This window comes from Leuciscus leuciscus, assembly GCF_965113295.1.
Source record: "Leuciscus leuciscus genome assembly, chromosome: 3".
Classification (NCBI taxonomy): Eukaryota; Metazoa; Chordata; class Actinopteri; order Cypriniformes; family Leuciscidae; genus Leuciscus; species Leuciscus leuciscus.
Window position 1 is genome coordinate 38,530,617 of NC_138727.1, and position 72,089 is coordinate 38,602,705.

At 39.7% G+C, this 72,089-nt stretch overlaps 1 protein-coding gene and 2 long non-coding RNA genes across 5 annotated transcripts in view; 2 read left to right on the forward strand and 1 right to left on the reverse strand.

The window, feature by feature from the left end:
- The first annotated feature begins 888 nt into the window (after positions 1-888).
- LOC309493584 lies at positions 889-18,908 on the forward strand. The gene is made up of 4 exons (XR_014204005.1): positions 889-978; positions 14,263-14,315; positions 14,443-14,473; positions 18,541-18,908. It is a non-coding gene; the product is annotated as an uncharacterized lncRNA (long non-coding RNA).
- A 44,597-nt stretch (positions 18,909-63,505) lies between these two features.
- Positions 63,506-64,074, reverse strand: LOC309495309. Its single transcript, XR_014204611.1, has 2 exons — positions 63,864-64,074; positions 63,506-63,833 (listed from the first exon to the last, which is right to left on the reverse strand). It is a non-coding gene; the product is annotated as an uncharacterized lncRNA (long non-coding RNA).
- Positions 64,075-68,542: 4,468 nt separating this feature from the next.
- The window catches only part of LOC309495215 (uncharacterized protein), a 6,257-nt gene continuing 2,710 nt past the window's right edge, over positions 68,543-72,089 (forward strand). For 2 of the 3 annotated variants that reach the window (XM_082164873.1, XM_082164874.1), the window contains exons 1-6: positions 68,543-68,926; positions 69,060-69,187; positions 70,715-70,817; positions 71,050-71,147; positions 71,235-71,337; positions 71,642-71,733. In XM_082164873.1, coding sequence (XP_082020999.1) covers positions 68,662-68,926; positions 69,060-69,187; positions 70,715-70,817; positions 71,050-71,147; positions 71,235-71,337; positions 71,642-71,733 — 789 coding nt within the window. In that variant the 5' untranslated portion in view covers positions 68,543-68,661. The remainder of the gene's footprint in view (positions 68,927-69,059; positions 69,188-70,714; positions 70,818-71,049; positions 71,148-71,234; positions 71,338-71,641; positions 71,734-72,089) is intronic. The other variant, XM_082164875.1, reaches the window with a different exon arrangement.

Below are 72,089 nucleotides of genomic sequence, written 5' to 3' on the forward strand. Positions count from 1 at the left end.
GATAGTATGCGAATTGGGACTCAGCAAGTGTTTTCCACCACGCCGACTCCACCCTCGCCACGCCCCCAACTATGACTAGTTGCCGACTGTATGTATGCTGCCTTCACGTGCTATCGGAAATTTCCTACTTTCCTGCTTCCCCCAAGTCGTGATTATGAGCTCATATCATTCATGTCCTATTTTTTTAATTAGGAAACTAGTTCCGATAGCACGTGAAGGCATCATTAGCCTACATCTACTTAACATCTTTTCAAGAACACTCGTTGCGTTGTGACAGTGACAGTAAGACCCGCCTTCTTTGATTTGATTGGCCATCTCGGTCATTTTGACACTAACGAGCGCTGTTAGATCGCTAAGGTGGGCTACAGACTAAAAAATGTAGCCTAACTTTTAAAACTTTTTGTCATCCTAACAACAAACAGCGTTACTCATTCTATAGCCTATACTAAATGAGAGACAGATAAAATGAGAAAATATGAACTAGGCCTATATATTATTATTATTTTATCCCCCCAAGCCCCCTTTGTAGTTTACTTCAAATGTTCACAAAATTTAGCCTAACTTAAGATACCTGTTCATTCATAGTAGCAATAAATGGTCTAAGTCATCTTTGTCAGTAAATACTGGCTATCTCAAATTGTCTGGGTCTCGACTCGACGTAAAGAAATGTTTTTAACGTAGGCTAATTGTAGGCCTAGGCAAGGCTACTTGCTACACCCTTTATTGTGGAGTAATATCGAAATTGTGATGCTTTAGTATTGTGCACTGCAGATTCATCACCTAATTGCACCTGTTGCCCAATACCACACCTTAGACGTCATAGCCTATATAGCCTACCTTTGAAATACTCTGTCCCAATTTTTTTCTTGTCAGTCTTTAAACTTTGAACTGAAACGCATCGCATAGAGCATCGCAAGGACTATCGACAGGAATATTGTTTGCTTTTTTCATGGTTATGACTTTGAATGAAGGAAGACGGTAAGACACTGGACAAATGAAGAATTAATTAATAAAAAAAAGAACTGATAAATGAACATGTTAAACAATGAATTTTATCTGCGTTTAATTAAGCGGTTTTTGTATAACATTTAAACTCATCTCTGTTCGCAGACTGATATGCCACTTTATCGATAATTAGCCTACATTTAATGCTATAATACATTAAATGTGATAATGCTATAATATACATGTGTGTTCTAATTTAGTATATTCGTTAGAGATAAAGAAAAAACAAAACGTTGTCTGTTAACAAAGAATGGTAACAATATGGTAACACTTTACAATAAATGTACATGAATAATGTAATAATATCTGAACTAATACTTAGCCTACTTCAACATGAACTCATTAGTGAAGACATGAACAAATCATGAACCAATGAAGAGATATCCTTAACTACGGCTGGAGGATTCATGTAGACTAATAACAGCAGCCTTAGCCTACATGTTAACATTTAGGGGTAAACTAAACCAAAGTCTCTATAAGAGAAAATATTTTGACTGAAATAAATTTAAACAATTTATTATTGACATCTGCAGCATAAAGACTGGATGGCGCAGGATTGTCATTATTTTCACTGATTCTCCTTGTCAAACTAAATACTAATCCACTAATAATTGATTTTAAAAATCTTAATCTGTTTTGTGATCTTTTTCCTATAACCCCAACCTGTTGTTACTTATTGCTAGCTAAATAAAAAATAACAATAAAAAACCTGCAAAGTATAGCCAACATTTGTTAAACAGAACTTCCCACACTGGATGCGAAACGCCACGTTTTTAGAATAAGAAAATATTTCAGAATCCTGGATTATAATGCATTATTATTGTCCCAAAGCCTGGGCTACATAAAGACTAAGATTCTAAATTTTAATATAAGAAACAATGATAATATAATAAGTTAGATGTAAAATATGTATTATATAGGCTACAGATCATGGTTCTCCCACGATTCTGAAAACAAAACATTAGACAACTAAACAAAATAAAGTTAGCTTGCTTACAAAATCATAAATCAGATGTAGGCTATATACAATTGTAGTACTCCTGTAAGTAACAAGACAATGAAGAGAAGAACGCATTTGTGATGGCTTCTCGTCTCTGCATTTACTACGAAATCAATAAAAGTATATGCATACAACTGTAAACATTTTGCAGATTCAGGGTTTACAATTGCCAAAGTGACACCCTAATGGATAATTTTTATATTTAAAACACTTTAACTAGCATTTACCCTTTATCTAAATAATAACATGAGAATGATGATGTAAAACACAAACGGCCTGTAGCCTTACTCACTATTACACTATTACACAATAACATTACGATGTCCAGCAATCGATTTAAATAGTAGCCTACATTGGGTTTAATTAGTCGTTTAATGAGGTCTAATATATGTTGTTAATGGCGAGAATTTTCACGTGAAGAAATACATAGATCAGACTATTTATAAGCTTGTTTTTAAATGGTCCAGTGGCGGAATTTTTGCCAAGCGTGTCAGAGGTTCTGGTTCTAATCCGCACTCTTATAGGTTTTTATTTATTTATTTTTTAGCAAAACCGATTATGTTTATCAGTGGTTGTAGGCTATATCTATGGAATGCCAAGTCTGCCAATATTATAAATAAATAAATACATAAATCCTAAATATACAAAGAAATGTAAAAAAGAAAAAATAAATAAATAAATATATAAATAAATATACATAGAAAAGCAAAACAACGAAAATAAATAATTATTTATACATTTATTTCCTTATTTATGTATATATTTATTTTTTTCCATATTTATTTATTTATTATTTTATTTATTTATACATTTATTCATTTATACATTTATTTATTTATACATTTATTTATTTTTACATTTATTTATTTATTTATACATTTATGTATTTCTACATTTATTTATTTATTCATTTATTTATTCCTACATTTCTTCCTGCATAGGGTAATGAGGAGGGCGTGGTTTACCTCAGACATAGCAATCGAGCTCAGAGTAAGCGAAGGCGAAGGGTTGAGGCCACAGTGACACCCTGTGGCGAAATATAATAAGTATCACTCACTGACGTTGATACGGTCTGTGACTGCGAGGTATATGGTCAGAATCCTAAATCTTACTGTGTGACATGGATAGGCTACTCTTTATTCCGGACATGGCAGTAGAACATCGTTTGGTCTGGATTTGTAAAATGTCCTGGGCTAACAAACATGAAACAGGGACTCTGAAACGGAATTGATATTTTCCATTTTTCGGTCAGAACTCACAGAAAGGAAGCAGGGCACATATAGGCTACAGTGAAGTCGACGCAAGCATATTGACCAATGCTTTTGAAACGAGACCATTGCATTTGAATGTAGCCTAATTTCCAAAAACAATACTGACAGCAACAGAAACCAGGGCCGCGGGAAGAGGTTTTAGGTTGTGGGTGCTCACCACTTTTGAATAAGAAACAATATCAAGACTATAAAACTCGTCAAAAAACGTGCACACACTCCAACCACCTGCCTGCACATTACATTTTTGACTTTATTGATTCTGCTTTTATTCGTAATGCAATGGACCGGTCAATGGGACATAAATGAATCCTTAAAGGATGGGACTTTATGGGACATTTGCAATAATAAATAACTTACCGTAGCCTATTTTATAAGTCGCTCCGGAGACGCATATCAGTAAAAAAATGCGCCACGAGGAAGAAAAAAAAAATATAGCCTAAGTCGCACTGGACTAATTTGCTTTTTTAAAAAAAAAATGTTATTTCACACAAAAAAAAGTTACAGACCTCCGCTACGGACGTGAGCGCTCTAAAGCGGCACTAAAAGAATGTTTTAAAACTTTCACAGAGACCTCAAACTGAAAGCACAAAGCCTGTCTTTACATTTAATTTCGTTTTGTATTAATTGTATCTTAATTTTAATCGATGTTTCATCAACAAATTTTGATGAATTTAATAAGAAGTAGCTAAATATAGGCTATTAGAAAATAGATAATGAGGACACGGAGGCGCTGGCGAACCTGGAGCTCGTCTCATAATGAAACTCAGCGTAGGCCTATAAGGTAGCCTATTGCCTCACAGACCTGAGACATATAGATAGCTTGAAATGTCTACTTTTAAGCAGAACAATTCAAAACGAAAGAAAACAGACTGCGCTGCTTATGTAATTCGTATGAAATGTGCATTTCTCTCTGGCGCTGCGAAGATCGCGAGTCGTCAACTTCATCTGTCTAGCCGACACTGACATAAAAAATAAGCAGCGCAGTCTGTTTTCTTTCGTTTTGAATTGTTCTGCTTAAAAGTAGACATTTCAAGCTATCTATATGTCTCAGGTCTGTGAGGCAATAGGCTACCTTATAGGCCTACGCTGAGTTTCGGTTCATTATGAGACCTTCAGGTTCGCCAGCGCCTCCGTGTCCTGATTATCTATTTTCTAATAGCCTTCTTATTTATTAAAACCAGACAATTTTTTGATGAAACATCGATTAAAATTAAGATACAATTAATACAAAACGAAATTAAATGTAAAGACAGGCTTTGTGCTTTCAGTTTGAGGTCTCTGTGAAAGTTTTAAAACATTCTTTTAGTACTGCTTTAGAGCGCTCACGTCCGTAGCGGAGAACTGTCTGTAACTTTTTTTTTTTTGTAAAAAACAAAAAAACAAACAAAAAAAGTCCAGTGCGACTTAGGCTATATATATTTTTTTCTTCCTCATGGCGCATTTTTTGACTGATATGCGTCTCCGGAGCGACTTATAAAATAGGCTACGGTAAGTTATGTATTATTTTTGTGCAAATGTCCCATAAAGTCCCATCCTTTAAGGATTCATTTATGTCCCATTGACCGGTCCATTGCATTACGAATAAAAGCAGAATCAATAAAGTCAAAAATGTAATGTGCAGGCAGGTGGTTGGAGTGTGTGCACGTTTTTTGACGAGTTTTATAGTCTTGATATTGTTTCTTATTCAAAAGTGGTGAGCACCCACAACCTAAAACCTCTTCCCGCGGCCCTGGTTTCTGTTGCTGTCAGTATTGTTTTTGGAAATTAGGCTACATTCAAATGCAATGGTCTCGTTTCAAAAGCATTGGTCAATACCCCTACCTCCTGAAACATGGATCCCCCCCCCCCCCCAACCCAACCCAACCCAACCTTACCACACCAAAGAAAAAACTGTATGACACTTTACACTATCTGCACTATGGACACTTTACACACACTGCTGCATGTACACAATCCCACAAAAGACTCTGCAATATATGTTTACATGCTCATGCACTACATATCATCCTGCACTGTTCCCCAACCAGCTGCTGACTCAAATGTCTCTCTTTGCACATATTACAGTATCTTCTATTTTTATTTGTATAGCGTAAATATTTTTGTGAAGTATATAGTTTGTATTTTTTATTTTTTATTTAATTTTTTATCCTTTATTCTTTTAGTTGTATAGGGTAAATACTTATATATAGTATACTTATAGTTAAATCTGTCAGTAGGTTAGTTGTGTATAGGTTTATAGTGTTTTTTTTTACTTCATTGTTGTATGTCTGTATTTATGTAGCACTATGGTCCTGCGAGGCACGACATTTCGTTCCACTGTATGTCCCCACATGTAGCGGAATGACAATAAAGGCAAGCTCAACTTGAACTTGAACTTGATATGCTTGCGTCGACTTCACTGTAGCCTATATGTGCCCTGCTTCCTTTCTGTGAGTTCTGACCGAAAAATGGAAAATATCAATTCCGTTTCAGAGTCCCTGTTTCATGTTTGTTAGCCCAGGACATTTTACAAATCCAGACCAAACGATGTTCTACTGCCATGTCCGGAATAAAGAGTAGCCTATCCATGTCACACAGTAAGATTTAGGATTCTGACCATATACCTCGCAGTCACAGACCGTATCAACGTCAGTGAGTGATACTTATTGTATTTCGCCACAGGGTGTCACTGTGGCCTCAACCCTTCGCCTTCGCTTACTCTGAGCTCGATTGTTATGTCTGAGGTAAACCACGCCCTCCTCATTACCCTATGCAGGAAGAAATGTAGGAATAAATAAATGAATAAATAAATAAATGTATAAATACATAAATGTATAAATAAATAAATGTAAAAATAAATAAATGTATAAATAAATAAATGTATAAATGAATAAATGTATAAATAAATAAAATAATAAATAAATAAATATGGAAAAAAATAAATATATACATAAATAAGGAAATAAATGTATAAATAATTATTTATTTTCGTTTTTTTGCTTTTCTATGTATATTTATTTATATATTTATTTTTTTATTTTTTATTTTTTACATTTATTTGTATATTTATTTATGTATTTATTTATTTTTAATATTGGCAGACTTGGCATTCCATAAAATAGGGCGTCTATGTATTTATTATGTCTATGATCCGCGCCACTGATCGCAGCGGGAACGAGGAATGAATGCTCTGCTAGTTAACTGGAAATATTTTATTTATTTGTATTGGTACATTCGTACCGCGAGATGTTTCAAAACTGGTGGGGACAATATCGACCTTAGCAAATGTCCCACCCGTCCCATCCGTAAATTACGCATATGCTAGGTGGTTCTGTCCTTTTTACACTGGGGTATAGTAAGTCTATATTATTATGTTTATTGGGTCTGCGCTAAATCCTTTCAAAAAAAGAAAAAGAAAAAAGAATAGATGCGGTTGTGTTGAAGTAAGCTAAGCATGCGTGTGTGCTGCGCAATTCGACTATATTATTCATATGACTCATGAGCAGTGTTGGGGAAAGTTACTTTGAAAAGTAGGCTATTACATTCCAATGCATTACAATAGAGTTTCTCCCTTAAAAAGTAACTAATTGCGTTGGTCACTTTTTAAGAAAAGAGATTTTCTCAACATGGGGACAGGAGAGGAGTAACTTGCGTTGCTTATTTGAAAAAATAACTCTGATATTTTGTTGTAAATTTAAAAGTAATGCAACTAAGTTACTTGAAAAAAGTAATCTGATTACATAACTCCAGTCAAGTTACTTGTAATGTGTTAGCATTAACCCCAACACTGCTCATGAGCTGAGAATGTGCGCTAAATCTGAGCAGATTACATGAACTTAACCAGCAAATTGAGTGAACATAATTTGTGAAACATAACCCACCAAATTGCCTAGTGATTTGACATTGGCTGTTTCTCAATTCCAAGAACGCAAAGAACAGACTTGCGTTCTCTTTGAGACTGGTCTTGCCAGGCGACCTTGAAAGAACGAACTCGGAAGGACGCGAGAACACAGAACGCATCTTTATGAGAATTGAGATGTGCTGCGATGCTGCTTAACTGACCATCTCGGCAAATACAACACAATACAATCACAAACATAGCCTATGTCACAACCTTTTAAACATTTCTTTCATATTATTATAGACATTGTTTTCATAGTTTATATCTTTTTTATTTTACCATGTGTATTTATGAGTAGCCTATGTGTTACCATATGTTTTGTCAATGTTAAGATTCTTTTTAATATGCCAATATACTGCCGCGTCTTTATCACTTTATTAAAATGAAGCAAAAGAGACCGCCAAATGTAAACTTTCACGAGCTGTCACGTATGTTGAGCTTGCAGCGGGAATCTGTTAAGTGAGAACGAGAAGTTTAAAGCTTACAGCCTTCCGTACGTCGACTGCCCGCAACGTCTTCTGGGATTTTTAGCGGTTCGATTCTCTGCATTTGATGCATCCTCGATATCAAGGACACATCCGGGCACTTCATGCGTCCTCTGTACTTGCGTTCCCTTTCAGTCGCTCACGTTCGACGTAACGTCGACGTGACGACGTAATTGGGATCACTTCAGGGAGCCCTATCAACTTCGAGTGTCTACAGAACGAGCCAATGAACGTTGGCGTGCGTGAATCGCGTCACGCGCCCCCGCCCCGCCGCGCGGTATAAACAGGAAGCGGGCGCACGCACACATTGTCTTTCACTTCGGAGCCGAGCTTCTATGAGACTTCTGTCTATGGGAATCAGCGCTTTTGAAGACTTCAAAGGAAATCTCTCTCTGCTGGAGTGTTGGTGTGACGGCGCGATCAGCGGTGGCCGCGAGCATTGCAGCTCACAACTGCTGTTTTCACAGCACTATTGTTTGTGTCTGTGTGTGTGTGTCGGTTCGGTGGGCGTTTCCCCTGTGTGTGTTCATTCACACTGCGGCTACCCCTGGGTGCCTCAGCACTAGGAGAGTGTTTTTCCAACCTTTTTTTATTTTACTAAAAGAGCAACACAAGCGTGACCCTGCGTCTTTTTCAAGATGTCATTCCGCTTGTGCGTTTCTGGATGCCGTCGTTCTCTGGCGCCAGCAGATGGCCACAGTAGTTGCCTCTCGTGTTTGGGCATTCAACACGCTGAGGCAGCTTTTGTGGATAGTTCATGTTCCCATTGCGGGAATATGACTATCTCAGCGCTTAGATCGAGACTCGCTTACCTCAAGGGAGGTGCAGTCCCCTCGCCTATGCCCCGAACTAGTGTTTATTCTGCCCCGCAGGATAGACCTACTTCGGTGCATGACCAGGGTGATCTGAGGGTTACCGTGAGGGCTTCCCCGTCGAGCCAACCTCCGCGGGCCCCTCACGCCTCACAAGCGCTGTTGCCATTGGGGCCCCTTAGTGAACGTCTTGGTCCTTCTCCGGAACCGCCAACCGTTTCCTTTGGGGCGCCAGCTGATGACCGGATGTCGATCGCAGCATCGGAGGGGGAGCTTCAGTCCTCTGGAGATGAAGACTCGGCTGCGTTGCCCCCTTCGGGGCGTGTAGCGTTGTCCGAGCCCGATCCAGAATGGGCGGCTATGCTTTCCCGGGCCGCCGAGAAGGTTGGGCTTGCGTGGAACCCTCCACCACGTCCCGAACCTTCTCGGTTGGACGATTGGTTTCTCGGGGCGGGCCGTGCTGGTTCTCAGTGCGCCGCCCCGGTACCTTTCTTTCCGGAAGTGCATGAGGAGCTTTCTAGGACGTGGAAGGCACCGTATAGTGCCCAAAGCCGTTCTAGTGGCTCCTCCCCCCTCGCCCCCCTCGACGGCGGGGCAGCTAAGGGGTATGTGGATATCCCCCCAGTGGAGCGGGCGGTCGCGATGCAACTGTGTCCGGCGTTCCTCTTGGCGGGGTAATCCACGCCTCCCGTCCAAGGCCTGTAAGTTTTCGTCCGGTCTAACGGCGAAGGCTTACAAGGCCTGTGGACAGGCTGCTTCCGCCCTCCATGCCATGGCGCTCTTGCAGGTCCACCAGACCCAGGCGCTCATGGACATGAACGAGGGTGGTTCTGACCCAGAGCTCCTCCGGGAGCTCCGTGTGGCAACCGACCTCGCCCTCCGGGCGACGAAGGAAACCGCACGTTCAGTCGGTCAGGCGATGTCCACCTTGGTGGTCCAGGAGCGCCACCTTTGGCTCAACCTGGCGGATATGAGGGACACCTATAAATATCGGTTCCTGGATGCCCCTCTTTCCCAGGTTGGGTTGTTCGGCGACGCGGTCGAGAGCTTTGCCCAACAGTTCTCGGCCGCACAGAAGCAGACAGAGGCCATCCGGCACATCCTGCCCCGGCGGACCGCTGCTGCTCCCACCCGTCCGCCGGCTGCAGACCCTCCGTCTACTCGTCGCCGAGGTCGGCCTTCTGCGGCGTCCTCCGCTCCCGCTAAGCCCCAGCAGCAGCAGCAACCATCCAGGCCGCAGCGTGGAGCAAGCCGTAGGAAGCCGACCCCGCCCGTCCAGGCCGCTGCCAAACCAGGAGGCAAGCGACGGTGCAAACGACCCTGAGACGGGCGGCCCGGAGGTGGATCAAGTTGCTCTTCAGGAGATGGCGAAGGCGCCACTCCTTCCCCCGGTGGAGGGCCAGGCGGAGAATCTTTTGTTTCCTTTTCTTTTTGTTCTGCAATTCAATTTCAATAAAAGAGCAATTTCTGAAACCTCCGGGCCCCAAGAGGGCGCGCTTGGCAGTCGACGACGCCGCCATGCCTTGTCACTCCCGATCCCCTTTTTCATCGCCAGCAGGCAGCAGTGGCTGTGTCCTGGACGCACTAACGCCTCCGCACACTCACTCTGCCCTTCGACGGAAGCAGGTATGTGCTGCACCACACACTCAGACCCCACTTTGGGCCGCTGTGCTGTCCGAGTCGGGTCCCTGCATTCCGCCGTGCTGCCCCACCCCGGGTACGTCTGTAGTGCCGTTGGTCCCGCTTGCTCGGTCTCTGGGAGCCTGGTTAACGCTTCCCAGCCCGTCTCGCTGGCTCATCCGTACCATCAGACTCGGCTATGCGATTCAGTTCGCCCGGCGCCCCCCTGCTTTCAAGGGCATTCTGTTCACCCGTGTTTTGGCGGACAATGCCCCTGTGCTCAGGTCAGAGATCGCAGTCCTACTGGCGAAGGATGCGATTGAGCCGGTCCCTCCAGCCGATATGAAGACCGGCTTCTACAGCCCGTACTTCATTGTACCCAAGAAAGGTGGTGGGTTACGACCAATCTTGGACCTGCGCGTCCTGAATCGGTCCCTTCACAGGCTACCGTTCAAGATACTTACGCAGAAACGCATTTTCAAATGCATCCGTCCCCAAGATTGGTTTGCAGCGATCGACCTGAAGGACGCGTACTTTCATGTCTCGATTCTCCCTCGACACAGACCGTTTCTTCGCTTTGCGTTCGAGGGGCGGGCATATCAGTACAAAGTCCTACCCTTTGGGCTGGCCCTGTCGCCCCGCGTCTTCACGAAAGTCGCGGAGGCGGCCATTGCTCCCATGTGCGAGCGTGGTGTTCGCATCCTCAACTACCTCGACGACTGGTTTATTCTGGCCCAGTCGAGAGAGCAGTTGTGCGAACACTGGGACATGGTGCTCAGTCACCTCAGCCACTTAGGGCTTCGGGTCAACTGGTAAAAGAGCAAACTCACCCCCGGGCAGAGGATCTCTTTTCTCGGTATGGAGTTGGACTCGATCAACATGACAGCGCGCCTCACCGAGGCCCGTGTCCAGTCAGTGTTGAACTGCGTGAGCACGCTCAAACGCAGAACTGCGGCACCACTGAAATTGTTTCAGAGGCTCCTGGGGCATATGGCATCTGCAGCCGCGGTTACGCCGCTCGGATTGCTTCATATGAGGCCGCTTCAACACTGGCTCCACGATCGAGTCCCGAGATGGGCGTGGCAGAGCGGTTCATGCCGGGTCCAAGTGACTCCGCACTGTCGCCAAACTCTCAGCTTGTGGTCGGACCCTTCGTTCCTGCGGGCAGGTGTTCCCCTGGAACAAGTGTCCAGGCACTCTGTGGTCTCCACGGATGCCTCTGCCACCGGCTGGGGGGCCACGTACAACGGGCATGCAGCTTCAGGTCTGTGGACGGGGCCTCAACTGCATTGGCACATCAACTGCCTCGAGTTGTTAGCAGTACGTCTTGCTACTAGGCAAGCACGTATTGTCCGTACGGACAGCACAGCGACCGTTGCATACATCAACCGCCAAGGTGGTCTACACTCCCGCCGCATGTCACAACTCGCCCGCCATCTCCTCCTCTGGAGTCAGAAGCATCTGAGGTCGCTTCGTACCGTTTTCATTCCGGGCCTGCTCAACCGTGCAGCCGACGAGCTCTCACGGCAGCAGGTGCTTCGGGACCGCTCAGGTAGATCTGTTTGCCGCCCCGGACACGTCTCACTGCCAGTTGTTCTATTCCCTGACCGAGGGGACCCTCGGCACGGATGCTCTGGCACACAGCTGGCCCCGGGGCCTTCGCAAGTATGCATTTCCCCCAGTGAGCCTTCTTGCACAGACCTTGTGCAAAGTCAGGGAGGACGAGGAGCAGGTCTTGTTAGTTGCGCCGTATTGGCCCAACCGGACCTGGTTCCCGGAACTAGTGCTCCTCGCGACAGCCCCTCCCTGGCCCATCCCTCTGAGAGAGGACCTACTCTCTCAGAGACGGGGAACCCTATGGCACCCGCGTCCAGACCTCTGGAAACTCCATGTCTGGTCCCTGGACGGGACGCGGAGGTTCTAGGTGACCTACCCCCTGCGGTAGTTGACACCATCACTTCCGCTAGAGCCCCCTCTACGAGGCGCCTCTATGCGTTGAAGTGGAACCTGTTCGTTGACTGGTGCTCCACCCCCAATCTTGCTCGATCTTGAAAGATCACTCCACTCGGGGTGTTGCTTCTTCCTGGGCGCTGGCACACGGCGCCTCACTTACAGACATCTGTAGAGCTGCGGGCGGGGCGACACCTAACACGTTCGCTAGGTTTTATAGCCTACGTGTTGAGCCGGTTTCTTCCTGTGTGCTCGCTTCAACTAGCCGGTAACACCGAAGTTCCCGCTCTAGTGTCGGCTTGCTGCGCCACTCCCTTCCTAGGAATGGATATGTGCGCTTTTGCTCCAGTCGAGTTCCCCAATTGGCGAACCCCGTGAGTTCCTCCGCACCCCTTCGTCAGTCGGATGTTGCGGAGCGTCCGGCGCCAGGCCTAGTGCTCGTATGCTAGTGTAACTTGTGCTAGGCTGGGTTCCATGTGTGTGATCCCTGCGGCGATCCCATATGTATATTCTTCCACGACCAGCTCCCTGCGGTGAGCCCGTGTCTTCCCTTGGCAGAGTCTGCTCTGCCGTCACTGTCCGGTGTAGCCTCCCCCCCCTGGTGGAGCCACCCCAGTGACATTCCATATGTCGCACTGCCCTCCGGCCAGGCCATATGTGTATTCTCCACATGTTACCTCCCTTCGGGCAGGATTTGGCTCCGCAGCGTCCCTTCCCCCTGGGAAGGTACGCTTTCCCAGTGTTATCCAAGAGTTCACTGTGTGGGGTATAATGGAACAGCAGTTGAACTCCCTCTACGCATGTCTTCCGCCCCAGCAGTTGGGGGTCTGAGAGTCTTGCGTAGGGCGCTGTATGTGGCAGCAACCGTGGCGTTTTCCATGGGATCCCAATTACGTCGTCACGTCGACGTTACGTCGAACGTGAGCGACTGAAAGGGAACGTCTCGGTTACTGATGTAACCCTCGTTCCCTGAAGGAGGGAACGGGAGACGTAACGTCCCGTCGCCACCGTTGCTGACCATCGCTGCATGGCCGTCACAAACGTCGGCTCCTCAGCGAAAAGCAATGTGTGCGTGCGCCCGCTTCCTGTTTATACCCGCGCGGCGGGGCGGGGGCGCGTGACGCGATTCACGCACGCCAACGTTCATTGGCTCGTTCTGTAGACACTCGAAGTTGATAGGGCTCCCTGAAGTGATCCCAATTACGTCGTCACGTCGACGTTACGTCTCCCGTTCCCTCCTTCAGGGAACGAGGGTTACATCAGTAACCGAGACGTTCTTGAGTATTGGAATTGAACTTCGACGGTTGATGATGACGTAGTACGAGAACACAAGGACACAAGATCACTGAAGAATGCATATTGAGAAACAGCCATTGTTACCCTTCACTGGATCCACAATTTTTACCCGCATTTGTGGGGTGTTAATTTCAAACCCTGTCATTATGAAATTGCATAGAACATCTTGTGTGTGTAAAAGCAAACTGTTTAATTACGTTCTGGTTATGGCAGTATAATATAGCCTAGGCTATTAGAGCTCAACTAAAGTTGTATTTGTTGGCAAAATAGTTAGTGTTAATACAACTTGTATTTGGAATAAAAAGCTAACATTAGAATCATTGGAATTAAAGCTAACTAATTAACAGTCCCAAGCTTTACATATCAATACTTATTGCAATTAAATTAAGGTTATCATAACGCTACTTTACGAGATAGGTTGAGGCATGCGGGCAGACCTCCCAGAGATGGCTCTCTTTAGTCGTGTTCACTCTTCTAGCCAGTAGCCTATAATATACATTAATTATTTAATTATTTGAATATTTACAATTTTCCATTGTGTACCAGCCAAAACTAATATGGTCAATGTATGCTGTTCAAATCTCCTCAAGTCTATAGTTAGTCACAAGTAGCCATTTCACAGTGCTTTATATTATATTATATTATATTACATTATATTTTAATAGTGGATGGAACCAATTATGTTGTGTAACCTTCATTAGAACATTGGCACTTTTGATTTCATTAAACACATTTCACAAAAAGGTCACAATTCATGCACATTTTTATTGAAAACAAGAGAAAACTACATTAAAAGCACTGTCCTAGGCTCTTTACCTGCTTTAACGGCATCCTCTTTTCTATCCTGATCAGGAAGAATACTTATTTGTAGATATTCCAGTGTTTTTTTGTATTTTTTTTGTAGAACAATTAAAATAACAGATTTTTTTAAATTTTTTTGTAGAATTTTTTTTATTTTCAAGCAGAATGGCATTAGGACAATTGTATTCACCCTATGTAAGTACTTAAAATTATCTCTTTATAATATATGTGTTCTACAGATTTTTTTGGAATTGTTTTGTTTTTAGCTAGATATATACAAAAATTAAAAAAAAAAAATATAACACTGTGTTTCTCTTTACAGTGTGCCTGTGGTGTGCAATTCATGGAGCTGAGTAAGTGGAATTATAATTAATTGTTTGTATTCTCAATCATGTATCACACACATGCACACACACGCACGCACGCACGCACGCGCACACACACACACACACACACAATGATAATTCGTTTTTTCTCGAACTGCATCGATGATGACACTTTGGGTAAGGCTCTTAGCGTAATGCATCTGAAGTATGAATGAAATGCCGCCGGCACGAGCAAAAAAACAACAAAAAAAAAATCTGCGGCGCGAAGCGGTTTTCTATTATCTATCATTTCACTGTGTGGGGAATTGGCAAATTTGCGCCCCCTGCAGCTGCAGGCGCCCCTGCTTGCTGAGAAGATGCCGTGCACAGAAGTTGTTTGTTTGAGAAGGGGAAAGGGGAGGGGGCGCGGAGGCGCGGGCGCGGATGACAGTTCACCTCTGGGTCTCTCCCAAATGGAACGGACAAGGGGGGGAACGAGGATCCATATAGTTATCTAAGTCAGTCAGTCACACCTCGACTTTCTTCCAAATAACGCACATTTCATTCATAATATTATAAATACAGGCCTCTATATTTCCTGCACATTTTTGTTTTTCTGAATTGTCTGAATGGCTAATAAAAATAGGTAATACAAAACGATTACTTGGTCACCACCACCAAGGTGAATTGGTTTAGTCTTGACTTCTGGTCGTGACTCGTCGTGAGTGACAGTTGGTATGGGGGGGATCATGCCACTGATTACGAGTCTACTCTGCAGTAAAGATTCTGTGGCTGGCATCTCGCATTTGCAGAGGCAGCGCGTAGATTAAAAGTCTGCATTGCATTACAGAATCTAGTGGCTTGGATCTCGCATTTGCAACGTTGTGTTTTAGCGCAGCGCATCTGTGTTGTACGTCACATGTAGGCTCACTATTGGCTGACGCTGGTCATGTGTGTGATGCATGTGACGTACAAAACAGAAGCGCTGTGCTAAAACACTACGTGAACTAACTCGAGGCCCAGAGAGAAGGAAATTAATAGTAGAATAAAGTCGTTATTATTTTTTTATTTTTTTCGCACAAAAAGTATTCTCGTCGCTTGATAAATTTAAGATTGAGCCACTGTAGTCACTTGGACTATATTAACGATGTCTTTAATAACTTTTCTGGGCCAGCAAGTTTCAATCCCTTAGAAGCCTATGGAGGAGTGATCTAGCTCTCAGATTTAATCAAAAATATCTTAATTTGTGTTCCGAAGATGAACGAAGGTCTTACAGGGTTGGAACAACATGAGGGTGAGTAATTACTGACAGAATTTAAATTTTTGGGTGAACTAACCCTTTAAATAGCTACATCCCCTTGGTAAAAGCTCAACAAAAGGACTCATATCAGCGTCATTTAACCAAGTTTCAGTGATAAAAAGAAAGTCCAGCCCATACGTTACATAATAGTCATTCAGGATGAATGTTTTGTTGACAAGTGAACATGCATTTATCAAAGCCATAAGCACTGTGGTCGACTCAACGGACCGATTAGAGGAAGAAACAGCACTTAGCTTCATTGCCCCAGCTCGTCTCACAGAGCGCAAATTTGAATGCACCACGCCTCCGCGTCTCGTCTCTCTCCGTGTAGTCCAACGCAATGATGTTGATGTGGCAGGCAGAACATGTATCAAATAGGAAGGCCGCGACTCCGCCATTGGTCTAACTCCACTATTCAGGATCCTTAATTTCTTAAGTTTCACCAAGACTCCAGCCCGTATGCCTCGTCTCCTGCGGCGTCTCCTCTTCCAGCACGCGCATCCAGTTACTTGACAGACTTTCATCGGCGGCTGGAACATGCATGGCTGTTCTGCGAACAATTTCAAGTTCAAATCACGGCTGCACATATCCAAAGCCATAGATCGTAGACTTAGCAACGAAAGGCGATCATAGATCAACTGTGACCAATCCAAATGATTGCTAAAACATAAAAGTAAAACAAACAAACAAAAAACAGACATCCTAAATGTGGAGCGACTTTGACTACAGCCCAGAGAACCACGTACCTGGGAGTGGTGTGGGACTCGGTCACTATGCGGGTACAATTGTCTACTGCATGAATCGAGTCCATCCTGGCCACGGTGACCAGGATAAAAGCTAGGCCAAGCCATCACTGTAAAACACTTTCAAAGAGTGCTAGGGCTCATGACAGCAGTGTCCAACATCATTCCATTTGGCCTGCTGCACATGTGTAGAATCTTTGTGGAAAAAAGCTTGGTTTCTGTCCCAAGGCCCCGTGCTGGGAGCGTCATGTCGCCGGAAAGCCGCTTCGACAGACGCCTTCCTCAAGGGCTGGCAGGGCTCTGAGGAGCTTCTTTCCAGACCTCAGGGGTCACCACACAGACAATGTGTTGGTGGTCTCCTACTTGATTCATCAGGGGATTCTGAATTCGTGACCTCTATCCAGATTGGCGCATCAGATCCTCCTGTGGTCCCAGGGGAAACTGCTATATCTCAGAGCAATGCACGTCCCAGGAGACCAGAATCAGAGAGCATACATCCTGTCGAGGCAGGGGCTGAGGCCCGGGGAATGGAGACTTCACACCGAGGTGGTGAAGTCGATATGCGAGAGCTTCGGCCCAGTGGAAGTAGATTTGTTCGCGTCTCGACATGTCCCACTGTCCACTTTGGTTTTCTCTTATTGCCCCATTGGGGTTGGATGCCATGGTACAGATGTGGATGAGGCCACGCCTTTGGGCCTGGCCCCTGAGGGGGCTCAGTACCTAGAGGCTGGCCTGTCAGCTGGAGTGGTTGAGACCATACTCAATTCCAGAGCTCCTTCTACGAGGAGATTGTATGGCCTAAAGTGGAATGTGTTTCCACTTGGTGTAGAGAGCGTGAGGTGGGCCCAGTTAATTGCCCGGTTGGCTTCAGTGCTGGAGCTCCTCCAAGATCGCTTCTCGGTTGGTCTTACCTTGTCCACACTCAAGGTGTACGTGGCTGCCATTGCAGCTTTCCACGCTCCTCTGGGTGATGGGCCTCTGAGGAGACATCAGCTTGTCATACATTTCCTCCATGGGGTTCAGAGGATGAGACCTGCGGCTCGTACCAGAGTTCCCACATGGGACCTGGCAGTGGTTCTCGAAGGGCTGGTCGAGGCCCCCTTCGAATCTCTTGAGTTGGCTGAGGCCAAGAACCTTTCCCTCAAGTTTGGCGGCGGATGAAGAAAGACATTCTGCTCTGCACTGTCAGAGCTCTCAAGATATATGTCCAGAGGACTTCTTCATGGCTTAAGTCAGACCAGTTGCTGGTGTGCTTCGGGTCGCCCAAGAAGGAGCTTCCCGCATCCAAACAGACCATCAGTAACTGGATCGTTCAGGCTATCTCTATGGTCTTTCAGGTGCGCAGCTTGTCTTCACCTTTGGCCGTGAGGGCTCATTCAACCAGAGGCATGGCGTCCTCTAGAGCCCGCCTTTTAGGGAACCCGATCCAAGAAGAGTGCGATGCATCAGGATGGGCCACCCCTCATATTTCTATCAGATTCTATAGCCTGGACATTCCTTCTACGCCAGGCACTCTAGTGTTCTAGTCTTAAGTGTGCCTGTGCACAGCTTCACACTGGGACAGGAAGAGCTCGTTGTGGCATAGTGGGTACTCGTTCTCCAAAGTGTCGTCATCGATGCAGTTCGAGTTCCCTTGAAAGGGAACGTCTCGGGTTACAACTGTAACCCTTGTTCCCTGAGAAGGAAATGAGACACTGCGTCCCGTCGCCACGCCTTTCCCTGCCTGGGAACGACTTGCTTCATCGCAGAAGCTAATTATGTTGTGTGCCGGCGTCCCTTTGGAGCTTCCGTGTATGCCGTCACATGTTACATCAATACGCAGCACCAATCAGGATTGGATTAGTTTCATTCATATTTCTGATACGTTACGCGAAGGGCATTCCCCAAAGTGTCGTCATCGACGCAGTGTCTCGTTCCTTTCTCAGGGAACAAGGGTTACAGTCGTAACCCGAGACATTCTCTAAATTATAAATACATATAATTTTATACATGAAATATATAGAGATATCATATATATTTTATTGTTTTATATACAATATAATATAATATAATATCATTTTGTTTTAAATTAGTGCTTCAACAACTGCAGAAACCACTACTACAACCACAACTCCAACTTCATTTGACTCTGCAACAACTGCAACTGAAACAACATATACAGCATCCACTTCAACAACAGTTATAACTTTAGAAACTACAACACATGCTTCGACAACAATGCCTACAACTTCAGAAACAAAAACTGCATCTTCAACAACAAATATAGCATCAACAACCCTAACTGAACCTTCCACTACTACATTAGCTCCAACGTCCTCTGCAGCACAAAGTACAACAACAGCTCCGACAACAATGCCACCTGTAACCACAACTACTGAAGCTGTCACAACAACAAATGTTAGTCCAGAAACCTCAACTGTTGTTTCAACTACAATTTCTACAACTTCAGAAACTTCAACTGCTCCTCCAATCACTACAACTATAGCTGAACCCACAACAATAAATGTTACTCCAGAAACCTCAACTGTTGTTTCAACTACAATTTCTACAACTTCGGAAACTTCAACTGCACCTCCAACCACCACAACTATAGCTGAACCCACAACAACAAATGTTAGTCCAGAAACCTCAACTGTTGTTTCAACTACAATTTCTACAACTTCGGAAACTTCAACTGCACCTCCAGCCACCACAACTATAGCTGAACCCACAACAACAAATGTTAGTCCAGAAACCTCAACTGTTGTTTCAACTACAATTTCTACAACTTCAGAAACTTCAACTGCTCCTCCAACCACCACAACTATAGCTGAACCCACAACAACAAATGTTAGTCCAGAAACCTCAACTGTTGTTTCAACTACAATTTCTACAATTTCGGAAACTTCAACTGCACCTCCAACCACCACAACCATAGCTGAACCCACAACATCAATTGGCCTCACAACAACTCAAGATCCCACAACCACTGTAGTGACTACAGAAACAACACCTCTTACTTCAACAGTGGTGCCCACAACTTCAGAAAGTACAACATCAGAAACTACAGCTACAGCTTCAACAACCATAACTTCATTGCCCACTACTACGACATCAGCTCCAACTTCATCTGAATCTCCAACGTCAACAACAGTTACAACTTTAGAAACTACAACACTTGCTTCAACAACTATGCCTACAACTTCAGGAACAACAACTGCATCTTCAACAACAAATATAGCATCAACAACCCTAACTGAACCTTCCACTACTACATTAGCTCCAACGTCCTCTGAAGCACAAAGTACAACAACAGCTCCGACCACAATGCCACCTGTAACCACAACTACTGAAGCTGTCACAACAACAAATGTTAGTCCAGAAACCTCAACTGTTGTTTCAACTACAATTTCTACAACTTCAGAAACTTCAACTGCTCCTACAACCACCACAACTATAGCTGAACCCACAACAACAAATGTTAGTCCAGAAACCTCAACTGTTGTTTCAACTACAATTTCTACAACTTCGGAAACTTCAACTGCACCTCCAACCACCACAACTATAGCTGAACCCACAACAACAAATGTTAGTCCAGAAACCTCAACTGTTGTTTCAACTACAATTTCTACAACTTCGGAAACTTCAACTGCACCTCCAACCACCACAACTATAGCTGAACCCACAACAACAAATGTTAGTCCAGAAACCTCAACTGTTGTTTCAACTACAATTTCTACAACTTCAGAAACTTCAACTGCTCCTCCAACCACCACAACTATAGCTGAACCCACAACAACAAATGTTAGTCCAGAAACCTCAACTGTTGTTTCAACTACAATTTCTACAACTTCGGAAACTTCAACTGCACCTCCAACCACCACAACTAAAGCTGAACCCACAACATCAACTGGCCTCACAACAACTCAAGATCCCACAACCACAGTAGTGACCACAGAAACAACACCTCTTACTTCAACAGTGGTGCCCACAACTTCAGAAAGTACAACATCAGAAACTACAGCTACAGCTTCAACAACCATAACTTCATTGCCCACTACTACGACATCATCTCCAACTTCATCTGAATCTCCAACTTCAACAACAGTTACAACTTTAGAAACTACAACACTTGCTTCAACAACAATGCCTACAACTTCAGGAACAACAACTGCATCTTCAACAACAAATATAGCATCAACAACCCTAACTGAACCTTCCACTACTACATTAGCTCCAACGTCCTCTGAAGCACAAAGTACAACAACAGCTCCGACCACAATGCCACCTGTAACCACAACTACTGAAGGTGTCACAACAACAAATATTAGTCCAGAAACCTCAACTGTTGTTTCAACTACAATTTCTACAACTTCAGAAACTTCAACTGCTCCTCCAACCACCACAACTATAGCTGAACCCACAACAACAAATGTTAGTCCAGAAACCTCAACTGTTGTTTCAACTACAATTTCTACAACTTCGGAAACTTCAACTGCACCTCCAGCCACCACAACTATAGCTGAACCCACAACAACAAATGTTATTCCAGAAACCTCAACTGTTGTTTCAACTACAATTTCTACAACTTCAGAAACTTCAACTGCTCCTCCAACCACCACAACTATAGCTGAACCCACAACAACAAATGTTAGTCCAGAAACCTCAACTGTTGTTTCAACTACAATTTCTACAACTTTGGAAACTTCAACTGCACCTCCAACCACCACAACCATAGCTGAACCCACAACATCAATTGGCCTCACAACAACTCAAGATCCCACAACCACTGTAGTGACTACAGAAACAACACCTCTTACTTCAACAGTGGTGCCCACAACTTCAGAAAGTACAACATCAGAAACTACAGCTACAGCTTCAACAACCATAACTTCATTGCCCACTACTACGACATCAGCTCCAACTTCATCTGAATCTCCAACGTCAACAACAGTTACAACTTTAGAAACTACAACACTTGCTTCAACAACAATGCCTACAACTTCAGGAACAACAACTGCATCGTCAACAACAAATATAGCATCAACAACCCCAACTGAACCTTCCACTACTACATTAGCTCCAACGTCCTCTGAAGCACAAAGTACAACAACAGCTCCGACCACAATGCCACCTGTAACCACAACTACTGAAGCTGTCACAACAACAAATGTTAGTCCAGAAACCTCAACTGTTGTTTCAACTACAATTTCTACAACTTCAGAAACTTCAACTGCTCCTCCAACCACCACAACTATAGCTGAACCCACAACAACAAATGTTAGTCCAGAAACCTCAACTGTTGTTTCAACTACAATTTCTACAACTTCGGAAACTTCAACTGCACCTCCAACCACCACAACTATAGCTGAACCCACAACAACAAATGTTAGTCCAGAAACCTCAACTGTTGTTTCAACTACAATTTCTACAACTTCGGAAACTTCAACTGCACCTCCAACCACCACAACTATAGCTGAACCCACAACAACAAATGTTAGTCCAGAAACCTCAACTGTTGTTTCAACTACAATTTCTACAACTTCAGAAACTTCAACTGCTCCTCCAACCACCACAACTATAGCTGAACCCACAACAACAAATGTTAGTCCAGAAACCTCAACTGTTGTTTCAACTACAATTTCTACAACTTCGGAAACTTCAACTGCACCTCCAACCACCACAACTAAAGCTGAACCCACAACATCAACTGGCCTCACAACAACTCAAGATCCCACAACCACTGTAGTGACTACAGAAACAACACCTCTTACTTCAACAGTGGTGCCCACAACTTCAGAAAGTACAACATCAGAAACTACAGCTACAGCTTCAACAACCATAACTTCATTGCCCACTACTACGACATCAGCTCCAACTTCATCTGAATCTCCAACGTCAACAACAGTTACAACTTTAGAAACTACAACACTTGCTTCAACAACAATGCCTACAACTTCAGGAACAACAACTGCATCTTCAACAACAAATATAGCATCAACAACCCCAACTGAACCTTCCACTACTACATTAGCTCCAACGTCCTCTGAAGCACAAAGTACAACAACAGCTCCGACCACAATGCCACCTGTAACCACAACTACTGAAGCTGTCACAACAACAAATGTTAGTCCAGAAACCTCAACTGTTGTTTCAACTACAATTTCTAGAACTTCGGAAACTTCAACTGCACCTCCAATCACCACAACTATAGCTGAACCCACAACATCAATTGGCCTCAAAACAACTCAAGATCCCACAACCACTGTAGTGACTACAGAAACAACACCTCTTACTTCAACAGTGGTGCCCACAACTTCAGAAAGTACAACATCAGAAACTACAGCTACAGCTTCAACAACCATAACTTCATTGCCCACTACTACGACATCAGCTCCAACTTCATCTGAATCTCCAACTTCAACAACAGTTACAACTTTAGAAACTACAACACTTGCTTCAACAACAATGCCTACAACTTCAGGAACAACAACTGCATCTTCAACAACAAATATAGCATCAACAACCCTAACTGAACCTTCCACTACTACATTAGCTCCAACGTCCTCTGAAGCACAAAGTACAACAACAGTTCCGACCACAATGCCACCTGTAACCACAACTACTGAAGCTGTCACAACAACAAATGTTAGTCCAGAAACCTCAACTGTTGTTTCAACTACAATTTCTACAACTTCAGAAACTTCAACTGCTCCTCCAACCACCACAACTATAGCTGAATCCACAACAACAAATGTTAGTCCAGAAACCTCAACTGTTGTTTCAACTACAATTTCTACATCTTCGGAAACTTCAACTGCACCTCCAACCACCACAACTATAGCTGAACCCACAACAACAAATGTGAGTCCAGAAACCTCAACTGTTGTTTCAACTACAATTTCTACAACTTCAGAAACTTCAACTGCTCCTCCAACCACCACAACTATAGCTGAACCCACAACAACAAATGTTAGTCCAGAAACCTCAACTGTTGTTTCAACTACAATTTCTACAACTTCGGAAACTTCAACTGCACCTCCAACCACCACAACTATAGCTGAACCCACAACATCAATTGGCCTCACAACAACTCAAGATCCCACAACCACTGTAGTGACTACAGAAACAACACCTCTTACTTCAACAGTGGTGCCCACAACTTCAGAAAGTACAACATCAGAAACTACAGCTACAGCTTCAACAACCATAACTTCATTGCCCACTACTACGACATCAGCTCCAACTTCATCTGAATCTCCAACTTCAACAACAGTTACAACTTTAGAAACTACAACACTTGCTTCAACAACAATGCCTACAACTTCAGGAACAACAACTGCATCTTCAACAACAAATATAGCATCAACAACCCTAACTGAACCTTCCACTACTACATTAGCTCCAACGTCCTCTGAAGCACAAAGTACAACAACAGTTCCGACCTCAATGCCACCTGTAACCACAACTACTGAAGCTGTCACAACAACAAATGTTAGTCCAGAAACCTCAACTGTTGTTTCAACTACAATTTCTACAACTTCAGAAACTTCAACTGCTCCTCCAACCACCACAACTATAGCTGAACCCACAACAACAAATGTTAGTCCAGAAACCTCAACTGTTGTTTCAACTACAATTTCTACAACTTCGGAAACTTCAACTGCACCTCCAACCACCACAACTATAGCTGAACCCACAACAACAAATGTTAGTCCAGAAACCTCAACTGTTGTTTCAACTACAATTTCTACAACTTCAGAAACGTCAACTGCTCCTCCAACCACCACAACTATAGCTGAACCCACAATAACAAATGTTAGTCCAGAAACCTCAACTGTTGTTTCAACTACAATTTCTACAACTTCGGAAACTTCAACTGCTCCTCCAACCACCACAACTATAGCTGAACCCACAACATCAATTGGCCTCACAACAACTCAAGATCCCACAACCACTGTAGTGACTACAGAAACAACACCTCTTACTTCAACAGTGGTGCCCACAACTTCAGAAAGTACAACATTAGAAACTACAGCTACATTTTCAACAACCATAACTTCATTGCCCACTACTACGACATCAGCTCCAACTTCATCTGAATCTCCAACTTCAACAACAGTTACAACTTTAGAAACTACAACACTTGCTTCAACAACAATGCCTACAACTTCAGGAACAACAACTGCATCTTCAACAACAAATATAGCATCAACAACCCTAACTGAAACTTCCACTACTACATTAGCTCCAACGTCCTCTGAAGCACAAAGTACAACAACAGTTCCGACCACAATGCCACCTGTAACCACAACTACTGTAGCTGTCACAACAACAAATGTTAGTCCAGAAACCTCAACTGTTGTTTCAACTACAATTTCTACAACTTCAGAAACTTCAACTGCTCCTCCAACCACCACAACTATAGCTGAACCCACAACAACAAATGTTAGTCCAGAAACCTCAACTGTTGTTTCAACTACAATTTCTACAACTTCGGAAACTTCAACTGCACCTCCAACCACCACAACTATAGCTGAACCCACAACAACAAATGTTAGTCCAGAAATCTCAACTGTTGTTTCAACTACAATTTCTACAACTTCAGAAACTTCAACTGCTCCTCCAACCACCACAACTATAGCTGAACCCACAATAACACATGTTAGTCCAGAAACCTCAACTGTTGTTTCAACTACAATTTCTACAACTTCAGAAACTTCAACTGCTCCTCCAACCACCACAACTATAGCTGAACCCACAACAACAAATGTTAGTCCAGAAACCTCAACTGTTGTTTCAACTACAATTTCTACAACTTCGGAAACTTCAACTGCACCTCCAACCACCACAACTATAGCTGAACCCACAACATCAATTGGCCTCACAACAACTCAAGATCCCACAACCACTGTAGTGACTACAGAAACAACACCTCTTACTTCAACAGTGGTGCCCACAACTTCAGAAAGTACAACATCAGAAACTACAGCTACATTTTCAACAACCATAACTTCATTGCCCACTACTACGACATCAGCTCCAACTTCATCTGAATCTCCAACTTCAACAACAGTTATAACTTTAGAAACTACAACACTTGCTTCAACAACAATGCCTACAACTTCAGGAACAACAACTGCATCTTCAACAACAAATATAGCATCAACAACCCTAACTGAACCTTCCACTACTACATTAGCTCCAACGTCCTCTGAAGCACAAAGTACAACAACAGCTCCGACCACAATGCCACCTGTAACCACAACTACTGAAGCTGTCACAACAACAAATGTTAGTCCAGAAACCACAACTGTTGTTTCAACTACAATTTCAACAACTTCAGAAACTTTAACTGCACCTCCAACCACCGCAACTATAGCTGAACCCACAACATCAATTGGCCTCAAAACAACTCAAGATCCCACAACCACTGTAGTGACTACAGAAACAACACCTCTTACTTCAACAGTGGTGCCCACAACTTCAGAAAGTACAACATCAGAAACTACAGCTACAGCTTCAACAACCATAACTTCATTGCCCACTACTACGACATCAGCTCCAACTTCTTCTGAATCTCCAACTTCAACAACAGTTATAACTTTAGAAACTACAACACTTGCTTCAACAACAATGCCTACAACTTCAGGAACAACAACTGCATCTTCAACAACAAATATAGCATCAACAACCCTAACTGAACCTTCCACTACTACATTAGCTCCAACGTCCTCTGAAGCACAAAGTACAACAACAGCTCCGACCACAATGCCACCTGTAACCACAACTACTGAAGCTGTCACAACAACAAATGTTAGTCCAGAAACCACAACTGTTGTTTCAACTACAATTTCAACAACTTCAGAAACTTTAACTGCACCTCCAACCACCGCAACTATAGCTGAACCCACAACATCAATTGGCCTCAAAACAACTCAAGATCCCACAACCACTGTAGTGACTACAGAAACAACACCTCTTACTTCAACAGTGGTGCCCACAACTTCAGAAAGTACAACATCAGAAACTACAGCTACAGCTTCAACAACCATAACTTCATTGCCCACTACTACGACATCAGCTCCAACTTCTTCTGAATCTCCAACTTCAACAACAGTTATAACTTTAGAAACTACAACACTTGCTTCAACAACAATGCCTACAACTTCAGGAACAACAACTGCATCTTCAACAACAAATATAGCATCAACAACCCTAACTGAACCTTCCACTACTACATTAGCTCCAACGTCCTCTGAAGCACAAAGTACAACAACAGCTCCAACCACAATGCCACTTGTAACCACAATTACTGAAGCTGTCACAAACACAAATGTTAGTCCAGAAACCTCAACTGTTGTTTCAACATCAATTTCTACAACTTCAGAAACTTCAACTGCACCTCCTACCTCCACAACTACAGCTGATCCCACAACATCACTTGGACTCACAACAACTCAAGCTCCCACAACCACTGTAGTGACTACAGGAACAACACCTCTTACTTCAACAGTGGTGCCTACAACTTCAGAAAGTACAACATCAGAATCTACAACTTCAGCAACAACAATTTCATTGCCCACTACTACGGTATCAGCTTCAACTTCATCTGAATCTCCAGCTTCAACAACAGTTATAACTATAGAAACTACAACACTTGCTTCGACAACAATGCCTACAACTTCAGGAACAACAACTGCATCTTCAACAACAAATACAGCATCAACAACCCTAACTGAACCTTCCACTACTACATTAGCTCCAACGTCCTCTGAAGCACAAAGTACAACAACAGCTCCGACCACAATGCCAAATGTAACCACAACTACTGAAGCTGTCACAACAACAAATGTTAGTCCAGAAACCTCAACTGTTGTTTCAACTACAATTTCAACAACTTCAGAAACTTTAACTGCACCTTCTACCACCACAATTACAACTGAACCCACAACATCACTTGGCCTCACAACAACTCAAGATTCCACAACCACAGTAGTGACTACAGAGACGACACATCTTACTTCAACAGTGGTGCCTACAACTTCAGAAAGTACAACATCAGAAACAACAACTGCAACTCAAACAACAAATTCAGCATCAACAACTGAACCTTCCACTACTACATTAACTCCAACGTCCTCTGGAGCAGAACGTACAACAACAGCTCCGACCACAATGCCACTTGTAACCACATCTACTGAAGCTGTCACAACCACAAATGTTAGTCCAGAAACCTCAACTGTTGTTTCAATCACAATTTCTACAACTTCAGAAACTTCAACTGCACCTCCCACGACCATAACTACAGCTGAGCCCACAACATCACTTGGACTCACAAAAACTCAAGCTCCCACAACCACAGTTGTTAGTACTGTAACATCACCTCTTACTTCAACAGTGGTGCCTACAACTTTAAAAACAGCAGAAACCACAGCTACAGCTTCAACAACCTCAACTTTATTGCCCACTAAAACAACATCAGCTCCAACTTCATCTGAATCTCCAGTTGCAACAACAGTTATAACTTCAGAAACAACACTTGCTTTGACAACCATGCCTACATCTTCAGAAACTGCAACTAAAACAACAAATGCAGAATCCATAACCCCAACTGAACCTTCCACTACTACATTAGCTTCAACATTCTCTGAAGGTCAAAGTACAACACAACAGACACCTACAGCAGCAACAACAACTGCATTCCAAATAACAACTGCACCTCTATCAAGCACAACTATTGCTTATACTAATACAGCTCCTGCTCCAAGCCAAACAATACTTACCACAACAGCTTCACCTCCAGTAATCACAACTGTGTCTCCAGAAAACATAACTATTGCTGTTACAACAATGCCTATATCCACAATGCATGTAACTACATCCCCAACTTCTACTCCAACAAAAACAACTGAACCTCCAAGAACCCCAACTTCATCCATGACAACCATGACTGCTCTTCCCACCATTACAATTGCAGCTGATGTCTCAACAACCGTATTTCAATCAACTACAGGAGGTCTGTTAAGCACAACTGTAGTGTTTACCAGCACATCTCCTGCTCCAGCCACAGTGGCACTTTCAACTTCAGGTCCAACAACCAAAACTGTGTCTTGGGCAAACTTGAATTCAGAAACTACAACTGCATCAACAACTACAAATGGAATTATTACAAATACAGTAGAATTTCCAATAGTGGTTCCAATAACAGTACCAGGTCTAGAAGTCCAGAATACAGCATCTACAATTCCAGGTAAAACATCAATCAAAACTACACCATCCGCATCTGCAACATTTGAAAGTTCTACAAGTTTGCAACCAGAAACTTCAAACATTCCCAAAACAAATCCATCGTCAACTAATGTGACCGGTACAGCAATAGTCACTACCAAACTGGTATTCTCATCCCTATCATCCGTGCCCACTGAGGCTCTGGTCCTCAGTGCTATCAACACTCTCCTGATATCCAGACAGTCACAGCTCAATGAATCAGTGAAGGTGGTGAATGTCACTTATCAGAGTAAGTTTCATCATCTTGAATTGAAAAGTATTTCAGCTACACATTTTCAACCAGTGATTTAATGTCAAGCTTTGACTGAATAAAAATGTGTGATTGTTTGCAAACAGAAATCTCAGAAACCTCCTATGCCCTCGTCATTACATTTAATCTGAGTAATATCAGCATGTCTGAAGTCCCTGAGCTCAGAAACAACACTTACACGCAAGTGCAGGATGTTGTCAATAATGCGGTAAAGATTTATCATTAAAAAATACAGAAGTCTGAATCTGATATAAAGCTTCTTCAGAGTTGAATGAATTATTTGATTTTCTTTTGCAGCTGAACACTCTTCTGAATGAACCTAACAGCCCAACATTGAAGCCCAAATCATCCAACTTCACGTAAGATGCAAACTGACTTTGCAATCTTCACTTTGTCTCCACACATTTTAGCTTATTAAAGCAATCCGAAATGAAAAATACTTTTTCTAGGTAATTTTCATAAATTGTGTTGCTTTTTTGTATTAAAGTCCTTAAACAGTATCTTCTGATTTTCCCACAGGAGCTCTTCAAACAAGATTGATGGCAGGATGGAATACACCTTCCAGGATGGAGATGCCATACAACCAGTCAGCTTCCTAATTGAGCTCCGTTCACAGATGGGTATGCCAATACTCACGATATCTATATGAATAATAAAAAATAATAAAACAACTTTTTGCTCTGATTCTGAGTTTTATTGTGTTTCTTCCTTTCATTGTAGAACTGACCACTACAACAGTGTCTCCAGACACAATAACCAGTTTCCCCTCGACTTCTCCAAGCCCAATGCAAGTGTTTATTTTCTATTTGCAAAAATTGCAACATTTTATGGAGACCGAAATTCATTACAAAAAATGAAACTGTATTAATGAAAAGCGGTGCTCTTTACAGATCTGGTTCAGCAGTGGTTACGAGCAAGCTGCTGTTCAACTCCTCATCTCCAGTCCCCAGTGAAGCTCTGGTCCTCAGTGCTGTCAACACTCTCCTGAAATCCAGACAGTCACAGCTCAATGAATCAGTGAAGGTGGTGAATGTCACTTATCAGAGTAAGTTTCTTCATCTTGAATTGAAAAGTATTTCAGCTACACATTTTCAACCAGTGATTTAATGCCAAGCTTTGACTGAATAAAAATGTGTGATTGTTTGCCAACAGAAATCTCAGAAACCTCCTATGCCGTCGTCATTACGTTTAATCTGAGTAATATCAGCATGTCTGAAGTCCCTGAGCTTAGAAACAACACTTACACGCAAGTGCAGGATGTTGTCAATAATGCGGTAAAGATTTATCATTAAAAAATACAGAAGTCTGAATCTGATATAAAGCTTCTTCAGAGTTTAATGAATTATTTGATTTTCTTTTGCAGCTGAACACTCTTCTGAATGAACCTAACAGTCCAACATTGAAGCCCAATTCTTCCAACTTCACGTAAGATGCAAACTGACTTTGCAATCTTCACTTTGTCTCCGCACATTTTAGCTTATTAAAGCAATCCGAAATGAAAAATACTTTTTCTAGGTAATTTTCATAAATTGTGTTGCTTTTTTGTATTAAAGTCCTTAAACAGTATCTTCTGATTTTCCCACAGAAGCTCTTCAAACAAGATTGATGGCAGGATGGAATACACCTTCCAGGATGGAGATGTCATTCAACCAGTCAGCTTCCTAAATGAGCTTCGTTCACAATTGGGTACGTCAATAATGATGATCTATGGCTATACACAATTCTAAAATGTAAAGAATTACTTTTGCTGTAATTCACAAAAGACTAATTGTTTGTTTTACCATTTAGTTGTAGAAGTGATCACTACAACAGTGTTTCCAGAATCACCAACCGTTTCCACTGTGCCTCCTTCAAACCTAATGTTAGTGTTGACTTACCATTTTGAGAGCTCACTATCATTCATGGAGTAAATTCATTGTAAAAATGTGAAACATATTAAACAAAAGCGGTGCTCTTTACAGATCTGGTTCAGCAGTGGTCACGAGCAAGCTGCTGTTCAACTCCTCATCTCCAGTCCCCAGTGAAGCTCTGGTCCTCAGTGCTGTCAACACTCTCCTGAAATCCAGACAGTCACAGCTCAATGAATCAGTGAAGGTGGTGAATGTCACTTATCAGAGTAAGTTTCACCATCTTGAATTGAAAAGTATTTCAGCTACACATTTTCAACCAGTGATTTAATGCCAAGCTTTGACTGAATAAAAATGTGTGATTGTTTGCCAACAGAAATCTCAGAAACCTCTTATGCCGTCGTCATTACATTTAATCTGAGTAATATCAGTATGTCTGAAGTCCCTGAGCTCAGAAACAACACTTACACGCAAGTGCAGGATGTTGTCAATAATGCGGTAAAGATTTATCATTAAAAAACACAGAAGTCTGAATCTGATATAAAGCTTCTTCAGAGTTGAATGAATGATTTGATTTTCTTTTGCAGCTGAACACTCTTCTGAATGAACCTAACAGTCCAACATTGAAGCCCAAATCATCCAACTTCACGTAAGATGCAAACTGACTTTGCAATCTTCACTTTGTCTCCGCACATTTTAGCTTATTAAAGCAATCCGAAATGAAAAATACTTTTTCTAGGTAATTTTCACAAATTGTGTTGCTTTTCTGTATTAAAGTCCTTAAACAGTATCTTCTGATTTTCCCACAGGAGCTCTTCAAACAAGATTGATGGCAAGATGGAATACACCTTCCAGGATGGAGATGCCATACAACCAGTCAGCTTCCTAAATGAGCTCCGTTCACAGATGGGTATGCCAATACTCACGATATCTATATGAATAATAAAAAATAATTAAAAAAATGTTTTGCTCTAAATCTGAGTTTTATTGTGTTTCTTCCTTTCATTGTAGAACTGACCACTACAACAGTGTCTCCAGACACAATAACCAGTTTCCCCTCGACTTCTCCAAGCCCAATGCAAGTGTTTATTTTCTATTTGCAAAAATTGCAGCATTTTATGGAGACCGAAATTCATTACAAAAAAGGAAACTGTATTAATGAAAAGCGGTGCTCTTTACAGATCTGGTTCAGCAGTGGTCACGAGCAAGCTGCTGTTCAACTCCTCATCTCCAGTCCCCAGTGAAGCTCTGGTCCTCAGTGCTGTCAACACTCTCCTGAAATCCAGAAAGTTACAGCTCAATGAATCAGTGAAGGTGGTGAATGTCACTTATCAGAGTAAGTTTCATCATCTTGAATTGAAAAGTATTTCAGCTACACATTTTCAACCAGTGATTTAATGCCAAGCTTTGACTGAATAAAAATGTGTGATTGTTTGCCAACAGAAATCTCAGAAACCTCCTATGCCGTCGTCATTACATTTAATCTGAGTAATATCAGCATGTCTGAAGTCCCTGAGCTCAGAAACAACACTTACACGCAAGTGCAGGATGTTGTCAATAATGCGGTAAAGATTTATCATTAAAAAATACAGAAGTCTGAATCTGATATAAAGCTTCTTCAGAATTGAATGAATTATTTGATTTTCTTTTGCAGCTGAACACTCTTCTGAATGAACCTAACAGTCCAACATTGAAGCCCAAATCATCCAACTTCACGTAAGATGCAAACTGACTTTGCAATCTTCACTTTGTCTCCACAAATTTTAGCTTATTAAAGCAATCCGAAATGAAAAATACTTTTTCTAGGTAATTTTCATAAATTGTGTTGCTTTTTTGTATTAAAGTCCTTAAACAGTATCTTCTGATTTTCCCACAGGAGCTCTTCAAACAAGATTGATGGCAGGATGGAATACACCTTCCAGGATGGAGATGCCATACAACCAGTCAGCTTCCTAATTGAGCTCCGTTCACAGATGGGTATGTCAATACTCACGATATCTATATGAATAATAAAAAATAAAAAATAAATGTTTTGCTCTAAATCTGAGTTTTATTGTGTTTCTTCCTTTCATTGTAGAACTGACCACTACAACAGTGTCTCCAGACACAATAACCAGTTTCCCCTCGACTTCTCCAAGCCCAATGCAAGTGTTTATTTTCTATTTGCAAAAATTGCAACATTTTATGGAGACCGAAATTCATTACAAAAAAGGAAACTGTATTAATGAAAAGCGGTGCTCTTTACAGATCTGGTTCAGCAGTGGTCACGAGCAAGCTGCTGTTCAACTCCTCATCTCCAGTCCCCAGTGAAGCTCTGGTCCTCAGTGCTGTCAACACTCTCCTGAAATCCAGACAGTCACAGCTCAATGAATCAGTGAAGGTGGTGAATGTCACTTATCAGAGTAAGTTTCATCATCTTGAATTGAAAAGTATTTCAGCTACACATTTTCAACCAGTGATTTAATGTCAAGCTTTGACTGAATAAAAATGTGTGATTGTTTGCCAACAGAAATCTCAGAAACCTCCTATGCCGTCATCATTACATTTAATCTGAGTAATATCAGCATGTCTGAAGTCCCTGAGCTCAGAAACAACACTTACACGCAAGTGCAGGATGTTGTCAATAATGCGGTAAAGATTTATCATTAAAAAATACAGAAGTCTGAATCTGATATAAAGCTTCTTCAGAATTGAATGAATTATTTGATTTTCTTTTGCAGCTGAACACTCTTCTGAATGAACCTAACAGTCCAACATTGAAGCCCAAATCATCCAACTTCACGTAAGATGCAAACTGACTTTGCAATCTTCACTTTGTCTCCACAAATTTTAGCTTATTAAAGCAATCCGAAATGAAAAATAATTTTTCTAGGTAATTTTCATAAATTGTGTTGCTTTTTTGTATTAAAGTCCTTAAACAGTATCTTCTGATTTTCCCACAGGAGCTCTTCAAACAAGATTGATGGCAGGATGGAATACACCTTCCAGGATGGAGATGCCATACAACCAGTCAGCTTCCTAATTGAGCTCCGTTCACAGATGGGTATGTCAATACTCACGATATCTATATGAATAATAAAAAATAAAAAATAAATGTTTTGCTCTAAATCTGAGTTTTATTGTGTTTCTTCCTTTCATTGTAGAACTGACCACTACAACAGTGTCTCCAGACACAATAACCAGTTTCCCCTCGACTTCTCCAAGCCCAATGCAAGTGTTTATTTTCTATTTGCAAAAATTGCAACATTTTATGGAGACCGAAATTCATTACAAAAAAGGAAACTGTATTAATGAAAAGCGGTGCTCTTTACAGATCTGGTTCAGCAGTGGTCACGAGCAAGCTGCTGTTCAACTCCTCATCTCCAGTCCCCAGTGAAGCTCTGGTCCTCAGTGCTGTCAACACTCTCCTGAAATCCAGACAGTCACAGCTCAATGAATCAGTGAAGGTGGTGAATGTCACTTATCAGAGTAAGTTTCATCATCTTGAATTGAAAAGTATTTCAGCTACACATTTTCAACCAGTGATTTAATGTCAAGCTTTGACTGAATAAAAATGTGTGATTGTTTGCCAACAGAAATCTCAGAAACCTCCTATGCCGTCATCATTACATTTAATCTGAGTAATATCAGCATGTCTGAAGTCCCTGAGCTCAGAAACAACACTTACACGCAAGTGCAGGATGTTGTCAATAATGCGGTAAAGATTTATCATTAAAAAATACAGAAGTCTGAATCTGATATAAAGCTTCTTCAGAATTGAATGAATTATTTGATTTTCTTTTGCAGCTGAACACTCTTCTGAATGAACCTAACAGTCCAACATTGAAGCCCAATTCTTCCAACTTCACGTAAGATGCAAACTGACTTTGCAATCTTCACTTTGTCTCCGCACATTTTAGCTTATTAAAGCAATCCGAAATGAAAAATACTTTTTCTAGGTAATTTTCATAAATTGTGTTGCTTTTTTGTATTAAAGTCCTTAAACAGTATCTTCTGATTTTCCCACAGAAGCTCTTCAAACAAGATTGATGGCAGGATGGAATACACCTTCCAGGATGGAGATGTCATTCAACCAGTCAGCTTCCTAAATGAGCTTCGTTCACAATTGGGTACGTCAATAATGATGATCTATGGCTATACACAATTCTAAAATGTAAAGAATTACTTTTGCTGTAATTCACAAAAGACTAATTGTTTGTTTTACCATTTAGTTGTAGAAGTGATCACTACAACAGTGTTTCCAGAATCACCAACCGTTTCCACTGTGCCTCCTTCAAACCTAATGTTAGTGTTGACTTACCATTTTGAGAGCTCACTATCATTCATGGAGTAAATTCATTGTAAAAATGTGAAACATATTAAACAAAAGCGGTGCTCTTTACAGATCTGGTTCAGCAGTGGTCACGAGCAAGCTGCTGTTCAACTCCTCATCTCCAGTCCCCAGCGAAGCTCTGGTCCTCAGTGCTGTCAACACTCTCCTGAAATCCAGACAGTCACAGCTCAATGAATCAGTGAAGGTGGTGAATGTCACTTATCAGAGTAAGTTTCATCATCTTGAATTGAAAAGTATTTCAGCTACACATTTTCAACCAGTGATTTAATGCCAAGCTTTGACTGAATAAAAATGTGTGATTGTTTGCCAACAGAAATCTCAGAAACCTCTTATGCCGTCGTCATTACATTTAATCTGAGTAATATCAGCATGTCTGAAGTCCCTGAGCTCAGAAACAACACTTACACGCAAGTGCAGGATGTTGTCAATAATGCGGTAAAGATTTATCATTAAAAAACACAGAAGTCTGAATCTGATATAAAGCTTCTTCAGAGTTGAATGAATGATTTGATTTTCTTTTGCAGCTGAACACTCTTCTGAATGAACCTAACAGTCCAACATTGAAGCCCAATTCTTCCAACTTCACGTAAGATGCAAACTGACTTTGCAATCTTCACTTTGTCTCCGCACATTTTAGCTTATTAAAGCAATCCGAAATGAAAAATACTTTTTCTAGGTAATTTTCACAAATTGTGTTGCTTTTTTGTATTAAAGTCCTTAAACAGTATCTTCTGATTTTCCCACAGGAGCTCTTCAAACCAGATTGATGGCAGGATGGAATACACCTTCCAGGATGGAGATGCCATACAACCAGTCAGCTTCCTAAATGAGCTCCGTTCACAGATGGGTATGCCAATACTCACGATATCTATATGAATAATAAAAAATAAAAAATAAATGTTTTGCTCTAAATCTGAGTTTTATTGTGTTTCTTCCTTTCATTGTAGAACTGACCACTACAACAGTGTCTCCAGACACAATAACCAGTTTCCCCTCGACTTCTCCAAGCCCAATGCAAGTGTTTATTTTCTATTTGCAAAAATTGCAGCATTTTATGGAGACCGAAATTCATTACAAAAAAGGAAACTGTATTAATGAAAAGCGGTGCTCTTTACAGATCTGGTTCAGCAGTGGTCACGAGCAAACTGCTGTTCAACTCCTCATCTCCAGTCCCCAGTGAAGCTCTGGTCCTCAGTGCTGTCAACACTCTCCTGAAATCCAGAAAGTTACAGCTCAATGAATCAGTGAAGGTGGTGAATGTCACTTATCAGAGTAAGTTTCATCATCTTGAATTGAAAAGTATTTCAGCTACACATTTTCAACCAGTGATTTAATGTCAAGCTTTGACTGAATAAAAATGTGTGATTGTTTGCCAACAGAAATCTCAGAAACCTCCTATGCCGTCATCATTACATTTAATCTGAGTAATATCAGCATGTCTGAAGTCCCTGAGCTCAGAAACAACACTTACACGCAAGTGCAGGATGTTGTCAATAATGCGGTAAAGATTTATCATTAAAAAATACAGAAGTCTGAATCTGATATAAAGCTTCTTCAGAATTGAATGAATTATTTGATTTTCTTTTGCAGCTGAACACTCTTCTGAATGAACCTAACAGTCCAACATTGAAGCCCAATTCTTCCAACTTCACGTAAGATGCAAACTGACTTTGCAATCTTCACTTTGTCTCCGCACATTTTAGCTTATTAAAGAAATCCGAAATGAAAAATACTTTTTCTAGGTAATTTTCATAAATTGTGTTGCTTTTTTGTATTAAAGTCCTTAAACAGTATCTTCTGATTTTCCCACAGAAGCTCTTCAAAAAAGATTGATGGCAGGATGGAATACACCTTCCAGGATGGAGATGTCATTCAACCAGTCAGCTTCCTAAATGAGCTTCGTTCACAATTGGGTACGTCAATAATGATGATCTATGGCTATACACAATTCTAAAATGTAAAGAATTACTTTTGCTGTAATTCACAAAAGACTAATTGTTTGTTTTACCATTTAGTTGTAGAAGTGATCACTACAACAGTGTTTCCAGAATCACCAACCGTTTCCACTGTGCCTCCTTCAAACCTAATGTTAGTGTTGACTTACCATTTTGAGAGCTCACTATCATTCATGGAGTAAATTCATTGTAAAAATGTGAAACATATTAAACAAAAGCGGTGCTCTTTACAGATCTGGTTCAGCAGTGGTCACGAGCAAGCTGCTGTTCAACTCCTCATCTCCAGTCCCCAGTGAAGCTCTGGTCCTCAGTGCTGTCAACACTCTCCTGAAATCCAGACAGTCACAGCTCAATGAATCAGTGAAGGTGGTGAATGTCACTTATCAGAGTAAGTTTCATCATCTTGAATTGAAAAGTATTTCAGCTACACATTTTCAACCAGTGATTTAATGCCAAGCTTTGACTGAATAAAAATGTGTGATTGTTTGCCAACAGAAATCTCAGAAACCTCTTATGCCGTCGTCATTACATTTAATCTGAGTAATATCAGCATGTCTGAAGTCCCTGAGCTCAGAAACAACACTTACACGCAAGTGCAGGATGTTGTCAATAATGCGGTAAAGATTTATCATTAAAAAACACAGAAGTCTGAATCTGATATAAAGCTTCTTCAGAGTTGAATGAATGATTTGATTTTCTTTTGCAGCTGAACACTCTTCTGAATGAACCTAACAGTCCAACATTGAAGCCCAAATCATCCAACTTCACGTAAGATGCAAACTGACTTTGCAATCTTCACTTTGTCTCCGCACATTTTAGCTTATTAAAGCAATCCGAAATGAAAAATACTTTTTCTAGGTAATTTTCACAAATTGTGTTGCTTTTTTGTATTAAAGTCCTTAAACAGTATCTTCTGATTTTCCCACAGGAGCTCTTCAAACAAGATTGATGGCAGGATGGAATACACCTTCCAGGATGGAGATGCCATTCAACCAGTCAGCTTCCTAAATGAGCTCCGTTCACAGATGGGTATGCCAATACTCACGATATCTATATGAATAATAAAAAATAATAAAACAACTTTTTGCTCTGATTCTGAGTTGTATTGTGTTTCTTCCTTTCATTGTAGAACTGACCACTACAACAGTGTCTCCAGACACAATAACCAGTTTCCCCTCGACTTCTCCAAGCCCAATGCAAGTGTTTATTTTCTATTTGCAAAAATTGCAACATTTTATGGAGACCGAAATTCATTACAAAAAAAGGAAACTGTATTAATGAAAAGCGGTGCTCTTTACAGATCTGGTTCAGCAGTGGTCACGAGCAAGCTGCTGTTCAACTCCTCATCTCCAGTCCCCAGTGAAGCTCTGGTCCTCAGTGCTGTCAACACTCTCCTGAAATCCAGACAGTCACAGCTCAATGAATCAGTGAAGGTGGTGAATGTCACTTATCAGAGTAAGTTTCATCATCTTGAATTGAAAAGTATTTCAGCTACACATTTTCAACCAGTGATTTGATGCCAAGCTTTGACTGAATAAAAATGTGTGATTGTTTGCCAACAGAAATCTCAGAAACCTCCTATGCCGTCATCATTACATTTAATCTGAGTAATATCAGCATGTCTGAAGTCCCTGAGCTTAGAAACAACACTTACGCGCAAGTGCAGGATGTTGTCAATAATGCGGTAAAGATTTATCATTAAAAAATACAGAAGTCTGAATCTGATATAAAGCTTCTTCAGAGTTGAATGAATTATTTGATTTTCTTTTGCAGCTGAACACTCTTCTGAATGAACCTAACAGTCCAACATTGAAGCCCAATTCTTCCAACTTCACGTAAGATGCAAACTGACTTTGCAATCTTCACTTTGTCTCCGCACATTTTAGCTTATTAAAGCAATCCGAAATGAAAAATACTTTTTCTAGGTAATTTTCATAAATTGTGTTGCTTTTTTGTATTAAAGTCCTTAAACAGTATCTTCTGATTTTCCCACAGAAGCTCTTCAAACAAGATTGATGGCAGGATGGAATACACCTTCCAGGATGGAGATGTCATTCAACCAGTCAGCTTCCTAAATGAGCTCCGTTCACAATTGGGTACGTCAATAATGATGATCTATGGCTATACACAATTCTAAAATGTAAAGAATTACTTTTGCTGTAATTCACAAAAGACTAATTGTTTGTTTTACCATTTAGTTGTAGAAGTGATCACTACAACAGTGTTTCCAGAATCACCAACCGTTTCCACTGTGCCTCCTTCAAACCTAATGTTAGTGTTGACTTACCATTTTGAGAGCTCACTATCATTCATGGAGTAAATTCATTGTAAAAATGTGAAACATATTAAACAAAAGCGGTGCTCTTTACAGATCTGGTTCAGCAGTGGTCACGAGCAAGCTGCTGTTCAACTCCTCATCTCCAGTCCCCAGTGAAGCTCTGGTCCTCAGTGCTGTCAACACTCTCCTGAAATCCAGACAGTCACAGCTCAATGAATCAGTGAAGGTGGTGAATGTCACTTATCAGAGTAAGTTTCATCATCTTGAATTGAAAAGTATTTCAGCTACACATTTTCAACCAGTGATTTAATGCCAAGCTTTGACTGAATAAAAATGTGTGATTGTTTGCCAACAGAAATCTCAGAAACCTCTTATGCCGTCGTCATTACATTTAATCTGAGTAATATCAGCATGTCTGAAGTCCCTGAGCTCAGAAACAACACTTACACGCAAGTGCAGGATGTTGTCAATAATGCGGTAAAGATTTATCATTAAAAAACACAGAAGTCTGAATCTGATATAAAGCTTCTTCAGAGTTGAATGAATTATTTGATTTTCTTTTGCAGCTGAACACTCTTCTGAATGAACCTAACAGTCCAACATTGAAGCCCAATTCTTCCAACTTCACGTAAGATGCAAACTGACTTTGCAATCTTCACTTTGTCTCCGCACATTTTAGCTTATTAAAGCAATCCGAAATGAAAAATACTTTTTCTAGGTAATTTTCACAAATTGTGTTGCTTTTTTGTATTAAAGTCCTTAAACAGTATCTTCTGATTTTCCCACAGGAGCTCTTCAAACAAGATTGATGGCAGGATGGAATACACCTTCCAGGATGGAGATGTCATTCAACCAGTCAGCTTCCTAAATGAGCTCCGTTCACAGATGGGTATGCCAATACTCACGATATCTATATGAATAATAAAAAATAATAAAACAACTTTTTGCTCTGATTCTGAGTTTTATTGTGTTTCTGCCTTTCATTGTAGAACTGACCACTACAACAGTGTCTCCTGACACAATAACCAGTTTCCCCTCGACTTCTCCAAGCCCAATGCAAGTGTTTATTTTCTATTTGCAAAAATTGCAACCTTTTATGGAGTCCGAAATACATTACAAAAAAGGAAACTGTATTAATGAAAAGCGGTGCTCTTTACAGATCTGGTTCAGCAGTGGTCACGAGCAAGCTGCTGTTCAACTCCTCATCTCCAGTCCCCAGTGAAGCTCTGGTCCTCAGTGCTGTCAACACTCTCCTGAAATCCAGACAGTCACAGCTCAATGAATCAGTGAAGGTGGTGAATGTCACTTATCAGAGTAAGTTTCATCATCTTGAATTGAAAAGTATTTCAGCTACACATTTTCAACCAGTGATTTAATGCCAAGCTTTGACTGAATAAAAATGTGTGATTGTTTGCCAACAGAAATCTCAGAAACCTCCTATGCCGTCGTCATTACATTTAATCTGAGTAATATCAGCATGTCTGAAGTCCCTGAGCTCAGAAACAACACTTACACGCAAGTGAAGGATGTTGTCAATAATGCGGTAAAGATTTATCATTAAAAAAAACTGAAGTCTGAATCTGATATAAAGCTTCTTCAGAGTTGAATGAATTATTTGATTTTCTTTTGCAGCTGAACACTCTTCTGAATGAACCTAACAGACCAACATTGAAGCCCAAATCATCCAACTTCACGTAAGATGCAAACTGACTTTGCAATCTTCCCTTTGTCTCCGCACATTTTAGCTTATTAAAGCAATCCGAAATGAAAAATACTTTTTCTAGGTAATTTTCATAAATTGTTTTGCAATATGGATTCAAGTCCTTAAACAGTATCTTCTGATTTTCTCACAGGAGCTCTTCAAACAAGATTGATGGCAGGATGGAATACACCTTCCAGGATGGAGATGGCATTCAACCAGTCAGCTTCCGAATTGAGCTTCTTTCACAGACAGGTTTGTCAAAACTGTCAATGAATTGCTCCACTGACTCCAAATACCACAAGCATCCTCCACTAATCATTGCTTTATTATACAGTCTCAACAACAGCCAGCACTTTGACAACAAGCACAACTTCTCCACCGACTTTGTAAGAGCAATGATTCCAGTCTGATCTTTAAAATTTTCATTTTCATTTTCTATCTTAATGTGTATTGTCTATCATCTTTGTAGGCTTGGCAGAGTGATAATATATATTCGCCTTGTGTTCGTCATACTTGGCCCCCTACCAAATGAAAAGGATATTATTCAGGTGGCCAACACTCTGCTGTACTCGCGTCTCGCAACTAAACTAGACACCAGAACACAAGCCCTGAGTGATCCTGTGAGCTTTGTGAATGTCACATATACAAGTGAGTTTTTATTTCCTCCTTTGGGTTCTTTTTTTTTTTTTTGTGAATTATGTAATTTTTTAATGCTAATGGTGCACATCATGTAGATCTGTAGTAAGCTAATATAGCTGATGTTGAAGGAAAATAGTCAATTTGGTCATTTAATAACCTTAAAAAATGCATAAGTGAAATTTTATACTATCCACATATACTACCACACCACTAATTATTTCCCTTATGTATTTTTAAGAAATTAATGAGACCGCCTATGCTCTCAACTTCGGATTTGAAATCAGCAATGTAACCATGTCTGAGAAACCTGAATTCAGGAATGGCACCTACCTGTCAGTACAAGACTCTGTAAATTCATTGGTGAGTTGGACACATTTCAATACAGTGGTCTTCTACAAAAAGTCATTATTTTAACCACGTTAATCTCAAACTAATTAATCAAAACATTTTGCTGCACTTTTCAGCTGAACAAGATCCTAACTAATGCCTCAGCTCCTGTGGTTAATTTCCAACCAGGCGATTTTACAGCGTTCTTGTAAGTTCTGAATTTTGAGCAAATATATGGGAAAAAAAACAAAAAAAAACATCTTCTTTGGTATTAGTTGGGTAGTTTTTGTAAATGAGTAGGTCATTTACTAAACATCATTTTTCATTTATTGACTTTCATTTCTAATTGTACATTTTAATTTCCCAACAGGAGTAATTCCACCACGATTCAGGCCAATGTTACTTATGTTTTCTCAAACCGTAACATCTCGCAACCTAGCCTCTTTATCCAGCAACTTCTCCAGGTTAACGAAGGTATTGCCATATACACCCTACAGTCTGAAACAATCATTTAAAGGGCACCTATTAGGCAAAATTCACTTTTACATGGTGTTTGAACATGAGGTTTTACATGGCGTTTTGTACACAACCACTCTATAATGATAAAAAATCCACTCAGTGCTTTTTTTTTAAATGCCCATAAATCATAAGCACTGTCTCAGAACAAGCCGTTCTCAGATTTGGGGCAGAGTGACGTACTTTTGCACAAGCCCCTCCCACGACTGTTGATTAACACTGCCCAGGGCCGCGGGAAGTGGGGGTGCTGGGGGTGCTGCAGCACCCCCTGTTTTCACAGAATTGTAAATGCAACGCATATGTTTGTTCATTAAAATGTATATATTTTTAGCATTTAGTCATTTATTTGTAATAAACACTTTAAGTGGGCTATTTAAAAATAGTTATTTATATGTTAAATTATCTTTTTAAAACATAAGCGCAGAGTGTTACGTAATAGTGTGTGTGTGTGTGTGTGTGTGTGTGTGTGTGTGTGTGTGTGTGTGTGTGTGTGTGTGTGTGTGTGTCGAAAGAATTTGTCCGCAGCTGCTAAAAAAAAAAAAAAAAAAACCCGTCAAAAACCCCACTGTCAGTGTTTTGTAAGGAACAGGCAAATATGTAAAATATAGCAGGAGACATTTTAATTGTTTACTAATAAAACAGTTATTTTTTATGTCAGTGTCGGCTAGACAGATGAAGTTGACGACTCGCGATCTTCGCAGCGCCAGAGAGAAATGCACATTTCATACGAATTACATAAGCAGCGCAGTCTGTTTTCTTTCGTTTTGAATTGTTCTGCTTAAAAGTAGACATTTCAAGCTATCTATATGTCTCAGGTCTGTGAGGCAATAGGCTACCTTATAGGCCTACGCTGAGTTTCATTATGAGACGAGCTCCAGGTTCGCCAGCGCCTCCGTATCCTGATTATTTATTTTCTAATAGCCTATATTTAGGCTACTTCTTATTAAATCCAGACAATTTGTTGATGAAACATCGATTAAAATTAAGATACAATTAATACAAAACGAAATTAAATTTAAAGATAGGCTTTGTGCTTTCAGTTTGAGGTCTCTGTGAAAGTTTTAAAACATTATTTTAGTGCCGCTTTAGAGCGCTCACGTCCGTAGCGGAGAACTGTCTGTAACATTTTTTTATTTATTTTTTGTGAAATAAATTTTAAAAAAAAAGCGACTTAGTCCAGTGCGATTTAGGCTATAGATGTTTTTTTCTTCCCCGTGGCGCATTTTGTGACTGATATGCGACAACGGAGCAATAAAATAAAAGGGACTCCGGAATAAAAGCAGAATCAATAAAGTCAAAAATGTAATGTGCAGGCATGTGGTTTGAGTGTGTGCGCGTTTTTTGAGGAGTTTTATAGTCTTGATATTGTTTCTTATTCAAAAGTGGTGACGCCCCTATCCCCCCCCCCCCCCCCCCCCCCCCAAAAAAAAAGCACCCCCAACCTAAAACCTCTTCCCGCGGCCCTGACACTGCCGTTTTAACATAGAACCGCCCTGAGTGAGCCGCACACTCACTGTCGGCCATTGGTTCGATGCCGGAGCAGCTGTAGACAAGAATGTCTTCTAAGCCATTGAGGTGTTTTGTTGTTGGATGTAAGAATGAACATAGCAGTCTTCATTTACTACTGTTGTTACTCGACGATGAATCTTTACCAACTGTTCGTGATCCAGCTTAAAGTGTTGCTTAAAATATATTCTCTGGCTCTGTAGACATTATTGTCCAACTCCGGGTCGAAATAAACACTGCTACTTAGAGTTTCTGTTTTGATATTATCATTCTGTGAGATGAGATTGTCCTGACAGAGGGAGCTTGTGAGGCTCCGCCCTCTGAGTGGCAGCAGCAGCAGCTCATTTGCATTTAAAGGAATACACACTAAAACAGCATATTTTTCCGAGAAGTCCTCGCTGCAGCCTGTAGCTCGATGAAAGCATTGATATCAAAAACATAGTTGACGTTTTAACACGCATGTGCTGTAGTAGGATTCGATTACGTCATGAAAGTTTAAACACACACGAGCGTGATTACCTATTACACAGAGGTGGGCTGTCTCTGCTGGCCCTGCCAAAATCTAAAATGTATTTTTTTCATTTTTACGATTATATTTCCAGAAAGAATATGGTTATTTTTTGTGAAGCTGAGCTGCATTTTCATCTAAAAGCATCACAGCTCCGTGGACCAGCACTAGAAGTATAGCTAGCCTTCCGTTGAAGCTGCCATTTTCCATTTGATCATAACTTTGACTGATGTGTATCATTAGCCAATCAAATTTTGATGCACAGTGACAGAACGCTTCAGGGACCCAGCGATGTGTTGGTGCTAGCTCCCGCTGATGTCATCAACCGTTTGAAATGTTGGTGGGTTGTGAGCGATGTCAGTGAACTGAGCTATGGCCGCTGCCTTGTGCCTTCACACCTCTTACCGATCCTGTTTTCGATTTCCTTCGTGTGCCTTTTTCAAGGCGTTCGTTTGGAGAGAAGAAAGAGATCATTTCAAAAGGAAGATCTACACCTAGGCTGGATGGGCTGACCAAGACTGGAAAAGGTTTTGTGCGGCACTTCACTGAGGGTAACTACGACCGCTATGACTGGCTAAATGCTAGCACTGAGCGGAACAAGCTATTTTGCTGGCCGTGTTTGCTTTTTAATACCAGTGAGGGAACATGGAACAGCACGGGTTTTAACAGCCTTAATAGCTTCCCCAAGACAGCTATCAAACACCAGGCATCCGAGCGTCACCTCACAGCGGTGGTACATTTGAAGACCTTTGGTGAGTCCAGGGTGGATTTGCAGCTGGATGACCAGCGGAGACGAGAGACAAGCCTGCACAATGAGAGAGTGAAGAAAAACCGGGACATACTGAAGCGCCTCATTGAGTGTGTTTTTTATTTTTTTTGGGACAGGAAGAATTGTCTTTCATGGGACATGACGAGGGGAATGAGTCCCTGAATCGAAGTAATTACTTGGAGTTACTGTCTCTGCTATCAGAATACGATGCTGACTTGCAACACCACCTTGCCACGCCACCGTTTTTATGGGAACATCGGGGAAAATTCAGAACGATCTCATAAATGCTGTTGCTGAGGTGCTAAATGATTCCATCAAAAAAGAGATTAACAACACCAAGTTAGTCGCAGTTATGGTGGATGAGACCACCGATTGCAGCAACACTGCACAGCTGTCATTTGTACTCCGGTATGTTACTGACATCGGAGTAAAAGAAAGATTTTTAAAGTTTGAGGATGTCACAGAAAAAAAACGAGCTCATGATGTCTCACTGAATGTCTCAATGAACACTTGAAGTGTTTGGCAGCTACGATTGCAAAACAAAGTTAGTGGCACAGTGTTATGACGGAGCCGCTGTGAAACAGGCACGCGTAAAAGAAGACATTCCTCAGGCTCTTTTTGTGCACTGTTATGCACACACAGGGGAGCATCAAAAATTAAGGATTGCAAGATTTTTTTTGCGATTCTGGGTGATTGTCTGCATTTTTTACACGTTCTCCCAAGTAATAGTATTAGCCTACATTATCCACAAATTATATTATTTTATAAAATCTGTATGACATAGCCTATGCCATAATGGCTGGATGAATTTAAACATTAAAGCTTTTACATTATGGCCCATAACATGTTTTTCTCCCTATACTGGCAGCTTCAAAGATTTGCAATACTACTGGATATGCATTTTGTAGCTAATGACACTGCCCAAATTAGTGCTATTATCATCCATCATTATTGTTGCCAGTATTATTGTAATCCATAACTTTACACGAAGCACTGTTACATGATAGATATGCAGAAGTTGCAATAACTATTAGGAGCAAATAGTTAAAGCAGAACTCGGCAACTCTAGCGAACTCTAGTCACTTCTTCGCTGATTTTCCCTTTTGTTGTCGCATGTTTTCCCCACGAGCTCTCCCTACAGCTGTGGGGCGTATATTTCACAACACGGTCGTAAAAAACTCACTTGCGGCGGCCTCCTCCCCCTCTCTACCGCTGCTCATGTGCGTTTGTTATGATCGGAGCAAGCCAACTGTATCGTGTGGAGCTATGTCTACCCAGAGCCATAGAGAGAAAGAGTTGCGGTGGTTCATGTAAGCCCCAATAGTTCCAAAACATACGCTGGCTGTCATGTTCTTCTATGGGACAGACAGCAGCGATTGCATTATTGAACGGTAAATATAAAATAAAACACACACCCAAGTACTTTTTCAGCTGTTATTGCATTGTTGCATTTTGTTAATGTCAGTTTTGCATTTGGAGATAAGTTTTAGGCTATATTTTTGGAGGGAAAAGCTTAGTGTTTCGCATGGTAGCACTGGCTTTAGCGGCTCTAACTTAACTTTTCCATATCATTCATCTGATGATGGACGTCTCATGATATTTATTTTAGCACAACTGGGCTGTATTAGGCTATTGATTCCCGTGATTTTGCTTATAAATTCCGATTCAGCCATTAGCCTACCTTCGTGATCATGCAAAGAGGTCTGCCATGGCGGTCCGTTCAGAATTCGCTTAGAAGCTAGCTCACTTCTTCTGATGAAAGTGGCCACCCCCAGGACCACAACGTGAAACATGATCATGTTAAGACTAAGAATATAATTTTAAGATTAAGCCATACACATTATCAAAACTATAACAGATTAAAAACGAATTTACGCTTTTATGTTTGGGTATAGGTATGTGCAGAGTGAAGATTTTTCTCTATGGCTCTGGGTTAGTGTACAGAGTAGGCTAAGAGTAAGGGTAGCTGTAACTCAATCCAAGTAACTTAAGCAATTAAGTAACGAAACACTTGTAACTTCTGTTACAGCTATTGAGACATCAATTAAGCATGGCTGACACAAATGACACAAATGAAGGTTTTCAAATAAAATATTTTTTATTAAACAATGACAGACAACAAAAATGTGTGCTTGTGTGAGTGTGTGTGAACAAGAAAAACAAAAACCAGGGGCAGGTGATCCATGAAACAGACAGGACTGGTGATGGCCATAACAATCCTAAAGGTCCAGCATTGTTCTCACAAGCCGCTTCACTCAAGACAACAAAACATAATGAAAAGTTAGTATATCCCAAAAAATGTAATTAAATAAAAGTTGCTATAAAGGTGGTAGCGATTCATTACCGAACTCTTACTGTCACAGCTTACGAAGTCGCGCTAGCTAGCAGGCAGAGCTTGAAAATTGGTTGAAACAACCAACATAAAATATAAATAATTACGCTGTGCATGTACAAATGAAGACCAGTACAAGCATCGCAAAGGGCCTCTGATACAATATAGACAGTTGACAATTCAAAAGAGGTCGATATTTCAGCAACTTAACTCTGGAACAACTCGACGCGCAGCAATGTAAGTGAATGGTGTCCAACGCCCTAATGACAGTGTTTGGAACTAATCCGATCTTCAAATCCCGGAAGTAGGCGGTTAAAAGCGCCGCCATTTTTTACAACGGAGGTCTATGGGAGTGTCGCAACTCTTTCTCTCTATGGCCAGAGAAAGTCTAATGAGGGGAGAAGTGCCACTCAATAAACTTCCGGTTGCAGTTCCACTCTTGTTCCATATGAGGGCGCTCACAGGACGAGTGCAGAATGAATGGAGGTCTATGGTGCTATACCCCTCAAAATCCACTTTTCTCAGGATATCATTTTTTTGTCTAGTAATTTGAATGTTGTTTTCGAAAGGGGATGCAAAGAAATTACACATTGCTTGGTGTTAGATTTTTTAGAGTCACTTATTTGCTTTAAAGGTGCATTGCGCAACTTTTCATGTTTAAAAAATACCCGTTTTTAAAATATGCGATTGTCTCTATAATCCTGTACAGTAAAATAAATAAGAGGGATTCGGGTCGGAATTTGAGACTGGGCGTGACGTCATGCGCATTCACGGCACGCTCACCTGGCTATGTCTGGCAGGTTTGTGTATTCGCCGCCATTCTCCGTAGAAGATGGATTCTAAGAGACCGGCTTGTAGTTCATTTCAAACACCAACGCAAACTCCACGTAAGATAAAAAAAAAAAAGAAAACTTTTGTTGTTGCAGTTTCGCTTGCCGCCAGAGGGGGCATAGTTCTGCAAAAACTCAGAGACTTGCGCAATGCATCTTTAAAAAGTCTTTCAAAATGTCAATGACGTCATACACATCGTACGACCAGAGATACTGCTTCACGGCAATCCTTCAGTCACTTTGGTGCTTTCGCGCTCTGCACTTTCTTTTCTCTCGAGGCATCGACAACACAGCTGACACAGGTAAATACACGTGCTAGATGAGTTTTTGTTTTGTTTGTTTCTGGTCCCGCTTCGGATACCACGATGCCATCAATCGGTATCTCTGGTCGTAATCAGTCCTTCACTGACCAATCAGCGTTCATTAGCAGAATGCTAGCGTGTTATGGGCAACAACAACTCAACCTGTAAGAAATCGAAAGGACATAAGTACTCGTTCATTCAACTTTCGACCTATAACCCATGTTGAACTTGCAAAACCTACAATCAAATCTGAGATTTCTCAACGGCAATCGGGTGAAAGAGACAAATTTAGCCGTCTAGCCCCATTGACTCCCATTCATTTTGCACTCATGGGCGATCGCCCCCAGTGGAACTCTGGTGGAACTACAACCAATAGGACTTAATAGGGCGTTGGAGTGAACAGGCTTTACGTAGACGGGCTTTGCTATGGCTCTGTGTCTACCGAGGTGGGTAATCTGGTAATACATGCGTGTGTGCAATTCGTGTTTCGCGCTCGTTCTCGCTTCTCACGAGACTTCCAATTTCTATCTTGCCGGGACGGTAGTCCCCAAGTTGCAAGGTTGGTTTCCGCCTGGGAACGCTGGGGGGAACGGGGAAAGTCACCAATATCACCAGAACAGGTTGTTTAACCATCCAAATGATTTCTAGACAGTTTTATTACGTTAAAAAAGTGACCAAATTCTGCTTTAATGCCATTCCATTTTGTGTAGGCCTATATCGATTTTTATATAATTCTAATAGCCAAGATAAATATTTTCAGCAATAAAAATAATGAAAGAAAAAGTTCACATGACTAATAACACCTCAGTCAAGTCAAATAAATGTTTATTCATTATAGTTGTTTTTCATAAATTTCTAAAAATCTCGAAACAACATCGGAGATCATACGTTTAAACTGTAGGCTATACACTCAATTTCTAAATATTTAGAAGGAAAAAGTCTGCCTAGATCTTTGGAGCTCTTTGGATAACGGCATAGCTCTATTTTTCATGCAAAGTAATATGTAGGCTAATTAATAATATAATTTGTTATCAACTTATAATTATTATTTGTAAAGCATTCAACGCTATATGAATATAAAATGTATTTATTCATTAGAACGTTGATCTATCTCTAGGGATTTCATTTGCATAAAAAAAATTATTGTTTTCATTGTATTAATATTATTACCTGACATTGTCCCCAACAGTTTGTGAATTTGTTGGACATTGGGATGTTTTAACAGATCAGAAACAAACACAAGATCATTTTTCTTCTTGTCATCTTCATTTATTAAATCTCTTATTGTAAAAAAAGATGTCCCACATATTTTAGTATAACTCTTATAATATGTCATGTAGGCTATAGCACAGTGAGTGAGAGAGAAAAATAATATATTTGATTCATTCATGACCGAATAAATGCTACATTACAATATGAAACAAATAACACAGAAGACTATAAAACAGACTATGAGTGGAAAAAATAAAGACAATAGTTATAGATATTTTCAGTATATTTGTATTCCATAAAGGACCAAATTAAACAAATAATAATAATAATACATAGGTTATAGGTTATTCAAAACACTATGCCCTCGTTGCTTAAATAACATTTAAATACTCTATAGTATAGCTAGTAGTGTCTAATGAAACAACCATTTGTATCTATTTATTCTATCTTTCACTCGGTATTACAGTTTAAATGATTAAATACGAGAATAATACATGCGTGTTAAAAACTATTCCTATTCTGTGCATGTGCTTCGAACATCAACTACGTATTTGATTAATCAAGTACGTCATCGCGCTACAGGCTGCAGCGAGGACAGTCTCTGTTTTTCTGAGCCCCAAAAATGACAATTTAAACATGCTGTAAAAAATGATCTTGTGGGTATTTTGAGCTAAAACTTCACATACACACTCTGAGGACATCAGAGACTTATTTTACATCTTGTGAAAATGGTCATAATAGGTGCCCTTTAAATGGCCAAACTGACAGTCAGATATTGCATTAACATTTTTTAAAAAGATGTCATGTTTTATGTCTTGCACCAAAACACCAGATACTGTAATTGAAAGTCTGATCCTCCTCCTTTACTTATTTTCTTTTACAGCAAGCGCTTTGACAACAGCTCCAACACCGTAAGTCCAACGAGTCCAGTCATTAATTTTGTGAAATCGAGATGTTTTCATTTTCTATGTTTACATTTTCAAATATTTATAATCTATTTTTTCTTTTTCTTTTTTTTTAGTATTAGTAGCGTGGTTATTAAGATTCGCCTTGTGTTCGTCACACTGGGCCCAAAACCAAGTGAGAGTAACGTTCTACTGGTAGTTCGTTCTCTACTGGCCTCAAATCTCACAACTAAACAAACCACCAAAACAACAGTAATCCCAAGTGACCCTGTGATCAAGGCGAATGTCAACTATTCGGGTATGTTTTTCTTTCTTCTTTATGTGCTATTTTTGTGTGTGTGAATATAACATTTGAATGCAAATAGTGTAAATCTGGCAGACCTGTAGTAAGCTTTTATGGCTTCTTTAGAAGGAAAGTAATCAATAATTATTGATAATTATGAATGAGAATGGATAATGACATTTTTTCCACCCACACATACAACTAATTATTTTTGTTATATGTCTTTAAGGTATTAATGAGACTGCCTATGCTCTCGACTTTGAATTTGAACTCAGCGGTTTATCTGTGAATGATGCGCAGAAGAATCAAGCCTATATTGAAATACAAAAAAAGATAAATAACTTGGTGAGTTGGAGAGGCTTGGATATTGCGGTCCTTCAAAAAAAAAAAAAAAAAAAAAAACTGAAATTAAAATTGCTTATTTTAATCACATTAACTGCTATTCTCTATATTTCTTGCTGCACTCTTCAGGTGGTGCAGATCCTACAGAATCCCTCAGCAGCTCTTACATTTATTCCAGCCAATTTCACGTGAGTTCGGATCCAGTATTTAATTTGTTGAGCAGAAATGTCTAAATGACATTTCTGCTTTTGCCAGTGGGATGATTTTGATACATGGGTGAATGACAAAATAATGTTTAGTTATGTCCTTTTTGTTTCTCATTGTATGTTTTAATCTCCCCACAGTGATTCGGCGGGTTCCTCCGTGCTTGTGGCCAATGTTACCTATGTTTTCTCAGAACGTGACGGTGGATTTGCAGCTTTTGGTAGCTTGGTCACACAACTTTTCCTGACCTTTACCACACCTGCTCCAACCACCACAACCTCAAATAACAGCACAAACGTAGCATGGATTGTGGCGATCATTGTGCCTGTGGCTATTGTCCTCGGGCTTATACCTTGCTGGATTCTCCTTTGCGTAAGTTTTATGATCACCGAATGTCAAAAACGTGCATTGGTAGTGAAGTGATTCATGATAACATGGATTTGTTCTCCTTTGATCTGCCTTTTAAATGAGGTTTATAATTGTATAGCTGAATAAAAATGTTTTAAAGTGTAAAGTGTTCTCTCTCAGGATGTTAACTCTCATTTTGTCTGTTTATGTCTTTAGTGTTTACTCTGTGGATGCTGTGCAGCAGTCAGAAGACGTTGGCACAGAAGACAGTCGTACAACGCACAGTACACCACTCGAAACAGCCTCTTCTAGAGATATTTAGAGAGCAAAAACAGGACTGAACACCAATGAATACATAAATATAAGTCATTTAAGCCTTGAACTTTGGATGTAATGAATGAATACTATATTAATGATTCTTTTATTTTATAAATTATTTATTTTAATAAATTACTTTTCATCACTTTCTCTAGTGTATAATGAAAATGTATGTGATTTTATTTATTTTTATTTATTTATAATATTCCATTTACTGTTAATTAATAATCTTGTGAAAAATTTAATTTAAAGGGACAAAGGTAGAACATCTGAATTACAGTTGCTTATGTATTTATACTCCATGCACTTTATAAATGCAAAGCAAATGTGGATTCTGCAAGTCATTTGCATGGACATTTTAAACTGCAAAAACTAATAAATACTAGATGTATCAATACAAAAGTTTGTTTTTCCTCTTTGTATTGTAAATATAAAGATTGCTTATTATTGGCCTTAGTTTTGTACATCAAAGTTCATACTGTAGACAATATTATCCAAACTTATCAGTGTTTCTCAGTTGTTCCATTATGTGGAAATAAATGTATCTACCTTTACCACTTATTAAAGCCATTTAAAGTATTAAAGTATTTTGTGAGTGGTTAATATGGTTTTCTTTTAAGACAAGATTTATTTATGTTTACATATGCAAATAACGCTTTATCTATATATGCAAGCATTATCCATCTTACCTAACCTATCAAATTAGCAAGCATTCAGAACAGAAATCTGAACATTGAATAAAGCCAGTTTCAAAATTCTTGTTTCATTTTGTTATCATTAAAGTTTTTACAGAGGGGATTTAGGATATCTTTTTTAATCACTCCATAAACCAGAAAATACTTTCAACAACAAGATACATTTTTTTTTTTAAATCACCTTGATTTTCAGAATATTTTTTAAAAAATCAGGCAAATGACCAAACAACCCCCTCTGCAAAAAAAAGAAGGAATAAGTGCATAAAAAAAACTATATATTATATATATATATATATATATATAATATATACAGTCTTTAAAGTGCAATAGAATAAACACTTATATCTTAATATTGAATTGTGCATAAAAACAATAATGTTTTTGACTAGTTTCTTGCCTTAAAGGCATAGTTCAATATGGTTCAATCTTTTTTTTTTTTCTTCTTTTTTTTATTGAACAATTATTCATGTACACACAATATGGCAATATTAGTAAATCTTTACATAAAAACATACAGAACAGGTGCATGAAAGAAACACAAATACACCAAAAAATTTTATTAAAATTAAATGAAGGGGCTAAGGTTTTTCTTTTAAATCATATTATGATGGAAAAAAGACTTATTGCGTATTTATTTTTTATCACTTGGAGGGCTTTTGTATAAGAAACAAATTCACCATGAAATGCACAGGGCTGAGTTTCCCGAAACCACCTTATGGATAATACGTGTTTCCCGAAACGTTCTTAGTAGTATACCTTCTGTAAGTCATACTTTCGGAAGGTTGGTCTGGACCACTCTTAGCTTCACCTTATCACTGTTGCAGGGCTATGAATATAATTCAGAAGTTTTAATACACACAGACAGTGTTCAGTTAGGCTAATTCAAGTGTTTTCATGCAAATAATAAAATTGTCATTACACTGATTGTTGTTAGAATTTTAATTATATTATTATATATAATACAATTTTATAAATGTATTTTAATAAAAGAGCGCTTTTAAAGGCCAGTGAAAGCATAGGTTACTGTCAGTTAAGTCCTATTCGGACGCTGATATTGTTTATCATGGGCTCGTACGGTATTTTAAACATTTACAGGGGTAAGTCTGTGATTTTAGTGCCGTCCGAATCCATAATATCAGTGTTTTTTTCTCACCCAACCCGCGTAAAAATCCCTGGCCAAATTAGTACCTTCTGTTTTTTGACAAACAGGTCGTGTGGTAATTTAATTGCCGCCTGAATCCAAATCTCTGCGTTTTCAAGAAGAGATTCAAAATTCACTGTTTAAATCCTTTTTGATCACTGCTGAGCACCGTACGCAAGATGTAAACTTTTATTACTGAAATGCTTGAAAGTATTTACAAGAACAATATTTCATCGCAGCTCCACCTCAGCGAACAAAAATGGGAAAGAGAAGAAAGCACATACAAATTTATATGGTTATTATGGCAGCAATATATGATACAATTTTAAAATATGTAGGCAATTCTATTATAGTTTGGATTACTTTTTATAATATCCCATGAGTCCTAATAAATGCAATTTCAACTATTTCTAAAGTGTTTTTTTTATAAAGAACACCGCTTTCTCAGATAAGCAGCCCTTGCACGAGAGAATAATTGATTCTCGAGCCATCCATATCAGCAGATTCAGCACCATCGCCACGGACAGCACCCGGTAACGTCGCACGTAAGAAGGTATATCTTAAGCAGCTTCCTAAGGTATAGTTCGGGGAACACGCCTAGAAATGGTATACCTTCAGTTAATATACCTTAAGAGTCTTCGTAGCGCGCTAAGAGACAACGTTATCGGGAAACTCAGCCCAGAACATTGGTTTCACCTTTAGGTATTTCGATTTGTGTACATACAATTTTCCAAGCATGAGGATATTGTTAACCAGGAAGTTATCTTTGTTATTGTTCATTATAAGTCCATATGTCCTTTGCAGTGAAGTCTTCGAGGTGAGGTATCTTTGGGTATCATAAATATCATAACATAAGGCCTCCACATACATACAGTGAAAAAACAGATGCTCCGTGGTTTCAAAATCATCACAAAATAAACATTTATTTGAGTCAAATCCATATCGAAGTCGTGAATATTCACTCGATGGATATATCCCATTTAAAATGTTAAAATGAACTTCCTTAACTTTGGGAGGTAAAGGGAATTTTAAATATTTGGTTCTAAGTATGTGAATGATATCTTTTGAGAAATAATGTGAAATTGAGTTTCTATAAGCTAATATAGGATACGAAATGTTGTTGAATTTATTTCTAACAGTTTTGTTTAAAAGTTGGCTTCCTTTAAAATCACGGCCTTCAACTGAAAGTGCTGAGATATGTGGGATCATAGAGACAGAATAAGAGAGAATTTCTTTAAGGCATACAACAGAATTAGGGATGGCTTTAGTAATAGATTCAAATTTGGCCCAATTGCAAATGAGAATATTTAAGACAGAAATTTTCCTATGATATAGTTCCACTATTATAATAATAATAATTCGTTACATTTATATAGTGCTTTTTCTGAGACCTCAAAGCGCTTCACATAGAAGGAGGGAATCTCCTCAACCACCACCAATGTGCAGCATCCACTTGGATGATGCGACGGCAGCCATATTGCACCAGAACGCCCACCACACACCAGCTTACTGGTGGAGAGGAGACTGAGCGATGAAGCCAATCAGTATATGAGGATGATTAGGAGGCCATGATAGACAGAGGCCAAGGGGCAAATTTATCCATGATGCCGGGGTTACACCCCTACTCTTTTTCGAAGGACATCCTGGGATTTTTAATGACCACAGAGAGTCAGGACCTCGATTTAACGTCTCATCCGAAGGACTGCCCTTGTGAAAAAAAAGTGCATTTAAGTGTAATTTTATAAAGTGTACTTATTACATAAATAATATACTTAAATATATACACTTAAGTGTGAATTAAATGCCATCTTTTCGGCGCACTTAATGCACATTAAGTGTAATTAATTTCAAATATATCATATATTAAGTTGAAATAAAATGTAATAAGTTGCCATTAAGAGTGATTTTTTGGAACAACTTAATTGGTACTTTATTACAACTTTATATATACTTTCATAATTGCTTCTAGTGTTTTTAAAACATACTTAAAGTGCACTACAAAATGTAATGACACGCAATTAATGTGATTTAAAATATACTTTAATGTCAGTTAACAATACACTTAAGTGTGAATTAAATGCAATGTTTTCGACACACTGAATGCACATTAAGTGCAATTAATTTAAAATATATCACATATTAAGTTGAAATAAAATGCAATAAGTTGCCATTAAGAGTGATTTTTTTTTCAGTTAACAATACACTTAAGTGTGAATTAAATGCAATGTTACAATCAACAAAACTAACTGTAAAACCCTCTAAATTTACTGACAAAATCATCTCTAAAATGTCAACAATAAGTTGTAATGGATTATACTGTATAAGCAGATGTATTGGAAAAATACATTTCAACTGCATAATGCACACAGTATATATTATAGACAAAACACATTTAAAATACATTAACAAATACATTTTGGACAACATACTTGAGTTGGAATTAAAATCAATTATTTTCCATGTTTTCCATTAAAACTGTTATTTTATATTTTAGTCAATACATCAAAATAAATTCCCTTTAATAACTTATAACTTTAACTTTAATAAATTTAAAACACTGTAACAGTCAAACCTGTTAACATGTTTTTTTTTTGGTTTTTTTTTGGTATGGTAATTATACTACTCACCTTGAGGGGGCAACAAGGAGTAATACTCTTAGGTATAAAACAGGTGTAGAGAGCAGAAGTAGTAGATTTGTAATGGAGGAGTAAGCATGCCTTATGAAATCCAAACAATCAATTGTCCTGATTGGGAAACTGAGAGTTTGATGCTCAATCGGAAAAGGACTTCACATTCTGTGGGATTTGTCTTTCTGTCGCACATGCCTATTTGGACCCTTGTCTGAACATGAGTTTAGAGGCCATGTGGCTTATTGCTGTGGATCCTGAAACTGGATCACTTCCTCACGCTGTGGATCCTGAAGCTGAATTATACCACATATGTGATTTTGTATCAACACTAAGGTCGACACTGGGATAAGTTGGGATTTGTATTCTTGGACCTGAGCTTTCATGGACATTGATTTCTATAGTGTGGTCAAGGAACTTTCAACGTCATTATCCTTGTCACCGTCATCTTCGTTGTTATCATCAAGCAAAAACAGATAAGACGTTCATTTATATGTTGCTGGTTCTTGAGTGGAAAAATATGTAAGATCTTTTGGGTGTCTGTGAAAGGGTTATGAAAGATAAAAAGATGCAATGAATGAAAAGTGTTTATTTATTGTTTCTTTTCTGCATGTCACACATTTCCAATGTGTACTTCAAACAACATATAGTTAGTGTATCCCACCCTATAAAAAAATCAGATTTATAGCTAATTCCTTTGTGAGTTTAAGGAAACAGTTATATAATGGCGCCCGAACAGGGACCCTAACTATTTTGTTTGGAAAACAGGAGATAATAATATGGCAAACCAAATAGCGCTGGATAAGGATGAGTGCGTGCCAGAGGTGGATTTCTCATCTGATACATTTACCACTCCCAGAGAACCCATCAGAGATTTAATAAATACCTTTAGTGATTTATACATAGATTCTGAAAATGAAAGTGAAGAAAGCAGAGTTGATGTCTCTGATTTTGGTTTTCCACCACCCCCACCACCTGCAACAGAAAGAGAGACCTTTTCGGATTCCTTTACCAACCTCATCGAACAGCTCACTGATTCAGTGTGTTGGAAGAACGAGTTGATGAATGTGTAAAGAACATGAATGGCTGTGTTTCACAAGAGGAATTCCAGAACAAATGTAAAGGGATGGAAGATCGTTTGGTGTATCGAATGGAACGTGAATGTGAGAGAATCAAGAAAGTTGGGGAAATGTCGGTGAAGGAACTCGGTCAATCAATGATAGATTGTCTGAAAAGAAGGGATGTGCAGCTTGAAGCCAAGTTCAAATCACGAATTCCAATGTCCACACCTGTTACATCTAAAATTTGTTGTGGTGCTCATGATTCTGGACAAAGTCAAAATCACACCTATGAAGTTCAGCAAAGCTCTTTAACAAGTCAAGAGAAAACGATGTTAATGCCCTACAATCCCCCGGTCAAATTAGACTTTCCATGTTTCAGTAATAAGCAAGATGAGGATCCTATTCTGTTCATTGAACGTTGTGAGGAGTACTTTGCAGTTAGACCACTGAGTGATCAGGAAATCTTGGCTTCTCTTAATACAGTGCTTAAGGAAACTGCTAAAGACTGGTGGCAAGCTGAGAGAAGGAAAGTAAATAGTTGGGGGCAATTCAAGGATATCTTCCTACAATCTTTTCTTAGCGAAGATTATGAAGATGTGGCGTCAAGACGGCTGGTGGAGAGAAAGCAAGGGCCCAAGGAGAGCATAAGGGACTTCGCATTTCATTATCGTGCTCTTTGTTTAAGATGGAGGAAGAATATGTCAGAGAAAGACATTGTACTGGCCATATTACGTAACTGCAATCCCCGCCTGGCTAGTTTGTTAAGAGGTACTGTGACAAAGGTTGGTGAGCTGGTTAGAATTGGAACACAAATTGAACGTGATTTTGATGAAGCAAAAAAATATTGGAACCAAGTAAATTCTGAAGAGCAAAAAAGGAAAATGCCAGCAAGCACTCGAGTGGTGCAGTCCATTGAAATGCAACACCAAACTGTAACTAAGACGGTCAATATACCTATAATCTTACGTGATAGGTTTTTTTCAGCCATGGTGGACACAGGTAGTTCATTGTCTCTAATTCAAGAATCAGTCTGGAAACAACTGAATCAGGGGGAACCAAGTCAGTCAAGCAAGGGCCAAATATTTATGTTGGCCAATGGGCAAAAGCAAGCAGCTATGGGAAAGGTAACATGGCAAGGTAACATGGCAATGTAAAATGCAGGGTCAAAAATTTACTTTGACACTGTTTATATTGAAAGACAGAGATTTAACCGTACCAGTCATTTTAGGAATGGATTTCTTGTTGCATTCTGGGCTTGTGCTGGACTTCAGTAAAGCCCAATATGGCTTACCATCTGGAAGCAACCAGGAAGCAAACCAGTTTTTCCCATTTGTGACACAGGATTCTTTTTCGTCAGTCTATTTCTATTTGGCGCTACCCACACTTCCAATTGATGACACAGTGTTTGAATCTATACAAAGACTAATAGGTAAAGCAGAGACCACATCACTATACAAGGAAAAATTGGAACATCTGTTGATTGACTGGCCTACTGTATGCTCAAAAGAGATTGGACATTCTAGCATGGTCAAACATCGAATTATAACCACTGATGAACTGCCAGTCAGAAAAAGGGCATACAGACTTTCTATGGAGAAACAGAAATTTGTTGATGATGAAATTCAGGAACTGTTGAATAAAAATATCATACAACCGTCTGTTTCACCATGGGCATCTCCTGTCGTAGTTGTACCCAAAAAGGATGGAAGTTGCAGGTTGTGCATTGATTATAGAGGTTTAAATGCCAAAACACATCTTGATGCGTACCCCATGCCACAAATCCAGGAAATATTGGAGTCTTTCCATGGCGCAACTATCTTCAGTACACTGGATCTCAAAAGCGGCTATTGGCAACTTGAGATGGAAGAGGATAGTGTACAGAAAACAGCATTTGTGACATCAGCAGGCTTATTTGAATTCTTGCGTTTACCTTTTGGTCTCAAAAACTCAGCGGCCTCATTTCAGAGACTTATGGAGACAGTGTTGAGAGCCCTCAAAGGCAAGTGTTGTCTGGTATATATAGATGTAGTCGTGTATTCCAAAAACGAAGAGGAACACATCAACGACCTCACTCAGATATTTCATTGTTTACACAATGCTGGACTTACAGTTAACCTAGGAAAATGTAACTTTATGCAAAGCAACATCACTTACCTGGGTCACATAATCTCAGCAGAGGGAGTCAAGACGGATCCCAACAAAGTCTCAGCCATCAATAATTTTCCCACTCCACAGTCTCTCAAAGACGTACAGCGATTCTTAGGGTTAGCTGGATGGTATCATCGTTTCATTCCACATTTCTCAACAAAAGCAGCACCTTTACATGCCCTCAAGAAAAAAAAATCCACCTGGATGTGGGAAGAAGAATGCCAAAGAGCTTTCAACATCATAAAACAGGACTTGACACAAGCACCAGTTCTCTTACCGCCAGACTTCAATAAACCATTTCGGGTGCAAACTGATGCAAGCGAGATGGGGCTGGGTGCGGTACTTACCCAAGAGATGGAGGATGGTGAAAGAGTCATTTCATATGCATCCCGACTCCTCAGAGGAGCAGAGAAGTCGTATTCAGTATCTGAAAAGGAGTGTTTAGCAGTCATCTGGGCAGTTGAAAAATGGAGACCATATCTAGAAGGGAGGAGATTTGAGGTCATTACCGATCACACTGCACTCACTTGGGTATTTCAACATCCTAAACCTTCATCGCGATTAACTCGTTGGACAATACGGTTGCAGGGTTATGACTTTACAGTCAAATATCGTAAAGGTCATTGCAACGTAGTGCCTGATGTGTTATCCAGGTCACCAGAACAACTGTCCTCAGACATTATTGCAGTAGTAAGAGTTCCAAAATCCAGCAACCTACCAACTAACCTACCAGTGGACATATCTAACATCTCGGCAGCACAGCAAAAGGACCCAGAGATTCAAGAGCTTGTCTTAAAGGTAAAATCACAGATGGCCCAAGACATTTCTCGTGTACATTACATGATTGAAAATGGTCTTTTGTTCCGAAGCATGCCAGACAGACAAATAGGTCAGAAACTACAACTCGTCATTCCCTCAGATTTACGCAAAGAATTTCTGCATTATGCTCATGACAGTCCTTTGAGTGGACACTTGGGCAGACTTAAAACACTACTCAGACTGCTAGACATAGTATACTGGCCGAGTGTAAGATCTGACGTATGGAAGCATTGCAAAGAATGTATTACTTGCCAACAATACAAACCATCCTTGAGCAAACTATCTGGTTACCTCCAATCCACACCCATCGTCGAACCAGGTCATATGATTGGAGTCGACCTTATGGGCCCATTTCCAAAGAGTGTTAGGCAGAATGAACACCTTTTGGTCGTGGTCGACTATTGCTCTAAATGTGTGGAGTTGTTCCCATTGAGGCAGGCCAAGTCACCACGAATTGCCCAGATCCTGATAGAGGAGATTTTTACAAGATGGGGCACTCCTGCCTATCTTGTCTCTGACAGAGGGGCTCAGTTTACTTCTAATTTACTTAGCCAAGTATGCAAGCAATGGGGAGTTGTCCAAAAGCTCACGACCGCCTATCATCCACAAACCAACCTCACCGAACGCATCAACCGAACCTTGAAGACAATGATGGCATCTTATGTTGAAGAACAGCATCGACACTGGGACCAGTGGTTGCCTGAATTTCGATTTGCAATAAATACTGCTTGGCAGGAGAGTACCGGCCATTCCCCAGCACAAATTGCCTTAGGTCGAAACTTAAAAGGTCCAGTAGAAAGAGCAATTCAGCTCCACAAGATGCCCGATCCAAATAGTCCCATCTATCCAGTGCTTGACAGACATCATCACCTCCTCCGTCTGGCAAAAGAGAATGTAGAAAAAGCACAAAACAAACAACAGCGATATTACAATCTGCGCCGCAAACAAAACCAGTATCGGGTTGGAGATGTAGTTTGGGTACGCGCTCATCCGTTGTCCAGAGCAGAGGAGGGTTTCATGGCTAAGTTATCTGGTAGGTGGAAGGGATCAGCCAGAATAATTAAATATTTAGGCCCTGTCAATTACTCTGTTTCTTTGCTTACTAGCCCTGACACAATAGATACTTATCATGTGCAAAATTTAAAACCTTGCCATGGGTATGTCAAGTCTTAAAGTGAGGGGGTGCATATGTAACAGTCAAACCTGTTAACATGTTTTTTTGTTTGTTTTTTTTGGTATGGTAATTATACTACTCACCTTGAGGGGGCAACAAGCAGTAATACTCTTAGGTATAAAACAGGTGTAGAGAGCAGAAGTAGTAGATTTGTAATGGAGGAGTAAGCATGCCTTATGAAATCCAAACAATCAATTGTCCTGATTGGGAAACTGAGAGTTTGATGCTCAATCGGAAAAGGACTCCACATTCTGTGGGATTTGTCTTTCTGTCGCACATGCCTATTTGGACCCTTGTCTGAACATGAGTTTAGAGGCCATGTGGCTTATTGCTGTGGATCCTGAAACTGGATCACTTCCTCACTGCTGTGCAGGCGCGTCGTTAGACATGGACATGTTTTTTTTATAGCCCCGGATCTCAAAAATTGTAATTTATTGATAATTATTATTAGGCAAAGTGGCAAGCAGCACGAGTCCACGAGCCGTGAGAGCAGGGCGTGGACAGTAGCGCGAGTGTTAATGAGTCACCTGAGTTCAAGTTCAAGCACCGGTTTCAAGTTTCTCACGGATGAACTTTGGGGGCGCGCGCGCCGCACCGGTTTCAAAAAAATAACGCAGTCAGCACCGCCGCACAGTCTTCTGTCAGACCAGATGTTGTCAGGCTATATGTCAGTAAAACTCAGAAAAACGAACTTACTTACGTCGTGCCAGCCGTTTGCTCGCGGTTCAATCACGCGGAAATGCGGCGCCCTGTATCACGCAAAATAAACTTGCATACATGTAACGTTGTGTTCTGTCGTCAATTAAGTATTGAAATAACCAAAAGGGAGATTAAAGCTGCGTCAAAACTCTATGTCGGGGCTTTTGTATTCCTTTGTAGGCTACATAAATGTTACACATTTTGGCGTAGCCCTACTCAATTTTCATTATTAATATTCTAACATTTGATCAATATTGCAAAGTCATCAAAACTGACTAAATATTTTGTGACCAAAAATGTGAAAAATAGGCCTACATCTAGCCTAAATGATCGTTCATGACATTATTTTAACTATAAGCAACCCAATTTGTCTAGATCTGTATTATTTCCTTTGTATAATGTGCTTAAATATTGCTGCGCAGTCGTGTGATTTAGTCTGCTTGATTAACATTATTACAATGTATTCCTATTTAACTCTGATATGTAGCCTATATATAAGGTCCTCGAATGTGTTCGAATAATTCACCAGCATCAGCCTTTTCACAGTTTCTATCACTCCGCTTGTCTGTGTTTGCACAACTTGCATCATTAGGCCAGTAATGGTGACAAGTGACTGTCTTTATGAGTGAACAATTGAAATTTAATTGAACTGATTTAATAGTGCCAAAAACATTGATTAACTCAAGAAAGAAACAAGTTGCTGAAACCAATCTTTAATGCTAAAAAGTTTACATCTATGCAAAATAATCCTTGAAAGATTTCTCATTTAAGGCCATTCCTGTTTGGAATATGTGGTTGTGTATTGTCAACAATAAGCAGAAACATTCTGCATTTCCATTTTATAGTGTGGATCATTCATTTCAACATTTATCCTCATTTTCATGTTTAAGAATCTGTTATCTGCTTGACAAATAATTTATGCTACTGCCCACTGACATGCTTTTAAAGCTATTGTTATAAAAAAAATGTTGGCCGTCAAACACCTTAAAATGCCCATATGTAGGTCTGAGAAATCAAAATTTTCTCTGGGGAGCATGCCCCCGAACCCCCCTAACTACCCCACATTTGAATGTGTGTGTCTGTTTGGTAGTATGGCCTGGTGTGGCTACAGTGCCAGGACTGAATTTGTTAACCAGTCTGCCCCCTGCATATAGGCCTACAATATACATTATTCTCTGTATCGAATCATGTTATCTTGTTACCCACCCTAGCCCCTGACGTTTCGGGCTCAGCCCCTGATGTTTTTAAAACCTAGAAACGCCCCTGCTGCTGTGGATCCTGAAGCTGAATTATACCACATATGTGATTTTGTATCAACACTAAGGTCGACACTGGGATAAGTTGGGATTTGTATTCTTGGACCTGAGCTTTCATGGACATTGATTTCTATAGTGTGGTCAAGGAACTTTCAACGTCATTATCCTTGTCACCGTCATCTTCGTTGTTATCATCAAGCAAAAACAGATAAGACGTTCATTTATATGTTGCTGGTTCTTGAGTGGGAAAATATGTAAGATCTTTTGGGTGTCTGTGAAAGGGTTATGAAAGATAAAAAGATGCAATGAATGAAAAGTGTTTATTTATTGTTTCTTTTCTGCATGTCACACATTTCCAGTGTGTACTTCAAACAAGATTTATAGCTAATTCCTTTGTGAGTTTAAGGAAACAGTTATAACACTATAAATCATAATTATTTAAAATGTATGTTTAAATAAAACTTAGCAAACATTACAAATAGCATTTTTTAAAACATGCACTTAAGTGTGTTTATAAATATTGTCATGAAAGTGTTCTTTCTTTAAGTAACATTTAATTAGACATTATTAAAAAGTGCATTTGTAAAAAGTGCACTTAAGTGTGTTTATAAAAATTATGATGAAAGTGTACTTTTTTTAAGTTAAGCTTAATTAGACATTATTACAAAGTGCAATTTTAAAAAGTGTACTCAGGTGTGTTAAGAAATATTGTGATGAAAGTGTACTTACTTTAAATTAGACTTAATTAGATATTATTACAAAGTTAAGTGTGTTTATAAATATTGTGATGAAAGTGTACTTTCTTTAAGTTAAGCTTAATTAGACATTATTACAAAGTGCATTTTTTTTAAATGCACTTAAGTGTGTTTATAAATATTGTGATGAAAGTGTACTTACTTTAAGTTAAACTTAATTAGATATTATTACAAAGTGCATTTGTAAAAAGTGCACTTAAGTGTGTTAATAAATATTGTCATTAAAGTGTATTCCCTTTAAGTACACTTAAGTGGTCTTTAATTTTAATTTTATTATATTATCTGCAAGTGCACTTTTCAAAAAGTATACTTTGATTATTTTAAGCACACAAAAAGTACGCTTTCAATACAATTAAGCACACTTCTTTTTCACAAGGGGGTGCTCTTTTGGCAGTATAGTGTCCCCATCACTACACTGGGGCGTTAGGACCCACACAGACCACAGGGTGAGCACCCCCTGCTGGCCTCACTAACACCTCTTCCAGCAGCAACCTGTTTTTTCCCAGGAGGTCTCCCATCCAGGTACTAACCAGGCTCAGCCCTGCTTAGCTTCAGTGGGCAACCAGTCTTGGGCTACAGAGTGATATGGCTGCTATTACCATCAATTAAATGGGACACTGACCAAATACCTTTCTCCGTCCAGTTCTTGTCAAACAGTGATTTGTCCTAACCGTAATATATCTATTATTCCATAATATATTGTGTGGTGTAAAGAAGTTATGATTGTATAAAATCTTCCAGTATAACAAAACCTGTTGATGAAATTGGGATAATTCAATTGGCAGACATTGAACGGTGAAATCACAACTTAGTAAAAATTCTATACCTCCTAATTTCTTAAACAATTCTCTGGGAATATGAAGCCAAAAAATATTGTGGTTTAAAAAGGATTTCAACCAATTCATTTTCAGGGTCCCATTTATAGAATCAAAATCAATGGCTTGTAACCCTCCATCTTTATAATCTTTTGTCATCTCTACCCTTCTAATGTAATGGTTTTTCTTCCTCCAGATGTAACTTTTCAATATGGAACTAGGCAAAGCTAGACAGACTTTCTTCTCAAATGTTATATACAGCAATTTAAACAACAATTTAAATTTAAACAATTTTTTGCTACTGTAGAGAGACTGACAAACCCCCCACGCCAGATTCCTAGTGAAATGCTCTCAAACAGCAAGTGCAGTGAGTTTGCTTCTTTCTTCTCTGAGAAAATCAATAATATCAGAAAGGTGATCAGCACATCCTTGAGTTGCACTGAGGTCAGACAGATCAGACCACCTGAGAAAGTAGTAACTATGTCTGACTTCAAAGAAATTGATGGCAAAATTTTGGAAGAAACCGTACAACACCTCAAAACATCAACATGCGCCCTTGACACACTTCCCACATCTTTTTTCAAAAGTGTGCTAAACAGTTTAGAAGCAGATCTTCTAGAAGTGGTAAATGCCTCACTTCTCTCTGGGAGTTTTCCAAACTCCCTGAAAACTGCAGTTGTCAAGCCCCTCCTGAAAAAGAGCAATCTGGATAAGACCATATTAAGCAACTATAGACCGATCTCAAATCTTCCTTTCATAGGCAAGCTCATTGAAAAAGTTGTCTTCAATCAGCTGAACAAATTCTTAAGCTCGAATGGATACTTTGACAATTTTCAATCTGGTTTCCGACCACACCACAGCACAGAGACAGCGCTCATAAAGATAATAAACGATATTCGCTTAAATACTGATTCAGGAAAATTATCAGTGCTGGTATTACTCGACCTCAGTGCTGCATTTGACACTGTCGATCATAACATACTTCTTGACAGGCTGGAAAACTGGGTGGGGCTTTCTGGGATAGTCCTAAAATGGTTCAGGTCATACTTAGATGGGAGAGGTTATTATGTTAGTATAGGAGACCATAAGTCTGAGTGGACATCCATGACATGCGGAGTCCCTCAAGGCTCAATTCTTGCGCCACTCCTGTTCAACCTGTATATGCTCCCAATGAGCCAAATAATGAGAAAAAAACAAATTGCTTACCACAGCTATGCAGACGACACACAGCTGTACTTAGCCCTATCGCCTAACGATTACAGCCCCATTGACTCCCTGTGCCGATGCATTGACGAAGTCAACAGTTGGATGTGTCAAAACTTTCTTCAATTAAACAAAGACAAAACTGAAGTTATTGCGTTTGGAAACAAAGATGAAGTTCTCAAAGTGAACGCATACCTTCACTCTAGGGGTCAAACAACTAAACATCAAGTCAGGAATCTTGGTGTGACACTAGAGTCAGACCTTAGTTTCAGTAGTCATGTCAAAGCAATAACTAAATCAGCATACTATCATCTGAAAAATATTGCAAGAATTAGATGCTTTGTTTCCAGACAAGACTTAGAGAAACTTGTGCATGCTTTCATCACCAGCAGGGTGGACTATTGTAATGGACTCCTCACTGGCCTTCCCAAAAAGACCATAAGACAGTTGCAGCTCATACAGAACGCTGCCGCTAGGATTCTGAGCAGAACCAGAAAATATGAACATATCACACCAGTCCTCAGGTCTTTACACTGGCTCCCAGTTAGATTTAGGATTGATTTTAAAGTATTATTACTGGTATATAAATCATTCAATGGCCTAGGACCTCAATACATTGCAGATATGCTCACTGAATATAAACCCAACAGATCACTCAGATCATTAGGATCATATCAGCTAGAAATACCAAGGGTTCACTCTAAACATGGTGAGTCTGCTTTTAGCTATTATGCCAGCCACAGCTGGAACCAGCTTCCAGAAGAGATCAGATGTGCTCCTACAGTGGTCACATTCAAATCCAGACTCAAAACACTTCTGTTTAGAGACGCTGTTCGTCCGACTGTTTTTACTGTACTGTATTTTATTCTATTTTTCTAAACTGTTTTAATTATTCTTTTTTCTTTTAATTATTTTAATTTCTCCTATGTCAGCAGGGCATTTAGCCCGTAACTGTAAATGCCCACTCAGAAGGTGATAATGTGAAAGTGACGTGTATTAATGTGGGTCTGAAAGTGGAACAGTATTTAAATGACGATATTAAAGTTTTCGTCTGAGAAAGAATGTGAACGCAGTGCTAAAGAAAGTGAAAAGAACGTGTGAGTAAATGAGGGAGAAAAGAAAGTTAAAGGAAAGTTTATAGATAGAAGTCGTAAGAAGATTGAAGGTTAAATGAAGGTTGAAAGATTTAAGTCTTAAGGGAATCCTTTGAAGGAAAGATCTATAATAATTTTCTTTTATTTTTTAAAAGTACTGTATTTTATTTTATTTTTCTAAACTGTTTTAATTATTCTTATTTCTTTTCATTATTTTAATTTCTTCTATGTAAAGCACTTTGAATTGCCATTGTGTATGAAATGTGCTATATAAATAAACTTGCCTTGCCTTGCCTAACCAAAGTTAACCTGATTGATTTTTGAATGGCTCTGTTTGAAATAGCTATTGTGTATGCAGGATAGATTAATCTTGAAATGCTTTCCATCTTAGTCAAGAATATTCTACCTAATAAGCTTATATCTCGCAATAGCCAGTTAAGTTTAATTTGACATTTATCTAATACTTTCCACACATTCATATATTCATTTTCAACAGAATCTTTTCGGTTCAATCTTTAATATTCCGTCCATATGATATAGTCCATATATCTGACGTATGCGGACATGAACATTTCTTAGTAGGATATGAGCTTTTATTTTAAAAATCCTAAGCGGATGTTGTCGACTCGTGGCCAGCTTCGCGTTTTGAGGAAGAGCTCCAGACCAGTACACAAACACTAATTTGAACTGGCTCACTAATGTTAGCTTCATAAAAATAGATTTCAACACAATGGCAAATATATTAACGTTTCAAACGCAAATCGCTTCAGTTATGGAAGTTCTAGCAAACGCCGCTGTGGCAGAAATCTGCAAACTTGTTGAGGACAGCTATGCCGAATTACATCTTGAAATATCACAAACAAAAAAGGAGAATAACCTCCTTAAAAAGAAATTGAAAACGATAGAAATCCGGGATTCATTTTATCGAAGAGCGCATAAACTGATGAACGAATCAACTACTATGACCAGAACTAGTGTTCACGAAAAAGTGTCAGGTAAGGCTGATTGGAATGGGAATCATTCAGTTATAACATGGTGACAGCGGTTTTGGATAACTCCATTATTTTGAACGCCACTATGAAACGTTAACTTCGTTGTTCACGGTGAAGGTACTATGCTTATTTCCAGGGCGAATCAGCGTGAAAGTCGCTTCGCTGTGTAATAATGTTGGTAGTGATGAAGAGGATCCATCAGTTCACCGCAGTAACTCACTTCTTGAGCCCGAAAGACTTGACCAGGTCTGCATAATTAATGGAGTGTGTATCTCATTGCCTTAATCTTATCAAGAAACATTGTAGCCTATTATTTTTTTTGTCCTCGTACACGGTCTGATAATCGTCAGTTGAAGGGTTAGTTCACCCAAAAATGAAAATTAACCCATATTTACTTGTTCGCCCTCAAGCCACTTTCACACAATCCGAGTTAGGCTATATAAAAAAAGTATCCTGGCTCTTCCAAGTTTTATAGTGGGACTCACCTCTCTTCCAAGCTTTATAAAGGGAGTGAATGGTAGCCTACCTTCTTTTTATTTTATTTTTTATATCTACTCTCACCTAAGCTTACACTACTTTTACATCCTATGTCATGTCGGGTCAGAGGTCAATTTTCCGCCGGAACTAGATTCGCCGTTAACGGAAGCCACTGATTATAGTTTCTAAAGTTATAAATATGGCTGCATATAATATAATGAATTCCTTTATTAACACCCTGGAGCCATATTGATTACTTTTATGATGGATGGATGTGCTTTTTGGGCTTCAAAATGTAAAGTACCATTCACTCCCATTATAAAGCATGGAAGAGCCAGAATAGTTTTTAATGTAACTCAGATTGTGTGTCTGGCTGAAAGAATAAAGTCATATACACTTGGATGGCTTGAGAGAGTGAGTAAATTATAGGACAATTTAAATTTTTGCGTGAACAAACCCTTTAACTGCAAACCTCTATTAACTGTTCATTCAATCAGTTGCACTTGACTCTTTCTCTGTGTTCAATATCTTTATCTCAAAGCACTCAAAAAGTTTTCCAACCAATTCTTATATTTTCCCATTTATCAAAGATTTCATCTTTTGTGTTATGCTAGCATCTCAACAATTCTCTGAAATGACCTATACAACTAATAGTAAAAAAAAAAAAAAAAGTATAATAATTAAATAATTAAATTGTGTTTGTTTAAAAAAATATATTCTGTTCAAAAGTTTGGAGTCGGAAAGTTTTTTAAATATGTTTGAAATTAGTCTCTTATTTTATTTGACCAAAAATGCAGTAAAACGGTAATATTGTGAAGTATTATTACAATTTAAAACAATGTTTTCTACTTTAATATATTTTAAAATGTAATTATTTCATGTAATGGCAGTCACATGATTCCTCAGAAATTATTCTAATATGCAGATTTGCTGCCCAAGAAAATGTCTTATTATTATCAGTTGAAAACAGTAAAATATATTTGTGTAATAATCTGATACACTTTTCCCCATTCTTTTAAGAATACAAAGTTCCAAGCACTTATTTGAAATGGAAATCTTTTGTAATATTATAAATCTCATTACTGTCACTTTTGGTCAGTGTAATGCATCCTTTCTCAGTATTAAAAAAAGTATTAATTAGAATTTTACTGACCCCAAACTTTTGAACACTAATAAGCCCTTGGCCACCCATATCTCTAAATATCAAGATAGCATATTTAGCCAATATCAGTTGACAGTATCACCACTAATTCTGTTCAGATTTTCTATTCCATACACATTTCCTCTCAGTATTCATTGCAACATGTTTGTCAGTCTGTAGGGAGTGATGAGCCAGATGTTTTCATTATTAAAGAGGAGAGACCTGACAACATGAGGTGTGAACAGTCAGAAAGAGAAACAGAGACTACTGAAAATCGTGAGTACAGGGCCTTTCATGTATTTGTGTAATTGTTTTTTCCTTTGTAACTTATTGTAGGGGTTAAGTGTATAGCTCGGATCTGAGATCAGTTGACATGTCATTCAAGTCAACAAGAAGACAAAATATGGCTTGTAAGGACTGCAAGAAGAAATTATTAAATCAAATAATAATGTCATAAAATTCACCAATAAATGAAAAAGCTTGCATTACTGGTACATCCACCTTGCAGTTGAAGATGACGCCCAGTGCCAGAGTGCAGAAGTCTTTGTAACAGTCCACAGAGAAAACATCATTGACCAGAACACAATCCAGCACTGCCATCAAGAGGTAGGAAACTGCATGTCTCCATCAGTGAGCTCAGGTGACCACTAATAATGTGTCAGGAATCATGGTGGCATTGTGCATTTTTATCAGTCTGTAGGGGATGATGAGCCAGATGTTCTCATTATTAAAGAGGAGAGACCTGACAATATTAGGTGTGAACAATCATTGGGAGAAACAAAGACTGCCGGAAATCGTGAGTATGGTGGGGTTTTGTTATTTGTAACTTTTTAGGGATAATGTGTATAACCCAATGAGTTATTACACATATGCATGATGGAATAGATTTATAAAATGTCAATTATGCGAAGAAATGTTACTATTAATAATAGTGTTATTTTATCTATTGTTTATTGTGTTTTTTAATAATTTTTTTTTTTTTTCAAGAGAAAACTATTAAAATGCAACAAACTTTTGAATGGAAATTCAGAATTAAAATGGAAATTAATCTTTGTGTACCCTGCATTATTTCTACTTTTTTTCTTTTCTTTTCTGATTAGATGACACCCAGTACAGGAGTGCAGGAAGCTTTGTAGCAGTTCATAGAGAAAACTTCATAGACCAGGACACAGTCCAACACTGCCATCAAGAGGTTAGTGTGAGAGATGGTAAACTTTTGAATATACCTGTCTTTGTTTACAAATCAGGCTCATGACACAAAAACTTATTTTCTACAGCTGTGACCATTTCCATACTGCTGCCCTTTTTTTGGTTTTCATCATTTTTGTTCTCGCTTGTTAAGTCGTGACAAATACTGTTTCCAGGTCCAAGCCTCCAGTCCGTTTCAACTGAGAATCTCAACAGCCATTTATAAGCACACTGTTTAATTATAGGATACATTGAAGCTACACTACAGATATTTAGGTTAGGGTCATGATTTTTGGGGAAAATTAGCACAGCTTTTTTGTTTGATATAGGGATCTGAATTAGTGTTTGCTCCCGGGAACA